The sequence below is a fragment of the Anas platyrhynchos genome, chromosome 23 (assembly GCF_047663525.1).
Source record: "Anas platyrhynchos isolate ZD024472 breed Pekin duck chromosome 23, IASCAAS_PekinDuck_T2T, whole genome shotgun sequence".
NCBI classification, from domain to species: Eukaryota; Metazoa; Chordata; class Aves; order Anseriformes; family Anatidae; genus Anas; species Anas platyrhynchos.
Window position 1 is genome coordinate 5,914,165 of NC_092609.1, and position 69,744 is coordinate 5,983,908.

Genomic DNA, 69,744 nt, shown 5'->3' on the forward strand with positions numbered 1-69,744 from the left:
AGGCTCCCCTGGGGAGTTCTCTTGTACCCAAAGCCTTCCTTTGGGCGCACTTTTGGATGGGCGGAAAGGGCTCGCAACGCATTTCCTGGGGCCTGATTTTTCAGTCGTCTTCGATGCCGGCTAGGGCTACGTTTAGGTTTGCTCGGGAACAGCGAACCCGGAGGGTCCAGTTGCATGTGGGGCTGCGTAAAGGCTCCCCTGGGGAGTTCTCTTGTACCCAAAGCCTTCCTTTGGGGGCACTTTTGGATGGACGAAAGGGTCTCGCAACGCGTTTCCTGGGGCCTGATTTTTCAGTCGTCTTAGATGCCGGCTAGTGCTATGTTTAGGGATGCTCGGAAACAGCGAACCCGGAGGGTCCAGTTGCATGTGGGGCTCCGTAAATGCGCCCCTGGGGAGTTCTCTTGTAACCAAATCCTTCCTTTGGGGGCACTTTTGGATGGGCGAAAAGGGCTCGCAACGCATTTCCTGGGGCCTGATTTTTCAGTCGTCGTCGATGCCGGCTAGGGCTATGTTTAGGGATGCTTGGAAACAGCGAACCCGGAGGGTCCAGTTGCATGTGGGGCTGCGTAAAGGCTCCCCTGGGGAGTTCTCTTGTACCCAAAGCCTTCCTTTGGTGACACTTTTGGATGGTCCACAGGGGCTTGCAACGCGTTTTCTGAGGCCCGGTTTTTCAGTCTACTCCCATGCCGGCTAGGAATATATTTAGGGTTGCTCGGAAACAGCGAACCCGGAGGGTCCAGTTGCATGTGGGGCTGCGTAAAGGCTCCCCTGGGGAGTTCTCTTGTACCCCAAGCCTTCCTTTGGGGGCACTTTTGGATGGGCGAAAAGGGCTCGCAACGCATTTCCTGGGGCCTGATTTTTCAGTCGTCGTCGATGCCGGCTAGGGCTATGTTTAGGGATGCTCGGAAACAGCGAACCCGGAGGGTCCAGTTGCATGTGGGGCTGCGTAAAGGCTCCGCTGGGGAGTTCACTTGTACCCAAAGCCTTCCTTTGGGGGCACTTTTGGATGGGCGAAAAGGGCTCGCAACGCGTTTCCTGGGGCCTGATTTTTCAGTCGACTTCGATGCCGGCTAGGGTTATGTATAGGGATGCTCGGAAACAGCGAACCCGGAGGGTCCAGTTGCATGTGGGGCTGAGTAAAAGCGCCCCTGGGGAGTTCTCTTGTACCCAAAGCCTTCCTTTGGGGGCACTTTTGGATGGGCGTAAAGGGCTCGCAACACATTTCTTGGGGCCTGATTTTTCAGTCGTCTTCGATGCCGGCTAGGGCTATGTTTAGGGATGCTCGGAAACAGCGAACCCGGAGGGTCCAGTTGCATGTGGGGCTGCGAAAAGGCTCCCCTGGGGAGTTCACTTCTACCCAAAGCCTTCCTTTGGTGACACTTTTGGATGGCCCAAAGGGGCTTGCAACGCTTTTTCTGAGGCCCAGTTTTTCAGTGTACTCCCATGCCGGCAAGGAATATATTTAGGGTTGCTCGGAAACAGCGAACCCGGAGGGTCCAGTTGCATGTGGGGCTGTGTAAAGGCTCCCCTGGGGAGTTCTCTTGTACCCAAAGCCTTCCTTTGGGGGCACTTTTGGATGGGCGAAATGGTCTCGCAACGCGTTTCCTGGGGCCTGAATTTTCACTCGTCTCCGATGATGGCTAGGGTTATGTTTAGGGATGCTCGGAAACAGCGAACCCGGAGGGTCCAGTTGCATGTGGGGCTCCGTAAATGCGCCCCTGGGGAGTTCTCTTGTAACCAAATCCTTCCTTTGGGGGCACTTTTGGATGGGCGAAAAGGGCTCGCAACGCATTTCCTGGGGCCTGATTTTTCAGTCGTCGTCGATGCCGGCTAGGGCTATGTTTAGGGATGCTCGGAAATAGCGAACCCGGAGGGTCCAGTTGCATGTGGGGCTGCATAAAGGCTCCCCTGGGGAGTTCTCTTGTACCCCAAGCCTTCCTTTGGGGGCACTTTTGGATGGGCGAAAAGGGCTCGCAACGCATTTCCTGGGGCCTGATTTTTCAGTCGTCTTCGATGCCGGCTAGGGCTATGTTTAGGGATGCTCGGAAACAGCGAACCCGGAGGGTCCAGTTGCATGTGGGGCTGCGTAAAGGCTCCCCTGGGGAGTTCACTTGTACCCAAAGCCTTCCTTTGGGGGCACTTTTGGATGGGCGAAAAGGGCTCGCAACGCGTTTCCTGGGGCCTGATTTTTCAGTCGACTTCGATGCCGGCTAGGGTTATGTTTCGGGATGCTCGGAAACAGCGAACCCGGAGGGTCCAGTTGCATGTGGGGCTGAGTAAAAGCGCCCCTGGGGAGTTCTCTTGTACCCAAAGCCTTCCTTTGGGGGCACATTTGGATGGGCGAAAAGGGCTCGCAACACATTTCTTGGGGCCTGATTTTTCAGTCGTCTTCGATGACGGCTAGGGCTATGTTTAGGGATGCTCGGAAACAGCGAACCCGGAGGGTCCAGTTGCATGTAGGGCTGCGAAAAGGCTCCCCTGGGGAGTTCACTTCTACCCAAAGCCTTCCTTTGGTGACACTTTTGGATGGCCCAAAGGGGCTTGCAACGCTTTTTCTGAGGCCCAGTTTTTCAGTCTACTCCCATGCCGGCAAGGAATATATTTAGGGTTGCTCGGAAACAGCGAACCCGGAGGGTCCAGTTGCATGTGGGGCTGCGTAAAGGTTCCCCTGGGGAGTTCTCTTGTACCCAAAGCCTTCCTTTGGGGGCACTTTTGGATGGGCGAAATGGTCTCGCAACGCGTTTCCTGGGGCCTGAATTTTCACTCGTCTCCGATGATGGCTAGGGCTATGTTTAGGGATGCTCGGAAACAGCGAACCCGGAGGGTCCAGTTGCATGTGGGGCTCCGTAAATGCGCCCCTGGGGAGTTCTCTTGTAACCAAATCCTTCCTTTGGGGGCACTTTTGGATGGGCGAAAAGGGCTCACAACGCATTTCCTGATGCCTGATTTTTCAGTCGTCTTCGATGCCGGCTAGGGCTATGTTTAGGGATGCTCGGAAACAGCGAACCCGGAGGGTCCAGTTGCATGTGGGGCTGCGTAAAGGCTCCCCTGGGGAGTTCACTTGTACCCAAAGCCTTCCTTTGGTGACACTTTTGGATGGTCCACAGGGGCTTGCAACGCGTTTTCTGAGGCCCGGTTTTTCAGTCTACTCCCATGCCGGCTAGGAATATATTTAGGGTTGTTCGGAAACAGCGAACCCGGAGGGTCCAGTTGCATGTGGGGCTGCGTAAAGGCTCCCCTGGGGAGTTCTCTTGTACCCAAAGCCTTCCTTTGGGGGCACTTTTGGATGGGCGAAAAGGGCTCGCAACGCATTTCCTGGGGCCTGATTTTTCAGTCGTCGTCGATGCCGGCTAGGGCTATGTTTAGGGATGCTCGGAAACAGCGAACCCGGAGGGTCCAGTTGCATGTGGGGCTGCATAAAGGCTCCCCTGGGGAGTTCTCTTGTACCCAAAGCCTTCCTTTGGGGGCATTTTGGATGGGCGAAAAGGGATCGCAACGCATTTCCTGGGGCCTGATTTTTCAGTCGTCTTAAATGCCGGCTAGGGCTTTGTTTAGGGATGCTCGGAAACAGCGAACCCGGAGGGTCCAGTTGCATGTGGGGCTGCGTAAAGGCTCCCCTGGGGAGTTCACTTGTACCCAAAGCCTTCCTTTGGGGGCACTTTTGGATGGGCGAAAAGCGCTCGCAACACATTTCTTGGGGCCTGATTTTTCAGTCGTCTTCGATGACGGCTAGGGCTATGTTTAGGGATGCTCGGAAACAGCGAACCCGGAGGGTCCAGTTGCATGTGGGGCTGCGTAAAGGCTCCCCTGGGGAGTTCACTTCTCCCCAAAGCCTTCCTTTGGTGACACTTTTGGATGGCCCAAAGGGGCTTGCAACGCTTTTTCTGAGGCCCAGTTTTTCAGTCTACTCCCATGCCGGCTAGGAATATATTTAGGGTTGCTCGGAAACAGCGAACCCGGAGGGTCCAGTTGCATGTGGGGCTGCATAAAGGCTCCCCTCGGGAGTTCTCTTGTACCCAAAGCCTTCCTTTGGGGGCACTTTTGGATGGGCGAAATGGTCTCGCAACGCGTTTCCTGGGGCCTGAATTTTCACTCGTCTCCGATGATGGCTAGGGCTATGTTTAGGGATGCTCGGAAACAGCGAACCCGGAGGGTCCAGTTGCATGTGGGGCTCCGTAAATGAGCCCCTGGGGAGTTCTCTTGTACCCAAATCCTTCCTTTGGGGGCACTTTTGGATGGGCGAAAAGGGCTCGCAACGCATTTCCTGGGGCCTGATTTTTCAGTCGTCTTCGATGCCGGCTAGGGCTATGTTTAGGGTTGCTTGGAAACAGCGAACCCGGAGGGTCCAGTTGCATGTGGGGCTGCGTAAAGGCTCCCCTGGGAACTTCAGATGTACCCAAAGCCTTCCTTTGGGGGCACTTTTGGATGGGCGAAAAGGGCTCGAAACGCATTTCCTGGGGCCTGATTTTTCAGTCGTCGTCGATGCCGGCTAGGGCTATGTTTAGGGATGCTCGGAAACAGCGAACCCGGAGGGTCCAGTTGCATGTGGGGCTGCATAAAGGCTCCCCTGGGGAGTTCTCTTGTACCCAAAGCCTTCCTTTGGGGGCACTTTTGGATGGGCGAAAAGGGCTCGCAACGCATTTCCTGGGGCCTGATTTTTCAGTCGTCTTCGATGCCGGCTAGGGCTTTGTTTAGGGATGCTCGGAAACAGCGAACCCGGAGGGTCCAGTTGCAAGTGGGGCTGAGTAAAAGCGCCCCTGGGGAGTTCTCTTGTACCCAAAGCCTTCCTTTGGTGACACTTTTGGATGGGCGAAAAGGGCTCGCAACACATTTCTTGGGGCCTGATTTTTCAGTCGTCTTCGATGCCGGCTAGGGCTATGTTTAGGGATGCTCGGAAACAGCGAACCCGGAGGGTCCAGTTGCATGTGGGGCTGCGAAAAGGCTCCCCTGGGGAGTTCACTTCTACCCAAAGCCTTCCTTTGGTGACACTTTTGGATGGCCCAAAGGGGCTTGCAACGCTTTTTCTGAGGCCCAGTTTTTCAGTCTACTCCCATGCCGGCAAGGAATATATTTAGGGTTGCTCGGAAACAGCGAACCCGGAGGGTCCAGTTGCATGTGGGGCTGCGTAAAGGTTCCCCTGGGGAGTTCTCTTGTACCCAAAGCCTTCCTTTGGGGGCACTTTTGGATGGACGAAATGGTCTCGCAACGCGTTTCCTGGGGCCTGAATTTTCACTCGTCTCCGATGATGGCTAGGGCTATGTTTAGGGATGCTCGGAAACAGCGAACCCGGAGGGTCCAGTTGCATGTGGGGCTGCGTAAATGCACCCCTGGGGAGTTCTCTTGTAACCAAATCCTTCCTTTGGGGGCACTTTTGGATGGGCGAAAAGGGCTCGCAACGCATTTCCTGGGGCCTGATTTTTCAGTCGTCTTCGATGCCGGCTAGGGATACGTATAGGTTTGCTCAGGAACAGTGAACCCGGAGGGTCCAGTTGCATGTGGGGCTGCATAAAGGCTCCCCTGGGGAGTTCACTTGTACCCAAATCCTTCCTTTGGGGGCACTTTTGGATGGGCGAAAAGGGCTCGGAACGCATTTCCTGGGGGCTGATTTTTCAGTCGTCTTCGATGCCGGCTAGGGCTATGTTTAGGGATGCTCGGAAACAGCGAACCCGGAGGGTCCAGTTGCATGTGGGGCTGCGTAAAGGCTCCCCTGGGGAGTTCTCTTGTACCCAAAGCCTTCCTTTGGGGGCACTTTTGGATGGTCCAAAGGGGCTTGCAACGCTTTTTCTGAGGCCCGGTTTTTCAGTCTACTCCCATGCCGGCTAGGAATATATTTAGGGTTGCTCGGAAACAGCGAACCCGGAGGGTCCAGTTGCATGTGGGGCTGCGTAAAGGCTCCCCTGGGGAGTTCTCTTGTACCCAAAGCCTTCCTTTGGGGGCACTTTTGGATGGTCCAAAGGGGCTCGAAACACATTTCCTGGGGCCTGATTTTTCACTCGTCTCCGTTGACGGCTAGGGCTTCGTTTAGGTTTGCTCAGGAACAGCAAACCCGGAGGGTCCAGTTGCATGTGGGGCTACGTAAAGGCTCCCCTGGGAACTTCAGATGTACAGCAAGCCTTCTTTTGGGGGCACTTTTGGATGGGCGAATGGGTCTCGCAACACTTTTCCTGGGGCCAGATTTTTCAGTCGTCTTCGATGCCGGCTAGGGCTATGTTTAGGGATGCTCGGAAACAGCGAACCCGGAGGGTCCAGTTGCATGTGGGGCTGCATAAAGGCTCCCCTGGGGAGTTCTCTTGTACCCAAAGCCTTCCTTTGGGGGCACTTTTGGATGGTCCAAAGGGGCTCGGAACGCATTTCCTGGGGCCAGATTTTTCAGACGTATTCGATGCTGGCTAGGGCTATGTTTAGGGATGCTCGGAACCAGCGAACCCGGAGGGTCCAGTTGCATGTGGTGCTGCGTAAAGGCTCCCCTGGGAATTTCAGATGTACCCGAAGCCTTCCTTTGTGGGCACTTTTGGAAGGGTGAAAAGGGCTCGCAACGCATTTCCTGGGGCCTGATTTTTCCGTCGTCTTCGATGCCGGCTAGGGATACGTATAGGTTTGCTCAGGAACAGTGAACCCGGAGGGTCCAGTTGCATGTGGGGCTGCATAAAGGCTCCCCTGGGGAGTTCACTTGTACCCAAATCCTTCCTTTGGGGGCACTTTTGGATGGGCGAAAAGGGCTCGCAATGCATTTCCTGGGGCCTGATTTTTCAGTCGTCTTCGATGCCGGCTAGGGCTATGTTTAGGGATGCTCGGAAACAGCGAACCCGGAGGGTCCAGTTGCATGTGGGGCTGAGTAAAAGCGCCCCTGGGGAGTTCTCTTTTACCCAAAGCCTTCCTTTGGGGGCACTTTTGAATGGGCGAAAAGCGCTCGCAACGCATTTCTTGGGGCCTGATTTTTCAGTCGTCTTCGATGCCGGCTAGGGCTATGTTTAGGGATGCTCGGAAACAGCGAACCCGGAGGGTCCAGTTGCATGTGGGGCTGCGTAAAGGCTCCCCTGGGGAGTTCACTTGTACCCAAAGCCTTCCTTTGGTGACACTTTTGGATGGTCCAAAGGGGCTCGAAACACATTTCCTGGGGCCTGATTTTTCACTCGTCTCCGTTGACAGCTAGGGCTTCGTTTAGGTTTTCTCAGGAACAGCAAACCCGGAGAGTCCAGTTGCATGTGGGGCTGCGTAAAGGCTCCCCTGGGGAGTTCTCTTGTACCTCAAGACTTCCTTTCGGGGCACATTTGGATGCGCGAATAGGGCTCGCAACGCATTTCCTGGGGCCTGAGTTTTCACTCGTCTCCGATGACGGCTAGGGCTATGTTTAGGGATACTCGGAAACAGCGAACCCGGAAAGTCCAGTTGCATGTGGGGCTACGTAAAGGCTCCCCTGGGAACTTCAGATGTACAGCAAGCCTTCTTTTGGGGGCACTTTTGGATGGGCGAATTGGTCTCGCAACACGTTTCCTGGGGCCTGATTTTTCAGTCGTCTTCGATGCCGGCTAGGGCTATGTTTAGGGATGCTTGGAAACAGCGAACCCGGAGGGTCCAGTTGCATGTGGGGCTGCGTAAAGGCTCCCCTGGGGAGTTCACTTGTACCCAAAGCCTTCCTTTGGTGACACTTTTGGATGGTCCAAAGGGGCTTGCAACGCTTTTTCTGAGGCCCGGTTTTTCAGTCCACTCCCATACCGGCTAGGAATATATTTAGGGTTGATCGGAAACAGCGAACCCGGAGGGTCCAGTTGCATGTGGGGCTGCATAAAGGCTCCCCTGGGGAGTTCTCTTGTACCCAAAGCCTTCCTTTGGGGGCACTTTTGGATGGTCCAAAGGGGCTCGTAACGCATTTCCTGGGGCCAGAATTTTCAGACGTCTTCGATGCCGGCTAGGGCTATATTTAGGGATGCTCGGAAACAGCGAACCCGGAGGGTCCAGTTGCATGTGGGGCTGCGTAAAGGCTCCCCTGGGGAGTTCTCTTGTACCCAAAGCCTTCCTTTGGGGGCACTTTTGGATGGGCGAAAAGGGCTTGCAACGCATTTCCTGGGGCCTGATTTTTCAGTCGACTTCGATGCCGGTTAGGGTTATGTTTAGGGATGCTCGGAAACAGCGAACCCGGAGGGTCCAGTTGCATGTGGGGCTGAGTAAAAGCGCCCCTGGGGAGTTCTCTTGTACCCAAAGCCTTCCTTTGGGGGCACTTTTGGATGGGCGAAAGGGTCTCGCAACGCGTTTCCTGGGGCCAGAATTTTCACTCGTCTCCGATGAAGGCTAGGGCTATGTTTAGGGATGCTCGGAAACAGCGAACCCGGAGGGTCCAGTTGCATGTGGGGCTGAGTAAAAGCGCCCCTGGGGAGTTCTCTTGTACCCAAAGCCTTCCTTTGGGGGCACTTTTGGATGGGCGAAAAGGGCTCGCAACGCATTTCCTGGGGCCTGATTTTTCAGTCGTCTTCGATGCCGGCTAGGGCTATGTTTAGGGTTGCTTGGAAACAGCGAATCCGGAGGGTCCAGTTGCATGTGGGGCTGCGTAAAGGCTCCCCTGGGGAGTTCACTTGTACCCAAAGCCTTCCTTTGGTGACACTTTTGGATGGTCCACAGGGGCTTGCAACGCGTTTTCTGAGGCCCGGTTTTTCAGTCTACTCCCATGCCGGCTAGGAATATATTTAGGGTTGCTCGGAAACAGCGAACCCGGAGGGTCCAGTTGCATGTGGGGCTGCGTAAAGGCTCCCCTGGGGAGTTCTCTTGTACCCAAAGCCTTCCTTTGGGGGCACTTTTGGATGGGCGAAAAGGGCTCGCAACGCATTTCCTGGGGCCTGATTTTTTAGTCATCTTCGATGCCGGCTAGGGCTATGTTTAGGGATGCTCGGAAACAGCGAACCCGGAGGGTCCAGTTGCATGTGGGGCTGCATAAAGGCTCCCCTGGGGAGTTCTATTGTACCCAAAGCCTTCCTTTGGGGGCACTTTTGGATGGGCGAAAAGGGCTCGCAACGCATTTCCTGGGGCCTGATTTTTCAGTCGTGTTCGATTCTGGCTAGGGATTTGTTTAGGGATGCTCGGAAACAGCGAACCCGGAGGGTCCAGTTGCATGTGGGGCTGCGTAAAGGCTCCCCTGGGGAGTTCACTTGTACCCAAAGTCTTCCTTTGGGGGCACATTTGGATGGGCGAAAAGGTCTCGCAACGCGTTTCCTGGGGCCTGATTTTTCAGTCGTATTCGATGCCGGCTAGGGTTATGTTTCGGGATGCTCGGAAACAGCGAACCCGGAGGTACCAGTTGCATGTGGGGCTGAGTAAAAGCGCCCCTGGGGTATTCTCTTGTACCCAAAGCCTTCCTTTGTGGGCACTTTTGGATGGGCCAAAGGGTCTCACAACGCGTTTCCTGGGGCCTGATTTTTCAGTCATCTTCGATTACGGCTAGGGCTACCTTTAGGTTTGCTCGGAAACAGCGAACCCGGAGGGTCCAGTTGCATGTGGGGCTGCGTAAAGGCTCCCCTGGGGAGTTCTCTTGTACCCAAAGCCTTCCTTTGGGGGCACTTTTGGATGGTCCAAAGGGGCTCGAAACACATTTCCTGGGGCCTGATTTTTCACTCGTCTCCGTTGACGGCTAGGGCTTCGTTTAGGTTTGATCAAGGAACAGCAAACCCGGAGGGTCCAGTTGCATGTGGGGCTACGTAAAGGCTCCCCTGGGAACTTCAGATGTACAGCAAGCCTTCTTTTGGGGGCACTTTTGGATGGGCGAATGGGTCTCGCAACACGTTTCCTGGGGCCTGATTTTTCAGTCGTCTTCGATGCCGGCTAGGGCTATGTTTAGGGATGCTCGGAAACAGCGAACCCGGAGGGTCCAGTTGCATGTGGGGCTGCATAAAGGCTCCCCTGGGGAGTTCTCTTGTACCCAAAGCCTTCCTTTGGGGGCACTTTTGGATGGTCCAAAGGGGGTCGGAACGCATTTCCTGTGGCCAGATTTTTCAGACGTCTTCGATGCCGGCTAGGGCTATGTTTAGGGATGCTCGGAAACAGCGAACCCGGAGGGTCCAGTTGCATGTGGGGCTGCGTAAAGGCTCCCCTGGGAATTTCAGATGTACCCGAAGCCTTCCTTTGTGGGCACTTTTGGAAGGGTGAAAAGGGCTCGGAACGCATTTCCTGGGGCCTGATTTTTCAGTCGTCTTCGATGCCGGCGAGAGATACGTATAGGTTTGCTCAGGAACAGTGAACCCGGAGGGTCCAGTTGCATGTGGGGCTGTGTAAAGGCTCCCCTGGGGAGTTCACTTGTACCCAAATCCTTCCTTTGGGGGCACTTTTGGATGGGCGAAAAGGGCTCGGAACGCATTTCCTGGGGGCTGATTTTTCAGTCGTCTTCGATGCCGGCTAGGGCTGTGTTTAGGGATGCTCGGAAACAGCGAACCCGGAGGGTCCAGTTGCATGTGGGGCTGCGTAAAGGCTCCCCTGGGGAGTTCTCTTTTACCCAAAGCCTTCCTTTGGGGGCACTTTTGGATGGTCCAAAGGGGCTTGCAACGCTTTTTCTGAGGCCCGGTTTTTCAGTCTACTCCCATGCTGGCTAGGAATATATTTAGGGTTGCTCGGAAACAGCGAACCCGGAGGGTCCAGTTGCATGTGGGGCTGCGTAAAGGCTCCCCTGGGGAGTTCTCTTGTACCCAAAGCCTTCCATTGGGGGCACTTTTGGATGGTCCAAAGGGGCTCGAAACACATTTCCTAGGGCCTGATTTTTCACTCGTCTCCGTTGACGGCTAGGGCTTCGTTTAGGTTTGCTCAGGAACAGCAAACCCGGAGGGTCCAGTTGCATGTGGGGCTACGTAAAGGCTACCCTGGGAACTTCAGATGTACAGCAAGCCTTCTTTTGGGGGCACTTTTGGATGGGCGAATGGGTCTCGCAACACGTTTCCTGGGGCCTGATTTTTCAGTCGTCTTCGATGCCGGCTAGGGTTATGTTTAGGGATGCTCGGAAACAGCGAACCCGGAGGGTCCAGTTGCATGTGGGGCTGCATAAAGGCTCCCCTGGGGAGTTCTCTTGTACCCAAAGCCTTCCTTTGGGGGCACTTTTGGATGGTCCAAAGGGGCTCGGAACGCATTTCCTGGGGCCAGATTTTTCAGACGTCTTCGATGCCGGCTAGGGCTATGTTTAGGGATGCTCGGAAACAGCGAACCCGGAGGGTCCAGTTGCATGTGGGGCTGCGTAAAGGCTCCCCTGGGAATTTCAGATGTACCCGAAGCCTTCCTTTGTGGGCACTTTTGGAAGGGTGAAAAGGGCTCGCAACGCATTTCCTGGGGCCTGATTTTTCAGTCGTCTTCGATGCCGGCTAGGGATACGTATAGGTTTGCTCAGGAATAGTGAACCCGGAGGGTCCAGTTGCATGTGGGGCTGCATAAAGGCTCCCCTGGGGAGTTCACTTGTACCCAAATCCTTCCTTTGGGGGCACTTTTGGATGGGCGAAAAGGGCTCGCAACGCATTTCCTGGGGGCTGATTTTTCAGTCGTCTTCGATGCCCGCTAGGGATATGCTTAGGGATGCTCGGAAACAGCGAACCCGGAGGGTCCAGTTGCATGTGGGGCTGTGTAAAGGCTCCCCTGGGGAGTTCTCTTGTACCCAAAGCCTTCCTTTGGGGGCACTTTTGGATGGTCCAAAGGGGCTTGCAACGCTTTTTCTGAGGCCCGGTTTTTCAGTCTACTTCCATGCCGGCTAGGAATATATTTAGGGTTGCTCGGAAACAGCGAACCCGGAGGGTCCAGTTGCATGTGGGGCTGCGTAAAGGCTCCCCTGGGGAGTTCTCTTGTACCCAAAGCCTTCCTTTGGGGGCACTTTTGGATGGTCCAAAGGGGCTCGAAACACATTTCCTGGGGCCTGATTTTTCACTCGTCTCCGTTGACGGCTAGGGCTTCGTTTAGGTTTGCTCAGGAACAGCAAACCCGGAGGGTCCAGTTGCATGTGGGGCTACGTAAAGGCTCCCCTGGGAACTTCAGAGGTACAGCAAGCCTTCTTTTGGGGGCACTTTTGGATGGGCGAATGGGTCTCGCAACACGTTTCCTGGGGCCTGATTTTTCAGTCGTCTTCGATGCCGACTAGGGCTATGTTTAGGGATGCTCGGAAACAGCGAACCCGGAGGGTCCAGTTGCATGTGGGGCTGCGTAAAGGCTCCCCTGGGAATTTCAGATGTACCCGAAGCCTTCCTTTGTGGGCACTTTTTTTAGGGTGAAAAGGGCTCGCAACGCATATCCTGGGGCCTGATTTTTCAGTCGTCTTCGATGCCGGCTAGGGATACGTATAGGTTTGCTCAGGAACAGTGAACCCGGAGGGTCCAGTTGCATGTGGGGCTGCATAAAGGCTCCCCTGGGGAGTTCACTTGTACCCAAATCCTTCCTTTGGGGGCACTTTTGGATGGGTGAAAAGGGCTCGCAACGCATTTCCTGGGGGCTGATTTTTCAGTCGTCTTCGATGCCGGCTAGGGATATGTTTAGGGATACTCGGAAACAGCGAACCCGGAGGGTCCAGTTGCATGTGGGGCTGAGTAAAAGCGCCCCTGGGGAGTTCTCTTGTACCCAAAGCCTTCCTTTGGGGGCACTTTTGAATGGGCGAAAAGGGCTCGCAATGCATTTCTTGGGGCCTGATTTTTCAGTCGTCTTCGATGCCAGCTAGGGCTATGTTTAGGGATGCTCGGAAACAGCGAACCCGGAGGGTCCAGTTGCATGTGGGGCTGCGTAAAGGCTCCCCTGGGGAGTTCACTTGTACCCAAAGCCTTCCTTTGGTGACACTTTTGGATGGTCCAAAGGGGCTCGAAACACATTTCCTGGGGCCTGATTTTTCACTCGTCTCCGTTGACAGCTAGGGCTTCGTTTAGGTTTGCTCAGGAACAGCAAACCCGGAGAGTCCAGTTGCATGTGGGGCTGCGTAAAGGCTCCCCTGGGGAGTTCTCTTGTACCTCAAGACTTCCTTTCGGGGCACATTTGGATGGGCAAATAGGGCTCGCAACGCATTTCCTGGGGCCTGAGTTTTCACTCGTCTCCGATGACGGCTAGGGCTATGTTTAGGGATACTCGGAAACAGCGAACCCGGAATGTCCAGTTGCATGTGGGGCTACGTAAAGGCTCCCCTGGGAACTTCAGATGTACAGCAAGCCTTCTTTTGGGGGCACTTTTGGATGGGCGAATGGGTCTCGCAACACGTTTCCTGGGGCCTGATTTTTCAGTCGTCTTCGATGCCGGCTAGGGCTATGTTTAGGGATGCTCGGAAACAGCGAACCCGGAGGGTCCAGTTGCATGTGGGGCTGCATAAAGGCTCCCCTGGGGAGTTCACTTGTACCCAAAGCCTTCCTTTGGTGACACTTTTGGATGGTCCAAAAGGGCTTGCAACGCGTTTTCTGAGGCCCTGTTTTTCAGTCCACTCCCATACCGGCTAGGAATATATTTAGGGTTGCTCGGAAACAGCGAACCCGGAGGGTCCAGTTGCATGTGGGGCTGCGAAAAGGCTCCCCTGGGGAGTTTACTTGTACCCAAAGCCTTCCTTTGGTGACACTTTTGGATGGTCCAAAGGGGCTTGCAACGCTTTTTCTGAGGCCCGGTTTTTCAGTCTACTCCCATGCCGGCTAGGAATATATTTACGGTTGCTCGGAAACAGAGAACCCGGAGGGTCCAGTTTCATGTGGGGCTGCGTAAAGGCTCCCCTGGGGAGTTCTCTTGTACCCAAAGCCTTCCTTTGGGGGCACTTTTGGATGGTCCAAAGGGGCTCGTAACGCATTTCCTGGGGCCAGAATTTTCAGACGTCTTCGATGCCGGCTAGGGCTATGTTTAGGGATGCTCGGAAACAGCGAACCCGGAGGGTCCAGTTGCATGTGGGGCTGCATAAAGGCTCCCCTGGGGAGTTCTCTTGTACCCAAAGCCTTCCTTTGGGGGCACTTTTGGATGGTCCAAAGGGGCTCGAAACACATTTCCTGGGGCCTGATTTTTCACTCGTCTCCGTTGACAGCTAGGGCTTCGTTTAGGTTTGCTCAGGAACAGCAAACCCGGAGAGTCCAGTTGCATGTGGGGCTGCGTAAAGGCTCCCCTGGGGAGTTCTCTTGTACCTCAAGACTTCCTTTGGGGGCACTTTTGGATGGGCGAAAAGGGCTCGCAACGCATTTCCTGGGGCCTGATTTTTCACTCGTCTCCGATGACGGCTAGGGCTATGTTTAGGGATGCTCGGAAACAGCGAACCAGGAAAGTCCAGTTGCATGTGGGGCTGCGTAAAGGCTCCCCTGGGAACTTCAGATGTACAGCAAGCCTTCTTTTGGGGGCACTTTTGGATGGGCGAATGGGTCTCGCAACACGTTTCCTGGGGCCTGATTTTTCAGTCGTCTTCGATGCCGGCTAGGGCTATGTTTAGGGATGCTCGGAAACAGCGAACCCGGAGGGTCCAGTTGCATGTGGGGCTGCGTAAAGGCTCCCCTGGGGAGTTCACTTGTACCCAAAGCCTTCCTTTGGTGACACTTTTGGATGGTCCAAAGGGGCTTGCAACGCGTTTTCTGAGGCCCGGTGTTTCAGTCCACTCCCATGCCGGCTAGGAATATATTTAGGGTTGCTCGGAAACAGCGAACCCGAAGGGTCCAGTTGCATGTGGGGCTGCGTAAAGGCTCCCCTGGGGAGTTCTCTTGTACCCAAAGCCTTCCTTTGGGGGCACTTTTGGATGGTCCAAAGGGGCTCGGAACGCATTTCCTGGGGCCAGATTTTTCAGACGTCTTCGATGCCGGCTAGGGCTATGTTTAGGGATGCTCGGAAACAGCGAACCCGGAGGGTCCAGTTGCATGTGGGGCTGCGTAAAGGCTCCCCTGGGAATTTCAGATGTACCCGAAGCCTTCCTTTGTGGGCACTTTTGGAAGGGTGAAAAGGGCTCGCAACGCATTTCCTGGGGCCTGATTTTTCAGTCGTCTTCGATGCCGGCTAGGGATACGTATAGGTTTGCTCAGGAACAGTGAACCCGGAGGGTCCAGTTGCATGTGGGGCTGCATAAAGGCTCCCCTGGGGAGTTCACTTGTACCCAAATCCTTCCTTTGGGGGCACTTTTGGATGGGCGAAAAGGGCTCGGAACGCATTTCCTGGGGGCTGATTTTTCAGTCGTCTTCGATGCCGGCTAGGAATATATTTACGGTTGCTCGGAAACAGCGAACCCGGAGGGTCCAGTTGCATGTGGGGCTGCGTAAAGGCTCCCCTGGGGAGTTCTCTTGTACCCAAAGCCTTCCTTTGGGGGCACTTTTGGATGGTCCAAAGGGGCTTGCAACGCTTTTTCTGAGGCCCGGTTTTTCAGTCTACTCCCATGCCGGCTAGGAATATATATAGGGTTGCTCGGAAACAGCGAACCCGGAGGGTCCAGTTGCATGTGGGGCTGCGTAAAGGCTCCCCTGGGGAGTTCTCTTGTACCCAAAGCCTTCCTTTGGGGGCACATTTGGATGGTCCAAAGGGGCTCGAAACACATTTCCTAGGGCCTGATTTTTCACTCGTCTCCGTTGACGGCTAGGGCTTTGTTTAGGTTTGCTCAGGAACAGCAAACCCGGAGGGTCCAGTTGCATGTGGGGCTACGTAAAGGCTCCCCTGGGAACTTCAGATGTACAGCAAGCCTTCTTTTGGGGGCACTTTTGGATGGGCGAATGGGTCTCGCAACACGTTTCCTGGGGCCTGATTTTTCAGTCGTCTTCGATGCCGGCTAGGGCTATGTTTAGGGATGCTCGGAAACAGCGAACCCGGAGGGTCCAGTTGCATGTGGGGCTGCATAAAGGCTCCCCTGGGGAGTTCTCTTGTACCCAAAGCCTTCCTTTGGGGGCACTTTTGGATGGTCCAAAGGGGCTCGGAACGCATTTCCTGGGGCCAGATTTTTCAGACGTCTTCGATGCCGGCTAGGGCTATGTTTAGGGATGCTCGGAAACAGCGAACCCAGAGGGTCCAGTTGCATGTGGGGCTGCATAAAGGCTCCCCTGGGAATTTCAGATGTACCCGAAGCCTTCCTTTGTGGGCACTTTTTTTAGGGTGAAAAGGGCTCGCAACGCATTTCCTGGGGCCTGATTTTTCAGTCGTCTTCGATGCCGGCTAGGGATACGTATAGGTTTGCTCAGGAACAGTGAACCCGGAGGGTCCAGTTGCATGTGGGGCTGCATAAAGGCTCCCCTGGGGAGTTCACTTGTACCCAAATCCTTCCTTTGGGGGCACTTTTGGATGGGCGAAAAGCGCTCGCAACGCATTTCCTGGGGGCTGATTTTTCAGTCGTCTTCGATGCCCGCTAGGGCTATGTTTAGGGATGCTCGGAAACAGCGAACCCGGAGGGTCCAGTTGCATGTGGGGCTGTGTAAAGGCTCCCCTGGGGAGTTCTCTTGTACCCAAAGCCTTCCTTTGGGGGCACTTTTGGATGGTCCAAAGGGGCTTGCAACGCTTTTTCTGAGGCCCGGTTTTTCAGTCTACTCCCATGCCGGCTAGGAATATATTTAGGGTTGCTCGGAAACAGCGAACCCGGAGGGTCCAGTTGCATGTGGGGCTGCGTAAAGGCTCCCCTGGGGAGTTCTCTTGTACCCAAAGCCTTCCTTTGGGGGCACTTTTGGATGGTCCAAAGGGGCTCGAAACACATTTCCTGGGGCCTGATTTTTCACTCGTCTCCGTTGACGGCTAGGGCTTCGTTTAGGTTTGCTCAGGAACAGCAAACCCGGAGGGTCCAGTTGCATGTGGGGCTACGTAAAGGCTCCCCTGGGAACTTCAGATGTACAGCAAGCCTTCTTTTGGGGGCACTTTTGGATGGGCGAATGGGTCTCGCAACACGTTTCCTGGGGCCTGATTTTTCAGTCGTCTTCGATGCCGGCTAGGGCTATGTTTAGGGATGCTCGGAAACAGCGAACCCGGAGGGTCCAGTTGCATGTGGGGCTGCATAAAGGCTCCCCTGGGGAGTTCTCTTGTACCCAAAGCCTTCCTTTGGGGGCACTTTTGGATGGTCCAAAGGGGCTCGGAACGCATTTCCTGGGGCCAGATTTTTCAGACGTCTTCGATGCTGGCTAGGGCTATGTTTAGGGATGCTCGGAAACAGCGAACCCGGAGGGTCCAGTTGCATGTGGTGCTGCGTAAAGGCTCACCTGGGAATTTCAGATGTACCCGAAGCCTTCCTTTGTGGGCACATTTTTAGGGTGAAAAGGGCTCGCAACGCATTTCCTGGGGCCTGATTTTTCAGTCGTCTTCGATGCCGGCTAGGGATACGTATTGGTTTGCTCAGGAACAGTGAACCCGGAGGGTCCAGTTGTATGTGGGGCTGCATAAAGGCTCCCCTGGGGAGTTCACTTGTACCCAAATCCTTCCTTTGGGGGCACTTTTGGATGGGCGAAAAGGGCTCGCAACGCATTTCCTGGGGGCTGATTTTTCAGTCGTCTTCGATGCCGGCTAGGGCTATGTTTAGGGATGCTCGGAAACAGCGAACCCGGAGGGTCCAGTTGCATGTGGGGCTGAGTAAAAGCGCCCCTGGGGAGTTCTCTTGTACCCAAAGCCTTCCTTTGGGGGCACTTTTGAATGGGCGAAAAGGGCTCGCAACGCATTTCTTGGTGCCAGAATTTTCAGTCGTCTTCGATGCCGGCTAGGGCTATGTTTAGGGATGCTCGGAAACAGCGAACCCGGAGGGTCCAGTTGCATGTGGGGCTGCGTAAAGGCTCCCCTGGGGAGTTCACTTGTACCCAAAGCCTTCCTTTGGTGACACTTTTGGATGGTCCAAAGGGGCTCGAAACACATTTCCTGGGGCCTGATTTTTCACTCGTCTCCGTTGACAGCTAGGGCTTCGTTTAGGTTTGCTCAGGAACAGCAAACCCGGAGAGTCCAGTTGCATGTGTGGCTGCGTAAAGGCTCCCCTGGGGAGTTCTCTTGTACCTCAAGACTTCCTTTCGGGGCACATTTGGATGGGCGAATAGGGCTCGCAACGCATTTCCTGGGGCCTGATTTTTCACTCGTCTCCGATGACGGCTAGGGCTATGTTTAGGGATGCTCGGAAACAGCGAACCCGGAAAGTCCAGTTGCATGTGGGGCTGCGTAAAGGCTCCCCTGGGAACTTCAGATGTACAGCAAGCCTTCTTTTGGGGGCACTTTTGGATGGGCGAATGGGTCTCGCAACACGTTTCCTGGGGCCTGATTTTTCAGTCGTCTTCGATGCCGGCTAGGGCTATGTTTAGGGATGCTCGGAAACAGCGAACCCGGAGGGTCCAGTTGCATGTGGGGCTGCATAAAGGCTCCCCTGGGGAGTTCTCTTGTACCCAAAGCCTTCCTTTGGGGGCACTTTTGGATGGTCCAAAGGGGCTCGAAACACATTTCCTGGGGCCTGATTTTTCACTCGTCTCCGTTGACAGCTAGGGCTTCGTTTAGGTTTGCTCAGGAACAGCAAACCCGGAGAGTCCAGTTGCATGTGGGGCTGCGTAAAGGCTCCCCTGGGGAGTTCTCTTGTACCTCAAGACTTCCTTTGGGGGCACTTTTGGATGGGCGAAAAGGGCTCGCAACGCATTTCCTGGGGCCTGAGTTTTCACTCGTCTCCGATGACGGCTAGGGCTATGTTTAGGGATGCTCGGAAACAGCGAACCCGGAAAGTCCAGTTGCATGTGGGGCTGCGTAAAGGCTCCCCTGGGAACTTCAGATGTACAGCAAGCCTTCTTTTGGGGGCACTTTTGGATGGGCGAATGGGTCTCGCAACACGTTTCCTGGGGCCTGATTTTTCAGTCGTCTTCGATGCCGGCTAGGGCTATGTTTAGGGATGCTCGGAAACAGCGAACCCGGAGGGTCCAGTTGCATGTGGGGCTGCATAAAGGCTCCCCTGGGGAGTTCTCTTGTACCCAAAGCCTTCCTTTGGTGACACTTTTGGATGGTCCAAAGGGGCTTGCAACGCGTTTTCTGAGGCCCGGTTTTTCAGTCCACTCCCATGCCGGCTAGGAATATATTTAGGGTTGCTCGGAAACAGCGAACCCGGAGGGTCCAGTTGCATGTGGGGCTGCGTAAAGACTCCCTTGGGAACTTCAGATGTACCCAAAGCCTTCCTTTGGGGGCACTTTTGGATGGGCGAAAAGGGCTCGCAACGCATTTCCTGGGGTCAGATTTTTCAGACGTCTTCGATGCCGGTTAGGGCTATGTTTAGGGATGCTCGGAAACAGCGAACCCGGAGGGTCCAGTTGCATGTGGGGCTGCGTAAAGGCTCCCCTGGGGAGTTCACTTGTACCCAAAGCCTTCCTTTGGTGACACTTTTGGATGTTCCAAAGGGGCTTGCAACGCGTTTTCTGAGGCCCGGTGTTTCAGTCCACTCCCATGCCGGCTAGGAATATATTTAGGGTTGCTCGGAAACAGCGAACCCGGAGGGTCCAGTTGCATGTGGGGCTGCGTAAAGGCTCCCCTGGGGAGTTCTCTTGTACCCAAAGCCTTCCTTTGGGGGCACTTTTGGATGGTCCAAAGGGGCTCGGAACGCATTTCCTGGGGCCAGATTTTTCAGACGTCTTCGATGCCGGCTAGGGCTATGTTTAGGGATGCTCGGAAACAGCGAACCCGGAGGGTCCAGTTGCATGTGGGGCTGCGTAAAGGCTCCCCTGGGAATTTCAGATGTACCCGAAGCCTTCCTTTGTGGGCACTTTTGGAAGGGTGAAAAGGGCTCGCAACGCATTTCCTGGGGCCTGATTTTTCAGTCGTCTTCGATGCCGGCTAGGGATACGTATAGGTTTGCTCAGGAACAGTGAACCCGGAGGGTCCAGTTGCATGTGGGGCTGCATAAAGGCTCCCCTGGGGAGTTCACTTGTACCCAAATCCTTCCTTTGGGGGCACTTTTGGATGGGCGAAAAGGGCTCGGAACGCATTTCCTGGGGGCTGATTTTTCAGTCGTCTTCGATGCCGGCTAGGAATATATTTACGGTTGCTCGGAAACAGCGAACCCGGAGGGTCCAGTTGCATGTGGGGCTGCGTAAAGGCTCCCCTGGGGAGTTCTCTTGTACCCAAAGCCTTCCTTTGGGGGCACTTTTGGATGGTCCAAAGGGGCTTGCAACGCTTTTTCTGAGGCCCGGTTTTTCAGTCTACTCCCATGCCGGCTAGGAATATATATAGGGTTGCTCGGAAACAGCGAACCCGGAGGGTCCAGTTGCATGTGGGGCTGCGTAAAGGCTCCCCTGGGGAGTTCTCTTGTACCCAAAGCCTTCCTTTGGGGGCACATTTGGATGGTCCAAAGGGGCTCGAAACACATTTCCTAGGGCCTGATTTTTCACTCGTCTCCGTTGACGGCTAGGGCTTCGTTTAGGTTTGCTCAGGAACAGCAAACCCGGAGGGTCCAGTTGCATGTGGGGCTACGTAAAGGCTCCCCTGGGAACTTCAGATGTACAGCAAGCCTTCTTTTGGGGGCACTTTTGGATGGGCGAATGGGTCTCGCAACACGTTTCCTGGGGCCTGATTTTTCAGTCGTCTTCGATGCCGGCTAGGGCTATGTTTAGGGATGCTCGGAAACAGCGAACCCGGAGGGTCCAGTTGCATGTGGGGCTGCATAAAGGCTCCCCTGGGGAGTTCTCTTGTACCCAAAGCCTTCCTTTGGGGGCACTTTTGGATGGTCCAAAGGGGCTCGGAACGCATTTCCTGGGGCCAGATTTTTCAGACGTCTTCGATGCCGGCTAGGGCTATGTTTAGGGATGCTCGGAAACAGCGAACCCAGAGGGTCCAGTTGCATGTGGGGCTGCGTAAAGGCTCCCCTGGCAATTTCAGATGTACCCGAAGCCTTCCTTTGTGGGCACTTTTTTTAGGGTGAAAAGGGCTCGCAACGCATTTCCTGGGGCCTGATTTTTCAGTCGTCTTCGATGCCGGCTAGGGATACGTATAGGTTTGCTCAGGAACAGTGAACCTGGAGGGTCCAGTTGCATGTGGGGCTGCATAAAGGCTCCCCTGGGGAGTTCACTTGTACCCAAATCCTTCCTTTGGGGGCACTTTTGGATGGGCGAAAAGGGCTCGCAAAGCATTTCCTGGGGGCTGATTTTTCAGTCGTCTTCGATGCCCGCTAGGGCTATGTTTAGGGATGCTCGGAAACAGCGAACCCGGAGGGTCCAGTTGCATGTGGGGCTGTGTAAAGGCTCCCCTGGGGAGTTCTCTTGTACCCAAAGCCTTCCTTTGGGGGCACTTTTGGATGGTCCAAAGGGGCTTGCAACGCTTTTTCTGAGGCCCGGTTTTTCAGTCTACTCCCATGCCGGCTAGGAATATATTTAGGGTTGCTCGGAAACAGCGAACCCGGAGGGTCCAGTTGCATGTGGGGCTGCGTAAAGGCTCCCCTGGGGAGTTCTCTTGTACCCAAAGCCTTCCTTTGGGGGCACTTTTGGATGGTCCAAAGGGGCTCGAAACACATTTCCTGGGGCCTGATTTTTCACTCGTCTCCGTTGACGGCTAGGGCTTCGTTTAGGTTTGCTCAGGAACAGCAAACCCGGAGGGTCCAGTTGCATGTGGGGCTACGTAAAGGCTCCCCTGGGAACTTCAGATGTACAGCAAGCCTTCTTTTGGGGGCACTTTTGGATGGGCGAATGGGTCTCGCAACACGTTTCCTGGGGCCTGATTTTTCAGTCGTCTTCGATGCCGGCTAGGGCTATGTTTAGGGATGCTCGGAAACAGCGAACCCGGAGGGTCCAGTTGCATGTGGGGCTGCATAAAGGCTCCCCTGGGGAGTTCACTTGTACCCAAAGCCTTCCTTTGGTGACACTTTTGGATGGTCCAAAGGGGCTCGGAACGCATTTCCTGGGGCCAGATTTTTCAGACGTCTTCGATGCTGGCTAGGGCTATGTTTAGGGATGCTCGGAAACAGCGAACCCGGAGGGTCCAGTTGCATGTGGTGCTGCGTAAAGGCTCCCCTGGGAATTTCAGATGTACCCGAAGCCTTCCTTTGTTGGCACATTTTTAGGGTGAAAAGGGCTCGCAACGCATTTCCTGGGGCCTGATTTTTCAGACGTCTTCGATGCCGGCTAGGGATACGTATAGGTTTGCTCCGGAACAGTGAACCCGGAGGGTCCAGTTGTATGTGGGGCTGCATAAAGGCTCCCCTGGGGAGTTCACTTGTACCCAAATCCTTCCTTTGGGGGCACTTTTGGATGGGCGAAAAGGGCTCGCAACGCATTTCCTGGGGGCTGATTTTTCAGTCGTCTTCGATGCCGGCTAGGGCTATGTTTAGGGATGCTCGGAAACAGCGAACCCGGAGGGTCCAGTTGCATGTGGGGCTGAGTAAAAGCGCCCCTGGGGAGTTCTCTTGTACCCAAAGCCTTCCTTTGGGGGCACTTTTGAATGGGCGAAAAGGGCTCGCAACGCATTTCTTGGTGCCAGAATTTTCAGTCGTCTTCGATGCCGGCTAGGGCTATGTTTAGGGATGCTCGGAAACAGCGAACCCGGAGGGTCCAGTTGCATGTGGGGCTGCGTAAAGGCTCCCCTGGGGAGTTCACTTGTACCCAAAGCCTTCCTTTGGTGACACTTTTGGATGGTCCAAAGGGGCTCGAAACACATTTCCTGGGGCCTGATTTTTCACTCGTCTCCGTTGACAGCTAGGGCTTCGTTTAGGTTTGCTCAGGAACAGCAAACCCGGAGAGTCCAGTTGCATGTGGGGCTGCGTAAAGGCTCCCCTGGGGAGTTCTCTTGTACCTCAAGACTTCCTTTCGGGGCACATTTGGATGGGCGAATAGGGCTCGCAACGCATTTCCTGGGGCCTGAGTTTTCACTCGTCTCCGATGACGGCTAGGGCTATGTTTAGGGATACTCGGAAACAGCGAACCCGGAATGTCCAGTTGCATGTGGGGCTACGTAAAGGCTCCCCTGGGAACTTCAGATGTACAGCAAGCCTTCTTTTGGGGGCACTTTTGGATGGGCGAATGGGTCTCGCAACACGTTTCCTGGGGCCTGATTTTTCAGTCGTCTTCGATGCCGGCTAGGGCTATGTTTAGGGATGCTCGGAAACAGCGAACCCGGAGGGTCCAGTTGCATGTGGGGCTGCATAAAGGCTCCCCTGGGGAGTTCACTTGTACCCAAAGCCTTCCTTTGGTGACACTTTTGGATGGTCCAAAGGGGCTTGCAACGCGTTTTCTGAGGCCCTGTTTTTCAGTCCACTCCCATACCGGCTAGGAATATATTTAGGGTTGCTCGGAAACAGCGAACCCGGAGGGTCCAGTTGCATGTGGGGCTACGTAAAGGCTCCCCTGGGAACTTCAGATGTACAGCAAGCCTTCTTTTGGGGGCACTTTTGGATGGGCGAATGGGTCTCGCAACACGTTTCCTGGGGCCTGATTTTTCAGTCGTCTTCGATGCCGGCTAGGGCTATGTTTAGGGATGCTCGGAAACAGCGAACCCGGAGGGTCCAGTTGCATGTGGGGCTGCATAAAGGCTCCCCTGGGGAGTTCTCTTGTACCCAAAGCCTTCCTTTGGGGGCACTTTTGGATGGTCCAAAGGGGCTCGTAACGCATTTCCTGGGGCCAGAATTTTCAGACGTCTTCGATGCCGGCTAGGGCTATGTTTAGGGATGCTCGGAAACAGCGAACCCGGAGGGTCCAGTTGCATGTGGGGCTGCGTAAAGGCTCCCCTGGGAATTTCAGATGTACCCAAAGCCTTCCTTTGTGGGCACTTCTGGAAGGGTGAAAATGGCTCGCAACGCATTTCCTGGGGCCTGATTTTTCAGTCGTCTTCGATGCCGGCTAGGGATACGTATAGGTTTGCTCAGGAACAGTGAACCCGGAGGGTCCAGTTGCATGTGGGGCTGCGTAAAGGCCCCCCTGGGGAGTTCTCTTGTACCCAAAGCCTTCCTTTGGGGGCACTTTTGAATGGGCGAAAAGGGCTCGCAACGCATTTCTTGGGGCCTGATTTTTCAGTCGTCTTCGATGCCGGCTAGGGCTGTGTTTAGGGATGCTCGGAAACAGCGAACCCGGAGGGTCCAGTTGCATGTGGGGCTGCGAAAAGGCTCCCCTGGGGAGTTTACTTGTACCCAAAGCCTTCCTTTGGTGACACTTTTGGATGGTCCAAAGGGGCTTGCAACGCTTTTTCTGAGGCCCGGTTTTTCAGTCTACTCCCATGCCGGCTAGGAATATATTTACGGTTGCTCGGAAACAGCGAACCCGGAGGGTCCAGTTGCATGTGGGGCTGCGTAAAGGCTCCCCTGGGGAGTTCTCTTGTACCCAAAGCCTTCCTTTGGGGGCACTTTTGGATGGTCCAAAGGGGCTCGTAACGCATTTCCTGGGGCCAGAATTTTCAGACGTCTTCGATGCCGGCTAGGGCTATGTTTAGGGATGCTCGGAAACAGCGAACCCGGAGGGTCCAGTTGCATGTGGGGCTGCATAAAGGCTCCCCTGGGGAGTTCTCTTGTACCCAAAGCCTTCCTTTGGGGGCACTTTTGGATGGTCCAAAGGGGCTCGAAACACATTTCCTGGGGCCTGATTTTTCACTCGTCTCCGTTGACAGCTAGGGCTTCGTTTAGGTTTGCTCAGGAACAGCAAACCCGGAGAGTCCAGTTGCATGTGGGGCTGCGTAAAGGCTCCCCTGGGGAGTTCTCTTGTACCTCAAGACTTCCTTTGGGGGCACTTTTGGATGGGCGAAAAGGGCTCGCAACGCATTTCCTGGGGCCTGATTTTTCACTCGTCTCCGATGACGGCTAGGGCTATGTTTAGGGATGCTCGGAAACAGCGAACCCGGAAAGTCCAGTTGCATGTGGGGCTGCGTAAAGGCTCCCCTGGGAACTTCAGATGTACAGCAAGCCTTCTTTTGGGGGCACTTTTGGATGGGCGAATGGGTCTCGCAACACGTTTCCTGGGGCCTGATTTTTCAGTCGTCTTCGATGCCGGCTAGGGCTATGTTTAGGGATGCTCGGAAACAGCGAACCCGGAGGGTCCAGTTTCATGTGGGGCTGCATAAAGGCTCCCCTGGGGAGTTCTCTTTTACCCAAAGCCCTCCTTTCGTGACACTTTTGGATGGTCCAAAGGGGCTTGCAACGCGTTTTCTGAGGCCCGGTTTTTCAGTCCACTCCCATGCCGGCTAGGAATATATTTAGGGTTGCTCGGAAACAGCGAACCCGGAGGGTCCAGTTGCATGTGGGGCTGCGTAAAGACTCCCTTGGGAACTTCAGATGTACCCAAAGCCTTCCTTTGGGGGCACTTTTGGATGGGCGAAAAGGGCTCGCAACACATTTCCTGGGGTCAGATTTTTCAGACGTCTTCGATGCCGGTTAGGGCTATGTTTAGGGATGCTCGGAAACAGCGAACCCGGAGGGTCCAGTTTCATGTGGGGCTGCATAAAGGCTCCCCTGGGGAGTTCACTTGTACCCAAAGCCTTCCTTTGGTGACACTTTTGGATGGTCCAAAGGGGCTTGCAACGCGTTTTCTGAGGCCCGGTGTTTCAGTCCACTCCCATGCCGGCTAGGAATATATTTAGGGTTGCTCGGAAACAGCGAACCCGGAGGGTCCAATTGCATGTGGGGCTGCGTAAAGGCTCCCCTGGGGAGTTCTCTTGTACCCAAAGCCTTTTTTTGGGGGCACTTTTGGATGGTCCAAAGGGGCTCGAAACACATTTCCTGGGGCCTGATTTTTCACTCGTCTCCGTTGACAGCTAGGGCTTCGTTTAGGTTTGCTCAGGAACAGCAAACCCGAAGAGTCCAGTTGCATGTGGGGCTGCGTAAAGGCTCCCCTGGGGAGTTCTCTTGTACCTCAAGACTTCCTTTCGGGGCACTTTTGGATGGGCGAAAAGGGCTCGCAACGCATTTCCTGGGGCCTGAGTTTTCACTCGTCTCCGATGACGGCTAGGGCTATGTTTAGGGATGCTCGGAAACAGCGAACCCGGAAAGTCCAGTTGCATGTGGGGCTACGTAAAGGCTCCCCTGGGAACTTCAGATGTACAGCAAGCCTTCTTTTGGGGGCACTTTTGGATGGGCGAATGGGTCTCGCAACACGTTTCCTGGGGCCTGATTTTTCAGTCGTCTTCGATGCCGGCTAGGGCTATGTTTAGGGATGCTCGGAAACAGCGAACCCGGAGGGTCCAGTTGCATGTGGGGCTGCATAAAGGCTCCCCTGGGGAGTTCACTTGTACCCAAAGCCTTCCTTTGGTGACACTTTTGGATGGTCCAAAGGGGCTTGCAACGCGTTTTCTGAGGCCCGGTTTTTCAGTCCACTCCCATGCCGGCTAGGAATATATTTAGGGTTGCTCGGAAACAGCGAACCCAGAGGGTCCAGTTGCATGTGGGGCTGCGTAAAGGCTCCCCTGGGAATTTCAGATGTACCCGAAGCCTTCCTTTGGGTGCACTTTTGAATGTTCCAAAGGGGCTCGGAACGCATTTCCTGGGGCCTGATTTTTCAGTCGTCTTAGATGCCGGCTAGGGCTATGTTTAGGGATGCTCGGAAACAGCGAACCCGGAGGTTCCAGTTGCATGTAGGGCTGCGTAAAGGATCCCCTGGGGAGTCCCGTTGTACCCAAAGCCTTCCTCTTACGTGCAGATGAACTGTGCAGCAGACCCTTTACGCAGCCGCACATGCAACTGAACCCCCCGTATTCATGGTCTTCGAGCATCCCTAAACATAGCCCTCTCCGGAATCGGAGACGACTGATAAATTGGGCCCCAGAAAACGCGTTACAAGCCCCTTTCGCCCATCCAAAAGTGCCCCCAAAGGAAGGCTTTGGGTACAACTGAATTCCCCAGGGGAGCCTTTACGCAGCCCCACATGCCACTGGACCCTGCGTGTTCGCTGTTTCCAAGAAAGCCTAATCATAGCCCTAGCCAGAATGGGAGACGACTGAAAAATTGGGCCTTAGAAAACGCGTTCATTTAAGGATATGGTGAGTGCGTTAGTTTAATGTTTCGGGTTCTGGTTTGGCTTAGGTTAGGGTGAGAGTATTATGGTTAGGTTTAGGGATAGGGTTAGAGAATTAGGTTTAGTGTAAGGGTTAGTTTTAGGTTTAGTGTAACTTTTTTTTAGCGTAAGGTTAAGGGTTAAGTTTTGGATAAGAGTAAGGGTTAGAGTTACGTTAAGTTTTAAAGGGTTAGAGGAAGGGGAATGGAAAGGGGAAGGGGAAGGAGAAGGGTAACGGGAACAAGAATAGGAACGGGAAGGGTTAATGTACTGGCCATCCCGGTGCCGGGGTTTAGTCCCATGCGGATGGGAGGCTTGCCGTCCCAAGCTCCCGGGTGACTCCGTCCGGAGGTGAGGAAGCAGACCGTCCCGAGCCCCTTGGTTCCGGTCCTGGTAGACAATAGTGCTAGCCGCACCGGGTTCCAGAGCCGACCTCGGGTGTCTCGGAGACGGCTATCCAATGGCACAGGTATCTGGCCACATACGGCGCGGTGCTTGCAATGCGTTAAACAACGTTGTTGCTGTCGAGGCGTTCGGGGACCGGCTGTTCCGAAATCTGTGGACTGTGTCGGGCGGCATGCCGGCAGACTGTCCCGTGTCCCGGGTGTCCGGCCTCGATCGGCACGTTGGCCAGCCGTGCCGTGAAGCTGGTGTCCGCTGCTATTGGGAGTCGCCGTTCCCGTACTATCCCGTGCGAATCGGCGAACGACCATCCCACGCTCCTGGTTATATCCGTCCAGAGGCATGCGAGCCGACCGTCCCGAGCCCCTTGACTCAGGTCGTGGGCAACGTGTGTGTTAGCCACACCGTGGTCCAGGCCCCATCTCGGGCGGATCGGAAAAGGCGATCCAACGACACGGTTGTGCGGCCACGAGCCGCATGCGTAGCAGCCGTGTTCTGACACAGGAGGCTGTCATCCGCTGGCTCGGGGGCTTTTTGGTTTGTCCAGTCCGGAGCTACGGCCGTCCTTCCCGAACAGCCCCTCTCCGGTGCTGGGCGATGTGTGTGCTAGCCGCACTAGGTGCTGGTCGGACCTCTGTCGGCTCCGTTATTTCGATCGCAGGAAACGTGTGTCCCTCCAAGGGCAGCGTGGGTCCGGCTTCCCGAGGCCCTAGACTCCGGTCCTGCGCGACGTCTGTGCTAGCCGCACCGGGGTCGGGGTTTTGTCTTGGGCGGCTCGGGGAAGGAGATCCCACGACACAGTGGTCCGGCCACGAGCTGCATGCATAGCAGCCGTGTCGTGAAACAGGAGGCTATCATCCGCTGGCTCGGGGGCTGGCTGTCCCCGAGACGAAAGCGTCTATCCTGTCCGGAGCGGCGGCCGTCCTTCCCGAACGCCAAGACTCCAGTCCTGGGAGACGTGTATGCTAGCCGCGCAAGGGTAAGAATCCCGTTTCGGGCGGATTGGGGACTACGATCCCATGACGCGGTTGTCCGGCCACGAGCCGCATGGGAGCCAGACTTGCCGCCAAGCGTGAGGCTGTCATCCGCCGGCTCGTGGGCTGGCAGTTGCGGGGACATGGGGTTCTGTCCTCTCCGGAGCGGCAGCCGTCCGTCCCGAACAGCCACGCTCCTATCCTGGGCGACGTGTGTGCTAGCCGCACTGGGGTCCGGGTGAGACCTCGGTCGGCTCCGCTCTTTCGATCGCAGGACACGAGTGTCCCTCCACGGGCAGCGTGGGTCCGGCTTCCCGAGCGCTTTGGCTCCATCCTAGGTGTCGTGTTTGCTCGCCGCACCGGGGTCCGGATCCCATTTCGGGCGCCTCGGGGAAGGAGATCCTACGACACGGTTGTCCGGCCACAAGCGCTGTGGCTGCCAGCCGTGTCGAGAAGTGGAGGTTTGTAATTCACCGGCTCGGAGTTACGCAGTGCCGGGGACCGGGGATTCAAACAGTCCAGAGCGGCAGGCGTCCGGATGTGGACAGTGGGCGCCGGTCCTGGGCGACGTGTGTGCTGGTTGCACCGGGGTCCGGGTTTTGTCTTGGGCGGCTCGGGGAAGGAGATCCCACGACACAGTGGTCCGGCCACGAGCTGCATGCGTAGCAGCCGTGTCGTGAAACAGGAGGCTATCATCCGCTGGCTCGGGGGCTGGCTGTCCCCGAGACGAAAGCGTCTATCCTGTCCGGAGCGGCGGCCGTCCTTCCGGGAGAGCCCCGCTCCGGTCCTGGGCGATGTGTGTGCTAGCCGCACTAGGTGCCGGTCGGACCTCTGTGGGCTCCGCTATTTCGATCGCAGGAAACGTGTGCCCCTCTACGGGCTGCGTGGGTCCGGCTTCCCGAGCCCCTAGGCTCCGGTCCTGCGCGACGTGTGTGCTAGCCGCGCCGGGGTCCGGGTCCCGTCTCGGGCGGACTGGGGACAACGATCCCAAGACACGGTTGTCCGGCCACGAGCGGCATGGGAGCCAGCCTTGCCGCGAAGCGTCAGGCTGTCGTTCACCTGCTCGGAGTAACGCCGTTCGGGGGACCGTCGATTCAGACAGTCCAGAGCGGCAGTCGTCCGGATGTGGACCCTGAGCTTCGGTCCTGCGCGACGTGTGTGCTAGCCGCTCCGGGGTCCAGGTCCCGCCTTGGGCGGCTATACGAAAGTGACCGCAAGACACGGGGGACCGGCCACACGCCGTGTGGGTGCCAGCCTTGCCGCGAAGCAGGAGGCTGTGTTCCGTTCGCTCGGGAACTGTCCGTCCCGGAGGGGCGGCCGTCCTTCCCGAACGCCAAGACTCCGGTCCTGGGAGACGTGTATGCTAGCCGCGCAAGGGTAAGAATCCCGTTTCGGGCGGATTGGGGACTACGATCCCATGACGCGGTTGTCCGGCCACGAGCTGCATGGGAGCCAGACTTGCCGCCAAGCGTGAGGCTGTAATCCTCCGGCTCGTGGGCTCGTAGTCGCTGGGACCGGGGATTCAAACAGTCCAGAGCGGCAGGCGTCCGGATGTGGACACTGGGCGCCGGTCCTGGGGGACGTGTGTGCTGGTTGCACCGGGGTCCGGGTTCTGTCTTGGGCGGCTCGGGGAAGGAGATCCCACGACACAGTGGTCCAGCCACGAGCTGCATGCGTAGCAGCCGTGTCGTGAAACAGGAGGCTATCATCCGCTGGCTCGGGGGCTGGCTGTCCCCGAGACGAAAGCGTCTGTCCTGTCCGGAGCGGCGGCCGTCCTTCCGGGAGAGCCCCGCTCCGGTCCTGGGCGATGTGTGTGCTAGCCGCACTAGGTGCCGGTCGGACCTCTGTGGGCTCCGCTATTTCGATCGCAGGAAACGTGTGCCCCTCTACGGGCTGCGTGGGTCCGGCTTCCCGAGCCCCTAGGCTCCGGTCCTGCGCGACGTGTGTGCTGGCCGCGCCGGGGTCCGGGTCCCGTCTCGGGCGGACTGGGGACAACGATCCCAAGACACGGTTGTCCGGCCACGAGCGGCATGGGAGCCAGCCTTGCCGCGAAGCGTCAGGCTGTCGTTCACCGGCTCGGAGTAACGCCGTTCGGGGGACCGTCGATTCAGACAGTCCAGAGCGGCAGTCGTCCGGATGTGGACCCTGAGCTTCGGTCCTGCGCGACGTGTGTGCTAGCCGCTCCGGGGTCCAGGTCCCGCCTTGGGCGGCTATACGAAAGTGACCGCAAGACACGGGGGACCGGCCACACGCCGTGTGGGTGCCAGCCTTGCCGCGAAGCAGGAGGCTGTGTTCCGTTCGCTCGGGAACTGTCCGTCCCGGAGGGGCGGCCGTCCTTCCCGAACGCCAAGACTCCGGTCCTGGGAGACGTGTATGCTAGCCGCGCAAGGGTAAGAATCCCGTTTCGGGCGGATTGGGGACTACGATCCCATGACGCGGTTGTCCGGCCACGAGCCGCATGGGAGCCAGACTTGCCGCCAAGCGTGAGGCTGTCATCCGCCGGCTCGTGGGCTGGCAGTTGCGGGGACATGGGGTTCTGTCCTCTCCGGAGCAGCAGCCGTCCGTCCCGAACAGCCACGCTCCTATCCTGGGCGACGTGTGTGCTAGCCGCACTGGGGTCCGGGTGAGACCTCGGTCGGCTCCGCTCTTTCGATCGCAGGACACGAGTGTCCCTCCACGGGCAGCGTGGGTCCGGCTTCCCGAGCGCTTTGGCTCCATCCTAGGTGTCGTGTTTGCTCGCCGCACCGGGGTCCGGATCCCATTTCGGGCGCCTCGGGGAAGGAGATCCTACGACACGGTTGTCCGGCCACAAGCGCTGTGGCTGCCAGCCGTGTCGAGAAGTGGAGGTTTGTAATTCACCGGCTCGGAGTTACGCAGTGCCGGGGACCGGGGATTCAAACAGTCCAGAGCGGCAGGCGTCCGGATGTGGACAGTGGGCGCCGGTCCTGGGCGACGTGTGTGCTGGCTGCACCGGGGTCCGGGTTTTGTCTTGGGCGGCTCGGGGAAGGAGATCCCACGACACAGTGGTCCGGCCACGAGCTGCATGCGTAGCAGCCGTGTCGTGAAACAGGAGGCTATCATCCGCTGGCTCGGGGGCTGGCTGTCCCCGAGACGAAAGCGTCTGTCCTGTCCGGAGCGGCGGCCGTCCTTCCGGGAGAGCCCCGCTCCGGTCCTGGGCGATGTGTGTGCTAGCCGCACTAGGTGCCGGTCGGACCTCTGTGGGCTCCGCTATTTCGATCGCAGGAAACGTGTGCCCCTCTACGGGCTGCGTGGGTCCGGCTTCCCGAGCCCCTAGGCTCCGGTCCTGCGCGACGTGTGTGCTAGCCGCGCCGGGGTCCGGGTCCCGTCTCGGGCGGACTGGGGACAACGATCCCAAGACACGGTTGTCCGGCCACGAGCGGCATGGGAGCCAGCCTTGCCGCGAAGCGTCAGGCTGTCGTTCACCTGCTCGGAGTAACGCCGTTCGGGGGACCGTCGATTCAGACAGTCCAGAGCGGCAGTCGTCCGGATGTGGACCCTGAGCTTCGGTCCTGCGCGACGTGTGTGCTAGCCGCTCCGGGGTCCAGGTCCCGCCTTGGGCGGCTATACGAAAGTGACCGCAAGACACGGGGGACCGGCCACACGCCGTGTGGGTGCCAGCCTTGCCGCGAAGCAAAAGGCTGTGGTCCGCTCGTTCGGGAACTGCTTGTCCTCGAGACAGGGGTTTGTCCAGTCCGGAGCACAGGCCGTCCTTCCCGATCAGCCCCGCTCTGGTGCTGGGCGATGTGTGAACTCCCAGGGGATTGCGATTGAGAATCCATGAGGACTCATTGCGATTCCCCATGGAGCGTCCATAAGTGCCCCAAAGGAAGGCTTGGGGTACATCTGAACTCCACAGGGGAGCCTTTACGCAGCCCCACATGCAACTGGACCCTCCGGGTTCGCTCTTTCCGAGCAACCCTAAATATCGCCCTAGCCCGCATCGGAGACCACTGAAAAATGGGACCAAAGAAAACAGTATACAAGACCCTTTCGCCCATCCAAAAGTGCCCCCAAAGAAAGTCTTTGGGTAGAACTGAATTCCCCAGGGGAGCCTTTATGCAGCCCCACATGCAACTGGACCCTCCGGGTTCGCTGTTTCCGAGCATCCCTATATATAACCCTAACCAGCATGGCAGAAGACTGAAAACTAGGACCCCATAAAATGCTTTCCGAGCCCCTTTCGCCCATCCAAAAGTGCCCCCAAAGGAAGGTTTTGGGTACTTCTTAACTCCAAAGGGAGCCTTTACGCAGCCCCACATGCAACTGGACCCTCCGCATTCCCTCTTTCACAGTAAGACTATATAGAGACCTAGGCGGCATCAGAGATGACTGAAAAATCTGGCCACAGGAAACGCGTTGCGAGCCCCTTTCGCCCATCCAAAAGTGCCCCCAAAGGAAGGCTTTGGGTACAAGTGAACTCCCCAGGGGATCCTTTTTGCAGCCACACATGCAACTGGACTCTCCGGGGTCGCTGTTCCTGAGCAAACCTAAATATATCCCTAGCCGCAAAGGGAGAAGACTAAAAAATCGTGCCTCAGAAAACACATTGCGATTCCCCATGGAGCGTCCATAAGTGCCCCAAAGGAAGGCTTTGGGTACAACTGAACTCCGCAGGGGAGCCTTTATGCAGCCCCACATGCAACTGGACCTTCTGGGTTCGCTGTTTCCGAGCAACCCTAAATATAACCCTAGGCGGCATCGGAGATGACTGAAAAATCGGGACCCCATAAAATGCTTTCCGAGCCCCTTTCGCCCATCCAAAAGTGCCCCCAAAGGAAGGCTTTGGGTACAACTGAACTCCGCAGGGGAGCCTTTACGCAGCCCCACATGCAACTGGAACCTCTGCATTCACTCTTTCACAGCAACCGTAAATATAGCCCTGGCCCTCATGGTAGACGACTGAAAAATAGGGCCCCAGAAAACACATTAAAAGCCCCTTTCGCCCATCCAAAAGTGCCACCAAAGGAAGGCTTTGGGTACAAGTGACCTCCCCAGGGGAGCCTTTACGCAGCCCCACATGCAACTGGACCCTCCGGGTTCGCTCTTTCACAGTAAGCCTAAATATAACCCTAGCCGGCATCGGAGACGACTAAAAAATCGGGCCTCAGTAAACTCATTGCGAGTCCCCTTGGACCATCCAAAAGTACCCCCAAAGGAAGTCTTTGGGTACAACTGAACTCCCCAGGGGAGCCTTTACGCAGCCCCACATGCAACTGGACCCTCCAGGTTCGCTCTTTCACAGTAAGCCTAAATATAACCCTAGCCGGCATCGGAGACGACTAAAAAATCGGGCCTCAGTAAACTCATTCCGAGCCCCTTTCACCCATCCAAAAGTGCCCCCAAAGGAAGGCTTTGGGTACAAGAGAACTCCCCACGGGAGCCTTTACGCAGCCCCACATGCAACTGGACCCTCCGGGTTCGCTGTTTCCGAGCAAAACTAAATACAGCCCAAGCCGGCATGGGAGACGACTGAAAACTCGGGCCCAGAAAACGTGATCCGAGTCCCTTTTGCCCATACAAAAGTGCCCCCAGAGGAAGGCTTTGGGTAGAACTGAACTCCCCAGGGGAGCCTTTACGCAGCCCCACATGCAACTGGACCCTCCAAATTTGCTCTTTCCGAGCAACCCTTAATATAGCCCTGGCCCTCATGGGAGACAACTGAAAAATCAGGCCCCAGAAAACGCGTTGCGAGCCCCATTCGCCCATCCAAAAGTGCCCCCAGAGGAAGGTTTTGGGTACAAGAGAACTCCCCAGGGGAGCCTTTACGCAGCCCCACATGCAACTGGACCCTCCGCATTCCCTCTTTCACAGTAAGATTATATATAGCCCTAGGCGGCTTCAGAGATGACTGAAAAATCGGGCCCCAGAAAACGCGTTACAAGCCCCTTTCGCCCATCCAAAAGTGCCCCCAAAGGAAGGCTTTGTGTACATCTGAACTCCCCAGGGGAGCCTTTATGCAGCCCCACATGCAACTGGACCTTCCTTATTTGCTCTTTCACGCCAAGCGTAAATGTAGCCCAAGCCGGCATCGGAGACGACTGAAAAATCGGGCCAAAGAAAACGCGTTGCGAGCCCCATTCGCCCATCCAAAAGCGCCCCCAAAGGAAGGCTTTGGGTACAAGTGAACTCCCCAGAGGAGCCTTTGTGCAACCCACACATGTTACTGGACCCTCCTTCTTTGCTCTTTCCGAGCAACCCTAAATATAACCCTGGCCCGCATGGTAGACGACTGAAAAATCAGGCCCCAGAAAACGCTTTGCGAGCCCCATTCACCCATCCAGAAGTGCCCCCAAAGGAAGGCTTTGGGTACAAGTAAACTCCCCAGGGGAGACTTTATGAAGCCCCATATGCAACTGGACCCTCCGGGTTCGCTGTTTCCGAGCAAACCTAAATTTTTTTGCGTAGAAAGAGTGAACCCGAAGGGTCCAGTTGCATGTGGGGCTGCGTATAGGCTCCCCTGGGGAGTTCACTTGTACACAAAGCCTTTCTTTGGGGGCACTTTTGGATGGGCGAAAGGGGCTCGGAAAACGTTTTCTGGGGTCCTAGTTTTCAGTCTTCTGCCATGCTGGTTAGGGTTATATTTAGGGTTGCTCGGAAACAGCGAACCCGGAGGTTCCAGTTGCATGTGGGGCTGCGTAAAGGCTCCCCTGCGGAGTTCACTTGTACCCAAAGCCTTCCTTTGGAGACACTTTTGGATGGTCCAAAGTGGCTCGCAACGCATTTCCTGGGGCCTGATTTTTCAGTCGTCTTCGATGCCGGCTAGGGCTATGTTTAGGGATGCTCAGAAACAGCGAACCCGGAGAGTAGAGTTATATGTCGGGCTGCGTAAAGGCTCCCCTGGAAACTTCAGATGTACCCCAAGCCTTCCTTTGGGGGCACTTTTGGATGGGCGAAAAGGGCTCGCAACGCATTTCATGGGGCCAGATTTTTCAGTCGTCTTCGATGCCGGCTAGGGCTATGTTTAGGGATGCTCGGAAACAGTGAACCCGGAGGGTCCAGTTGCATGTGGGGCTGCGTAAAGGCTCCCCTGGGGAGTTCACTTGTACCCAAAGCCTTCCTTTGTAGACACCTTTGGATGGTCCAAAGGTGCTTGCAACGCATTTCCTGGGGCCTGATTTTTCAGTCGTCTTCGATGACGGCTAGTGCTATGCTTAGGGATGCTTGGAAACAGCGAACCCGGAGGGTCCAGTTGCATGTGGGGCTGCGTAAAGGCTCCCCTGGGGAGTTCACTTGTACCCAAAGCCTTCCTTTGGTGACACTTTTGGATGGTCCAAAGGGGTTCGGAATGCGTTTCCTGGGGCCTGATTTTGGATTGGCGAAAAGAGCTCGCAAAGCATTTCCTGGGGCCAGATTTTTAAGTGGTCTTCAATGCCGGCTAGGGCTATGTTTAGGGATGCTCGGAAACAGCGATCCCGGAGGGTCCAGTTGCATGTGGGGCTGCGTAAAGGCTCCCCTGGGGAGTTCACTTGTACCCAAGGCCTTCCTTTGCAGACACATTTGGATGGTCCAAAGTGGCTCGCAACGCATTTCCTGGGGCCTTATTTTTCAGTTGTCTTCGATGCCGGCTAGGGTTATGTTTAGGGATGCTCGGAAACAGCGAACCCGGAGGGTCCAGTTGCATGTGGGGCTGCATAAAGGCTCCCCTGGGGAGTTCACTTGTACCCAAAGCCTTCCTTTGCAGACACCTTTGGATGGTCCAAAGTTGCTTGCAAAGCGTTTCCTGGGGCCTGATTTTTCAGTCGTCTTCGATGCCGGCTAGGGTTATGTTTAGGGATGCCCAGAAACAGCGAAACCGGAGGGTAGAGTTACATGTCGGGCTGCGTAAAGGCTCCCCGGGGAACTTCAGATGTACCCAAAGCCTTCCTTTGGGGGCACTTTTAGATGGGCGAAACGGGCTCGGAACGCATTTCCTGAGGCCTGATTTTTCAGTCGTCTTCGATGCCGGCTAGGGCTATGTTTAGGGATGCTCGGAAACAGCGAACCCGGAGGGTCCAGTTGCATGTGGGGCTGCGTAAAGGCTCCCCTGGGGAGTTCACTTGTACCCAAAGCCTTCCTTTGTAGACACCTTTGGATGGTCCAAAGGGGCTTGCAACGCATTTCCTGGGGCCTGATTTTTCAGTCGTCTTCGATGACGGCTAGGGCTATGCTTAGGGATGCTTGGAAACAGCGAACCCGGAGGGTCCAGTTGCATGTGGGGCTGCGTAAAGGCTCCCCTGGGGAGTTCATTTGTACCCAAAGCCTTCCTTTGGTGACACTTTTGGATGTTCCAAAGGGGTTCGGAATGCGTTTCCTGGGGCCTGATTTTGGATGGGCGAAAAGACCTCGCAAAGCATTTCCTGGGGCCAGATTTTTCAGACGTCTTCAATGCCGGCTAGGGCTATGTTTAGGGATGCTCGGAAACAGCAAACCCGGAGGGTCCAGTTGCATGTGGGGCTGCGTAAAGGCTCCCCTGGGGAGTTCACTTGTACCGAAAGCCTTCCTTTGGTGACACTTTTGGATGGTCCAAAGTGGATCGCAACGCATTTCCTGGGGCCTGATTTTTCAGTCGTCTTCGATGCCGGCTAGGGCTATGTTTAGGGATGCTCGGAAACAGCGAACCCGGAGGGTCCAGTTGCATGTGGGGCTGCGTAAAGGCTCCCCTGGGGAGTTCTCTTGTACCCAAAGCCTTCCTTTGCAGACACCTTTGGATGGTCCAAAGTTGCTTGCAATGCGCTTCCTGGGGCCTGATTTTTCAGTCGTCTTCGATGCCGGCTAGGGTTATGTTTAGGGATGCCCAGAAACAGCGAAACCGGAGGGTAGAGTTACATGTCGGGCTGCGTAAAGGCTCCCCGGGGAACTTCAGATGTACCCAAAGCCTTCCTTTGGGGGCACTTTTGGATGTGCGAAAGGGTCTCGCAACGCGTTTCCTGGGGCCTGATTTTTCAGTGGTCTTCGATGCCGGCTAGGGCTATGTTTAGGGATGCTCGGAAACAGCGAACCCGGAGGGTCCAGTTGCATGTGGGGCTGCGTAAAGGCTCCCCTGGGGAGTTCACTTGTACCCAAAGCCTTCCTTTGGTGACACTTTTGGATGGTCCAAAAATGGCTCGCAACGCATTTCCTGGGGCCTGATTTTTCACTCCTCTCCCATGACGGCTAGGTCTACGTATAGGTTTGCTCAGGAACAGCAAACCTGGAGGGTCCAGTTGCATGTGGGGCTGCGTAAAGGCTCCCCTGGGGAGTTCTCTTGTACCCCAAGCCTTCCTTTGGGGGCACTTTTGGATGGTCCAAAGGGGCTTGCAACGCATTTCCTGAGTCCCGTTTTTTGAGTCTACTCCCATTCCAGTTAGTGCTATGATAAGGGATGCTCGGAAACAGCGAACCCGGAGGGTCCAGTTGCATGTGGGGCTGCGTAAAGGCTCCCCTGGGAACTTCAGATGTACCCAAAGCCTTCCTTTGGGGGCACTTTTGGATGGGTGAAAATGGCTCGGAACGCATTTCAAGGGGTCTGATTTTTCAGTCGTCTTCGATGCTGGCTAGGGCTATGTTTAGGGATGCTCGGAAACAGCAAACCCGGAGGGTCCAGTTGCATGTGGGGCTGCGTAAAGGCTCCCCTGGGGAGTTCTCTTGTACCCAAAGCCTTCCTTTGGGGGCACTTTTGGATGGGCGAAAAGGGCTCGCAACGCTTTTCCTGGGGCCTGATTTTTCAGTCGTCTTCGATGCCGGCTAGGGCTATGTTTAGGGATGCTCGGAAAGAGCGAACCCGGAGGGTCCAGTTGCATGTGGGGCTGCGTAAAGGCTCCCCTGGGGAGTTCACTTGTACCCAAAGCCTTCCTTTGGGGGCACTTTTGGATGGGCGAAAGGATCTCGCAACGCGTTTCCTGGGGCCTGATTTTTCACTCGTCTTCGATGCCGGCTAGTGCTATGTTTAGGGATGCTTGGAAACAGCGAACCCGGAGGGTCCAGTTGCATGTGGGGCTGCGTAAAGGCTCCCCTGGGGAGTTCACTTGTACCCAAAGCCTTCCTTTGGGGGCACTTTTTGATGGGCGAAAGGGTCTCGCAACGCGTTTCCTGGGGCCTGATTTTTCAGTCGTATTCGATGCCGGCTAGGGCTATGTTTAGGGATGCTCGGAAACAGCGAACCCGGAGGGTCCAGTTGCATGTGGGGCTGCGTAAAGGCTCCCCTGGGGAGTTCTCTTGTACCCAAAGCCTTCCTTTGGGGGCACTTTTGGATGGGCGAAAAGGGCTCGCAACGCATTTCCTGGGGCCTGATTTTTCACTCGTCTTCGATGCTGGCTAGGGCTATGTTTAGGGATGGTTGGAAACAGCGATCCCGGAGGGTCCAGTTGCATGTGGGGCTGCGTAAAGGCTCCCCTGGGAACTTCAGATGTACCCAAAGCCTTCCTTTGTGGGCACCTTTGGATGGTCCAAAGGGGCTTGCAACGCATTTCCTGAGGCCCGGTTTTTCAGTCTACTCCAATGCCGGTTAGTGCTATGTTTAGGGTTGCTCGGAAACAGCGAACCCGGAGGGTCCAGTTGCATGTGGGGCTGCGTAAAGGCTCCCCTGGGGAGTTCTCTTGTACCCCAAGCCTTCCTTTGGGGGCACTTTTGGATGGGCGAAAGGATCTCGCAACGCGTTTCCTGGGTCCTGATTTTTCAGTCGTCTTCGATGCCGGCTAGGGCTATGTTTAGGGATGCTCGGAAACAGCGAACCCGGAGGGCCTAGTTGCATGTGGGGCTGCGTAAAGGCTCCCCTGGGAACTTCAGATGTACCCAAAGCCTTCCTTTGGGGGCACCTTTGAATGGTCCAAAGGGGCTTGCAACGCATTTCCTGAGGCCCGGTTTTTCAGTCTACTCCCATGCCGGCTAGGGCTATGTTTAGGGTTGCTCGGAAACAGCGAACCCAGAGGTTCCAGTTGCATGTGGGGCTGCGTAAAGGCTCCCATGGGGAATTCTCTTGTACCCCAAGCCTTCCGTTGGGGGCACTTTTGGATGGGCGAAAGGGTCTCGCAACGCGTTTCCTGGGTCCTGATTTTTCATTCGTCTTCGATGCCGGCTAGGGTTATGTTTAGGGATGCTTGGACACAGCGAACCCGGAGGGTCCAGTTGCATGTGGGGCTGCGTAAAGGCTCCCCTGGGGAGTTCTCTTGTAGTCGAAGCCTTCCTTTGGGGGCACTTTTGGGTGGGCGAGAAGGACTTGGAACGCATTTCCTGGGGCATGATTTTTCTCTCGTCTCCGATGCCGGCTAGGGCTACGTTTAGGTTTGCTCAGGAACTGCGAACCCGGAGGGTCCAGTTGCATATGGGGCTGTGTAACGGCTCCCCGGGGAACTTCAGATGTACCCAAAGCCTTCCTTTGGGGGCACTTTTGGATGGGCGAAAGGGTCTCGCAACGCGTTTCCTGGGGCCTGATTTTTCATTCGTCTTCGATGCCGACTAGAGCTATGTTTAGGGATGCTTGGAAACAGCGAACCCGGAGGGTCCAGTTGCATGTGGGGCTGCGTAAAGGCTCCCCTGGGGAGTTCACTTGTACCCAAAGCCTTCCTTTGCAGACACTTTTGGATGGTCCAAAGGGGTTCGGAACGCGTTTCCTGGGGCCTGATTTTTCACTCCTCTCCGATGACGGCTAGGGCTACGTTTAGGTTTGCTCACGAACAGCGATCCCGGAGGGTCCAGTTGCATGTGGGGCTGCGTAAAGGCTCCCCTGGGGAGTTCTCTTGTACCCAAAGCCTTCCTTTGGGGGCACTTTTGGATGGTCCAAAGGGGCTTGCAACGCATTTCCTGATGCCCGGTTTTTCAGTCTACTCCCATGCTGGCTAGGTATATGTTTAGGGATGCTCGGAAACAGCGAACCCGGAGGGTCCAGTTGCATGTGGGGCTGCGTAAAGTCTCCCCTGGGGAGTTCTCTTGTACCCCAAGCCTTCCTTTGGGGGCACTTTTGGATGGGCGAAAAGGGCTCACAACGCGTTTCCTGTGGCCTGATTTTTCAGTCGTCTTCGATGCCGGCTAGTGCTATGTTTAGGGATGCTCGGAAAGAGCGAACCCGGAGGGTCCAGTTGCATGTGGGGCTGCGTAAAGGCTCCCCTGGGGAGTTCACTTGTACCCAAAGCCTTCCTTTGGTGACACTTTTGGATGGTCCAAAGTGGATCGCAACGCATTTCCTGGGGCCTGATTTTTCAGTCGTCTTCGATGCCGGCTAGGGCTATGTTTAGGGCTGCTCGGAAACAGCGAACCCGGAGGGTCCAGTTGCATGTGGGGCTGCGTAAAGGCTCCCCTGGGGAGTTCACTTGTACCCAAAGCCTTCCTTTGGTGACACTTTTGGATGGTCCACAGGGGCTTGCAACGCGTTTTCTGGGGCCCAGTTTTTCAGTCTACTCCCATGCCGGCTAGGAATATATTTAGGGTTGCTCGGAAACAGCGAACCCGGAGGGTCCAGTTGCATGTGGGGCTGCGTAAAGGCTCCCCTGGGGAGTTCTCTTGTACCCAAAGCCTTTCTTTGGGGGCACTTTTGGATGGGCGATAAGGGCTCGCATCGTGTTTCCTGGGGTCTGATTTTTCAGTCGTCTTCGATGCCGGCTAGGGCTATGTTTAGGGATGCTCGGAAACAGCGAACCTGGAGGGTCCAGTTGCATGTGGGGCTGCGTAAAGGCTCCCCTGGGGAGTTCTCTTGTACCCAAAGCCTTTCTTTGGGGGCACTTTTGGATTGGCGAAAAGTGCTCGCAACGCGTTTCCTGGGGCCTGATTTTTCAGTCGTATTCGATGCCGTCTAGGGATATGTTCAGGGTTGCTCCGAAACAGCGAACTCGGAGGGTCCAGTTGCATGTGGGCCTGCGTAAAGGCTCCCCTGGGGAGTTCACTTGTACCCAAAGCCTTCCTTTGGGGGCACTTTTTGATGGGCGAAAGGGTCTCGCAACGCGTTTCCTGGGGCCTGATTTTTCATTCGTTTTCGATGCCGGCTAGGGCTATGTTTAGGGATGCTCGGAAACAGCGAACCCGGAGGGTCCAGTTGCATGTGGGGCTGCGTAAAGGCTCCCCTGGGGAGTTCACTTGTACCCAAAGCCTTCCTTTGGGGGCACTTTTGGATGGTCCAAAGTGGCTCGCAACACATTTCCTGGGCCTGATTTTTCACTCCTCTCCCATGACGGCTAGGTCTACGTATAGGTTTGCTCAGGAACAGCAAACCCGGAGGGTCCAGTTGCATGTGGGGCTGCGTAAAGGCTCCCCTGGGGAGTTCTCTTTTACCCAAAGACTTCCTATTGGGGCACTTTTGGATGGTCCAAAGGGGCTTGCAACGCATTTCCTGAGTCCTTGTTTTTGAGTCTACTCCCATGCCGGTTAGGGCTATGTTTAGGGATGCTCGGAAACAGCAAACCCGGAGGGTCCAGTTGCATGTGGGGCTGCGTAAAGGCTCCCCTGGGGAGTTCTCTTGTACCCAAAGCCTTCCTTTGGGGGCACTTTTGTTTGGTGAAAATGGCTCGGAACGCGTTTCAAGGGGCCTGATTTTTCTGTCGTCTTCGATGCTGGCTAGGGATATGTTTAGGGTTGCTCGGAAACAGCGAACCCGGAGGGTCCAGTTGCATGTGGGGCTGCGTAAAGGCTCCCCTGGGGAGTTCTCTTGTACCCAAAGCCTTCCTTTGGGGGCACTTTTGGATGGGCGAAAAGGGCTCGAAACGCATTTCCTGGGGCCTGATTTTTCAGTCGTCTTTGATGCCGGCTAGGGCTATGTTTAGGGATGCTCGGAAAGAGCGAACCCGGAGGGTCCAGTTGCATGTGGGGCTGCGTAAAGGCTCCCCTGGGGAGTTCTCTTGTACCCCAAGCCTTCCTTTGGGGGCACTTTTGGATGGGCGAAAGGGTCTCGCAACGCGTTTCCTGGGGCCTGATTTTTCACTCGTCTTCGATGCCGGCTAGTGCTATGTTTAGGGATGCTTGGAAACAGCGAACCCGGAGGGTCCAGTTGCATGTGGGGCTTCGTAAAGGCTCCCCTGGGTACTTCAGATGTACCAAAGCCTTCCTTTGGGGGCACTTTTTGATGGGCGAAAGGGTCTCGCAACGCGTTTCCTGGGGCCTGATTTTTCAGTCGTCTTCGATGCCGGCTAGGGCTATGTTTAGGGATGTTCGGAAACAGCGAACCGGGAGGGTCCAGTTGCATGTGGGGCTGCGTAAAGGCTCCCCTGGGGAGTTCTCTTGTACCCAAAGCCTTCCTTTGGGGGCACTTTTGGATGGGCGAAAAGGGCTCGCAACGCATTTCCTGGGGCCTGATTTTTCATACGTCTTCGATGCCGGCTAGGGCTATGTTTAGGGATGCTCGGAAACAGCGAACCCGGAGGGCCTAGTTGCATGTGGGGCTGCGTAAAGGCTCCCCTGGGGAGTTCTCTTGTACCCAAAGCCTTCCTTTGGGGGCACTTTTGTATGGGCGAAAAGGACTCGGAACGCATTTCCTGGGGCCTGATTTTTCTCTCGTCTCCGATGCCGGCTAGGGCTACGTTTAGGTTTGCTCAGGAACTGCGAACACGGAGGGTCCAGTTGCATATGGGGCTGTGTAACGGCTCCCCGGGGAACTTCAGATGTACCCAAAGCCTTCCTTTGGGGGCACTTTTGGATGGGCGAAAGGGTCTCGCAACGCGTTTCATGGGGCCTGATTTTTCATTCGTCTTCGATGCCGACTAGAGCTATGTTTAGGGCTGCTTGGAAACAGCGAACCCGGAGGGTCCAGTTGCATGTGGGGCTGCGTAAAGGCTCCCCTGGGGAGTTCACTTGTACCCAAAGACTTCCTTTACAGACACTTTTGGATGGTCCAAAGGGGTTCGGAACGCATTTCCTGGGCCCTGATTTTTCACTCCTCTCCGATGACGGCTAGGGCTACGTTTAGGTTTGCTCAGGAACAGCGATCCCGGAGGGTCCAGTTGCATGTGGGGCTGCGTAAAGGCTCCCCTGGGGAGTTCACTTGTACCCAAAGCCTTCCTTTGGGGACACTTTTGGATGGTCCAAAGGGGATTACAACGTATTTCCTGATGCCCGGTTTTTCAGTCTACTCCCATGCTGGCTAGGTCTATGTTTAGGGATGCTCGGAAACAGCGAACCCGGAGGGTCCAGTTGCATGTGGGGCTGCGTAAAGGCTCCCCTGGGGAGTTCTCTTGTACCCCAAGCCTTCCTTTGGGGGCACTTTTGGATGGGCGAAAAGGGCTCGCAACGCGTTTCCTGGGGCCTGATTTTTCAGTCGTCTTCGATGCCGGCTAGGGCTATGTTTAGGGATGCTCGGAAAGAGCGAACCCGGAGGGTCCAGTTGCATGTGGGGCTGCGTAAAGGCTCCCCTGGGGAGTTCTCTTGTACCCCAAGCCTTCCTTTGGGGGCACTTTTGGATGGGCGAAAGGGTCTCGCAACGCGTTTCCTGGGGCCTGATTTTTCACTCGTCTTCGATGCCGGCTAGAGCTATGTTTAGGGATGCTTGGAAACAGCGAACCCGGAGGGTCCAGTTGCATGTGGGGCTGCGTAAAGGCTCCCCTGGGTACTTCAGATGTACCAAAGCCTTCCTTTGGGGGCACTTTTTGATGGGCGAAAGGGTCTCGGAACGCGTTTCCTGGGGCCTGATTTTTAAGTCGTCTTCGATGCCGGCTAGGGCTATGTTTAGGGATGTTCGGAAACAGCGAACCTGGAGGGTCCAGTTGCATGTGGGGCTGCGTAAAGGCTCCCCTGGGGAGTTCTCTTGTACCCAAAGCCTTCCTTTGGGGGCACTTTTGGATGGGCGAAAGTGTCTCGCAACGCATTTCCTGGGGCCTGATTTTTCAGTCGTCTTCGATGCCGGCTAGGGCTATGTTTAGGGATGCTCGGAAACAGCGAACCCGGAGGGTCCAGTTGCATGTGGGGCTGCGTAAAGGCTCCCCTGGGGAGTTCTCTTGTACCCCAAGCCTTCCTTTGGGGGCACCTTTGGATGGTCCAAAGGGACTTGCAACGCATTTCCTGAGGCCCGGTTTTTCAGTCTACTCCCATGCTGGCTAGGGCTATGCTTAGGGATGCTCGGAAACAGCGAACCCGGAGGGTCCAGTTGCATGTGGGGCTGCGTAAAGGCTCCCCTGGGGAGTTCTCTTGTACCCAAAGCCTTTCTTTGGGGGCACTTTTGGATGGGCGAAAAGGGCTCGCATCGTGTTTCCTGGGGTCTGATTTTTCAGTCGTCTTCGATGCCGGCTAGGGCTATGTTTAGGGATGCTCGGAAACAGCGAACCCGGAGGGTCCAGTTGCATGTGGGGCTGCGTAAAGGCTCCCCTGGGGAGTTCTCTTGTACCCAAAGCCTTTCTTTGGGGGCACTTTTGGATGGGCGAAAAGGGCTCGCAACGCGTTTCCTGGGGCCTGATTTTTCAGTCGTCTTCGATGCCGGCTAGGGATATGTTCAGGGTTGCTCCGAAACAGCGAACTCGGAGGGTCCAGTTGCATGTGGGGCTGCGTAAAGGCTCCCCTGGGGAGTTCACTTGTACCCAAAGCCTTCCTTTGGGGACACTTTTGGATGGTCCAAAGTGGCTCGCAACACATTTCCTGGGGCCTGATTTTTCACTCCTCTCCCATGACGGCTAGGTCTACGTATAGGTTTGCTCAGGAACAGCAAACCCGGAGGGTCCAGTTGCATGTGGGGCTGCGTAAAGGCTCCCCTGTGGAGTTCTCTTGTACCCAAAGACTTCCTATTGGGGCACTACTGGATGGTCCAAAGGGGCTTGCAACGCATTTCCTGAGGCCCGGTTTTTCAGTCTACTCCCATGACGGCTAGGGCTATGTTTAGGGATGCTCGGAAACAGCGAACCCGGAGGGTCCAGTTGCATGTGGGGCTGCGTAAAGGCTCCCATGGGGAGTTCTCTTGTACCCAAAGCATTCATTTGTGAGCACTTTTGGATGGGCGAAAAGGGCTCGAAACGCGTTTCCTGGGGCCTGATTTTTCAGTCGTCTTCGATGCCGGCTAGGGTTATGTTTAGGGATGCTCGGAAACAGCGAACCCGGAGGGTCCAGTTGCATGTGGGGCTGCGTAAAGGCTCCCCTGGGGAGTTCTCTTGTACCCAAAGCCTTCCTTTGGGGGCACTTTTGGATGGGCGAAAGGGTCTCGCAACGCGATTCCTGGGGCCTGATTTTTCAGTCGTCTTCGATGCCTGCTAGGGATATGTTTAGGGATGCTCGGAAACATCGAACCTGGAGGGTCCAGTTGCATTTGGGGCTGGGTAAAGGCTCCCCTGGGGAGTTCACTTGTACCCAAAGCCTTCCTTTGGGGGCACTTTTGGATGGGCGAAAAGGGCTTGGAACGCATTTCCTGGGGCCTGATTTTTCAGTCGTCTCCGATGACGGCTAGGGCTACGTTTAGGTTTGCTCAGGAACAGCGAACCCGGAGGGTCCAGTTGCATGTGGGGCTGCGTAAAGGCTCCCCTGGGGAGTTCTCTTGTACCCCAAGCCTTCCTTTGGGGGCACTTTTGGATGGGTGAAAATTGATCGCAACACATTTCCTGGGGCCTGATTTTTCACTCCTCTCCGATGACGGCTAGGGCTATGTTTAGGGATGTTCGGAAACAGCGAACCCGGAGGGTCCAGTTGCATGTGGGGCTGCGTAAAGGCTCCCATGGGAACTTCAGATGTACCCAAAGCCTTCCTTTGGGGGCACTTTTGGATATGTGAAAAGGGCTCAGAATGCATTTCCTGGGGCCTGATTTTTCAGTCGTCTTCGATGCCGGATAGGTCTATGTTTAGGGATGCTCGGAAACAGCGAACCCGGAGGGTCCAGTTGCATGTGGGGCTGCGTAAAGGCTCCCCTGGGGAGTTCTCTTGTACCCAAAGCCTTCCTTTGGGGGCACTTTTGGATGGGCGAAAAGGGCTCGGAATGCATTTCCTGGGGCCTGATTTTTCACTCGTCTCCGATGACGGCTAGGGCTATGTTTAGGTTTGCTCACGAACAGCGAACCCGGAGGGTCCAGTTGCATGTGGGGCTGCGTAAAGGCTCCCCTGGGGAGTTCTCTTGTACCCAAAGCCTTCCTTTGGGGGCACTTTTGGATGGGTGAAAAGGGCTCGCAACGCATTTCCTGGGGCCTGATTTTTCAGTCGTCTTAGATGCCGGCTAGGAATATGTTTAGGGATGCTCGGAAACAGCGAACCCGGAGGGTCCAGTTGCATGTGGGGCTGCGTAAAGACTCCCCTGGGAACTTCAGATGTTCCCAAAGCCTTCCTTTGGGAGCACTTTTGGATGGGCGAAAGGGTCTCACAACGCTTTTCCTGGTGCCTGATTTTTCAGTCGTCTCCGATGCCGGCTAGTGCTATGTTTAGGGATGCTCGGAAACATCGAACCCGGAGGGTCCAGTTGCATGTGGGGCTGCGTAAAGGCTCCCCTGGGGAGTTCTCTTGTACCCAAACCCTTCTTTGGGGGCACTTTTGGATGGGTGAAAAGGGCTCGGAACGCATTTCCTGGGGCCTGATTTTTCACTCGTCTTTGATGCCGGCTAGGGCTATGTTTAGGGATGCTCGGAAACAGCGAACCCGGAGGGTCCAGTTGCATGTGGGGCTGCGTAAAGACTCCCCTGGAAACTTCAGATGTACCCCAAGCCTTCCTTTGGGGGCACTTTTGGATGGGCGAAAAGGGCTTGGAACGCATTTCCTGGGGCCTGATTTTTCACTCGTCTCCGATGACGGCTAGGGCTACGTTTAGGTTTGCTCAGGAACAGCGAACCCGGAGGGTCCAGTTGCATGTGGGGCTGCGTAAAGGCTCCCCTGGGGAGTTCTCTTGTACCCCAAGCCTTCCTTTGGGGGCACTTTTGGATGGGCGAATAGGGCTCGGAATGCATTTCCTGGGGCCTGATTTTTCACTCGTCTCCGATGACGGCTAGGGCTATGTTTAAGGATGCTCGGAAACAGCGAACCCGGAGGGTCCAGTTGCATGTGGGGCTGCGTAAAGGCTCCCCTGGGAACTTCAGATGTACCCAAAGCCTTCCTTTGGGGGCACTTTTGGATATGTTAAAAGGTCTCCGAATGCATTTCCTGGGGCGTGATTTTTCAGTCGTCTTCGATGCCGGATAGTGCTATGTTTAGGGATGCTCGGAAACAGCGAACCCGGAGGGTCCAGTTGCATGTGGGGCTGCGTAAAGGCTCCCCTGGGGAGTTCTCTTGTACCCCAAGCCTTCCTTTGGGGGCACTTTTGGATGGGCGAAAAGGGCTCGGAATGCATTTCCTGGGGCCTGATTTTTCACTCGTCTCCGATGACGGCTAGGGCTACGTTTAGGTTTGCTCACGAATAGCGAACCCGGAGGGTCCAGTTGCATGTGGGGCTGCGTAAAGGCTCCCATGGGGAGTTCTCTTGTACCCCAAGCCTTCCTTTGGGGGCACTTTTGGATGGGTGAAAAGGGCTCGCAACGCATTTCCTGGGGCCTGATTTTTCAGTCGTCTTAGATGCCGGCTAGGGCTATGTTTAGGGATGCTCGGAAACAGCGAACCCGGAGGGTCCAGTTGCATGTGGGGCTGCGTAAAGACTCCCCTGGGAACTTCAGATGTTCCCAAAGCCTTCCTTTGGGAGCACTTTTGGATGGGCGATAGGGTCTCACAACGCTTTTCCTGTTGCCTGATTTTTCAGTCGTCTTCGATGCCGGCTAAGTCTATGTATAGGGATGCTCGGAAACAGCGAACCCAGAGAGTCCAGTTGCATGTGGGGCTGCGTAAAGGCTCCCCTGGGGAGTTCTCTTGTACCCAAACCCTTCTTTGGGGGCACTTTTGGATGGGTGAAAAGGGCTCGGAACGCATTTCCTGGGGCCTGATTTTTCAGTCGTCTTTGATGCCGGCTAGGGCTATGTTTAGGGATGCTCGGAAACAGCGAACCCGGAGGGTCCAGTTGCATGTGGGGCTGCGTAAAGACTCCCCTGGAAACTTCAGATGTACCCCAAGCCTTCCTTTGGGGGCACTTTTGGATGGGCGAAACTGCCTCACAACGCATTTCCTGGGGCCTGATTTTTCATACGTGTTAGATGCCGGCTAGGGCTACGTTTAGGTTTGCTCAGGAACAGCGAACCCGGAGGGTCCAGTTGCATGTGGGGCTGTGTAAAGGCTCCCCTGGGGAGTTCACTTGTACCCAAAGCCTTCCTTTGGTGACACTTTTGGATGGTCGAAAGGGGCTCGGAACGCATTTCCTGGGGCCTGATTTTTCAGTCGTCTTCGATGCCGGATAGGTCTATGTTTAGGGATGCTCGGAAACAGCGAACCCGGAGGGTCCAGTTGCATGTGGGGCTGCGTAAAGGCTCCCTTGGGGAGTTCTCTTGTACCCAAAGCCTTCCTTTGGGGGCACTTTTGGATATGTGAAAAGGGCTCCGAATGCATTTCCTGGGGCGTGATTTTTCAGTCGTCTTCGATGCCGGATAGGGCTATGTTTAGGGATGCTCGGAAACAGCGAACCCGGAGGGTCCAGTTGCATGTGGGGCTGCGTAAAGGCTCCCCTGGGGAGTTCTCTTGTAACCCAAGCCTTCCTTTGGGGGCACTTTTGGATGGGTGAAAAGGGCTCGCAACGCATTTCCTGGGGCCTGATTTTTCAGTCGTCTTCCATGCCGGCTAGGGCTATGTTTAGGGATGCTCGGAAACAGCGAACCCGGAGGGTCCAGTTGCATGTGGGGCTGCGTAAAGACTCCCCTGGGAACTTCAGATGTTCCCAAAGCCTTCCTTTGGGAGCACTTTTGGATGGGCGATAGGGTCTCACAACGCTTTTCCTGTTGCCTGATTTTTCAGTCGTCTTCGATGCCGGCTAAGTCTATGTTTAGGGATGCTCGGAAACAGCGAACCCAGAGGGTCCAGTTGCATGTGGGGCTGCGTAAAGGCTCCCCTGGGGAGTTCTCTTGTACCCAAACCCTTCTTTGGGGGCACTTTTGGATGGGTGAAAAGGGCTCGGAACGCATTTCCTGGGGCCTGATTTTTCACTCGTCTTTGATGCCGGCTAGGGCTATGTTTAGGGATGCTCGGAAACAGCGAACCCGGAGGGTCCAGTTGCATGTGGGGCTGCGTAAAGACTCCCCTGGAAACTTCAGATGTACCCAAAGCCTTCCTTTGGGGGCACTTTTGGATGGGCGAAACTGCCTCACAACGCATTTCCTGGGGCCTGATTTTTCATACGTGTTAGATGCCGGCTAGGGCTACGTTTAGGTTTGCTCAGGAACAGCGAACCCGGAGGGTCCAGTTGCATGTGGGGCTGTGTAAAGGCTCCCCTGGGGAGTTCACTTGTACCCAAAGCCTTCCTTTGGGAGCACATTTGGATGGTCGAAAGGGGCTCGGAACGCATTTCCTGGGGCCTGATTTTTCACTCGTCTCCGATGACGGCTAGGGCTACGTATAGGTTTGCTCAGGAACAGCGAACCCGGAGGGTCCAGTTGCATGTGGGGCTGCGTAAAGGCTCCCCTGGGGAGTTCTCTTGTACCCAAAGCCTTCCTTTGGGGGCACTTTTGGATGGGCGAAAAGGGCTCGGAACGCATTTCCTGAGGCCTGATTTTTCAGTCGTCTCCAATGACAGCTAGGGCTATGTTTAGGGATGCTCGGAAACAGCGAACCCAGAGGGTCCAGTTGCATATGGGGCTGTGTATAGGCTCCCCTGGGAACTTCAGATGTACCCAAAGCCTTCCTTTGGGGGCACTTTTGGATGGGCGAAAAGGGCTCGGAACGCATTTCCTGGGGCCTGATTTTTCAGTCGTTTTCGAAGCCGGCTAGGAATGTATTTAGGGATGCTCGGAAACAGCGAACCCGGAGGGTCCAGTTGCATGTGGGGCTGCGTAAAGGCTCCCCTGGGGAGTTCTCTTGTACCCCAAGCCTTCCTTTGGGGGCACATTTGGATGGGCGAAAAGGGCTCGCAACACATTTCCTGGGGCCTGATTTTTCAGTCGTCTTAGATGCAGGCTAGTGTTATATTTAGGGATGCTCGGAAACAGCGAACCCGGAGGGTCCAGTTGCATGTGGGGCTGCGTAAAGGCTCCCCTGGGAACTTCAGATGTACCCAAAGCCTTCCTTTGGGGGCACTTTTGGATGGTCCAAAGGGGCTCGGAACTCATTTCCTGGGGCCTGATTTTTCAGTCGTCTCCGATGACGGCTAGTGCTACGTTTAGGTTTGCTCAGGAACAGCGAACCCGGAGGGTCCAGTTGCATGTGGGGCTGCGTAAAGGCTCCCCTGGGGAGTTCACTTGTACACAAAGCCTTCCTTTGGCGGCACTTTTGGATGGGCGAAAAGGGCTCGCAACGCATTTCCTGGGGCCAGATTTTTCACTCATCTCCGATGACGGCTAGCGCTATGTTTAGGGATGCTCGGAAACAGCGAACCCGGAGGGTCCAGTTTCATATGGGGCTGCGTAAAGGCTCCCCTGGGGAGTTAACTTGTACCCAAAGCCTTCCTTTGGGGGCACTTTTGGATGGGTGAAAAGGGCTCGCAACGCATTTCCTAGGGCCTGATTTTTCATACGTGTTAAATGCCGGCTAGGGCTATGTTTCGGGATGCTCGGAAACAGCGAACCCAGAGGGTCCAGTTGCATGTGGGGCTGCGTAAAGGCTTCCCTGGGGAGTTCACTTGTACCCAAAGCCTTCCTTTGGTGACCCTTTTGGATGGTCCAAAGGGGCTCGTAATGCATTTCCTGGGGCCTGATGTTTCACTCGTCTCCGATGACGGCTAGGGCTATGTTTAGGGATGCTCGGAAACAGCGAACCCGGAGGGTCCAGTTGCATGTGGGGCTGCGTAAAGGCTCCCCTGGGGAGTTCTCTTGTACCCAACGCCTTCCTTTGGGGGCACTTTTGGATTGTCGAAAAGGGCTCACAACGCATTTCCTGGGGCCTGATTTTTCAGTCGTCTCCGATGACGGCTAGGGCTATGTTTAGGGATGCTCGGAAACAGCGAACCCAGAGGGTCCAGTTGCATATGGGGCTGTGTATAGGCTCCCCTGGGAACTTCAGATGTACCCAAAGCCTTCCTTTGGGGGCACTTTTGGATGGGCGAAAAGGGCTCGGAACGCATTTCCTGGGGCCTGATTTTTCAGTCGTCTTCGAAGCCGGCTAGGAATGTATTTAGGGATGCTCGGAAACAGCGAACCCGGAGGATCCAGTTGCATGTGGGGCTGCGTAAAGGCTCCCCTGGGGAGTTCTCTTGTACCCAAAACCTTTCTTTGGGGGCACTTTTGGATGTGCGAAAAGGGCTCGGAACGCATTTCCTGGGGCCTGATTTTTCACTCGTCTTCGATGCCGGCTAGGGCTATGTTTAGGGATGCTCGGAAACAGCGAACCCGGAGGGTCCAGTTGCATGTGGGGCTGCGTAAAGGCTCCCCTGGGAACTTCAGATGTACCCAAAGCCTTCCTTTGGGGGCACTTTTGGATGGTCCAAAGGGGCTCGGAACGCATTTCCTGGGCCATGATTTTTCAGTCGTCTCCGATGACGGCTAGGGATACGTTTAGGTTTGCTCAGGAACAGCGAACCCGGAGGGTCCAGTTGCATGTGGGGCTGCATAAAGGCTCCCCTGGGGAGTTCTCTTGTACCCCAAGCCTTCCTTTGGGGGCACTTTTGGATGGGTGAAAAGGGCTCACAACGCATTTCCTGGGGCCTGATTTTTCATACGTGTTAGATGCCGGCTAGGGATATGTTTAAGGATGCTGAGAAACAGCGAACCCGGAGGGTCCAGTTGCATGTGGGGCTGCGTAAAGGCTCCCCTGGGGAGTTCACTTGTATCCAAATCCTTCCTTTGGTGACACTTTTGGATGGTCCAAAGAGGCTCGGAACGCATTTCATGGGGCCTGATTTTTCACTCGTCTCCGATGACGGCTAGGGCTATGTTTAGGGTTGCTCGGAAACAGCGAACCCGGAGGGTCCAGTTGCATGTGGGGCTGCGTAAAGGCTCCCCTGCGGAGTTCTCTTGTACCCAAAGCCTTCCTTTGGGGGCACTTTTGGATGGGTGAAAAGGGCTCGCAACGCATTTCCTAGGGCCTGATTTTTCATACGTGTTAGATGCCGGCTAGAGCTATGTTTCGGGATGCTCGGAAACAGCGAACCCGGAGGGTCCAGTTGCATGTGGGGCTGCGTAAAGGCTTCCCTGGGGAGTTCACTTGTACCCAAAGCCTTCCTTTGGTGACCCTTTTGGATGGTCCAAAGGGGCTCGTAACGCATTTCCTGGGGCCTGATTTTTCACTCGTCTCCGATGACGGCTAGGGCTATGTTTAGGGTTGCTCGGAAACAGCGAACCCGGAGGGTCCAGTTGCATGTCGGGATGCGTAAAGGCTCCCCTGGGGAGTACTATTGTACCCAAAGCCTTCCTTTGGGGGCACTTTTGGATGGGCAAAAAGGGCTCGGAACGCATTTCCTGGGGCCTGATTTTTCACTCGTCTCCGATGACGGCTAGGGCTACGTTTAGGTTTGCTCAGGAACAGCGAACCCTGAGGGTCCAGTTGCATGTGGGGCTGCGTAAAGGCTCCCCTGGGGAGTTCTCTTGTACCCAAAGCCTTCCTTTGGGGGCACTTTTGGATGGGTGAAAAGGGCTCGCAACGCATTTCCTGGGGCCTGATTTTTCAGTCGTCTTCGATGCCGGCTAGGGATATGTTTAGGGATGCTCGGAAACAGCGAACCCGGAGGGTCCAGTTGCATGTGGGGCTGCGTAAAGGCTCCCCTGGGAACTTCAGATGTACCCCAAGCCTTCCTTTGGGGGCACTTTTGGATGGGCGAAACTGCCTCACAACGCATTTCCTGGGGCCTGATTTTTCATACGTGTTAGATGCCGGCTAGGGCTACGTTTAGGTTTGCTCAGGAACAGCGAACCCGGAGGGTCCAGTTGCATGTGGGGCTGTGTAAAGGCTCCCCTGGGGAGTTCACTTGTACCCAAAGCCTTCCTTTGGTGACACTTTTGGATGGTCGAAAGGGGCTCGGAACGCATTTCCTGGGGCCTGATTTTTCACTCGTCTCCGATGACGGCTAGGGCTACGTATAGGTTTGCTCAGGAACAGCGAACCCGGAGGGTCCAGTTGCATGTGGGGCTGCGTAAAGGCTCCCCTGGGGAGTTCTCTTGTACCCAAAGCCATCCTTTGGGGGCACTTTTGGATGGGCGAAAAGGGCTCGCAACGCATTTCCTGGGGCCTGATTTTTCAGTCGTCTTCGATGCCGGCTAGGAATATATTTAGGGTTGCTCGGAAACAGCGAACCCGGAGGGTCCAGTTGCATGTGGGGCTGCGTAAAGACTCCCCTGGGAAGTTCTCTTGTAGTCCAAGCCTTCCTTTGGGGGCACTTTTGGATGGGCGAAAAGGGCTCGCAACACATTTCCTGGGGCCTGATTTTTCAGTCGTCTTAGATGCCGGCTAGTGTTATATTTAGGGATGCTCCGAAACAGCGAACCCGGAGGGTCCAGTTGCATGTGGGGCTGCGTAAAGGCTCCCCTGGGAACTTCAGATGTACCCAAAGCCTTCCTTTGGGGGCACTTTTGGATGGTCCAAAGGGGCTCGGAACTCATTTCCTGGGGCCTGATTTTTCAGTCGTCTCCGATGACGGCTAGGTATACGTTTAGGTTTGCTCAGGAACAGCGAACCCGGAGGGTCCAGTTGCATGTGGGGCTGCGTAAAGGCTCCCCTGGGGAGTTCACTTGTACCCAAAGCCTTCCTTTGGGGGCACTTTTGGATGGGCGAAAAGGGCTCGCAACGCATTTCCTGGGGCCAGATTTTTCAGTCGTCTCCGATGACGGCTAGCGCTATGTTTAGGGATGCTCGGAAACAGCGAACCCGGAGGGTCCAGTTGCATATGGGGCTGCGTAAAGGCTCCCCTGGGGAGTTCTCTTGTACCCAAAGCCTTCCTTTGGGGGCACTTTTGGATGGGTGAAAAGGGCTCGCAACGCATTTCCTGGGGCCTGATTTTTCATACGTGTTAGATGCCGGCTAGGGCTATTTTTCGGGATGTTCGGAAACAGCGAACCCGGAGGGTCCAGTTGCATGTGGGGCTGCGTAAAGGCTCCCCTGGGAACTTCAGATGTACCCAAAGCCTTCCTTTGGTGACCCTTTTGGATGGTCCAAAGGGGCTCGTAACGCATTTCCTGGGGCCTGATTTTTCACTCGTCTCCGATGACGGCTAGGGCTATGTTTAGGGATGCTCGGAAACAGCGAACCCGGAGGATCCAGTTGCATGTGGGGCTGCGTAAAGGCTCCCCTGGGGAGTTCTCTTGTACCCAAAGCCTTCCTTTGGGGGAACTTTTTTGATGGGCGAAAAGGGCTCGGAACGCATTTCCTGGGGCCTGATTTTTCAGTCGTCTTAGATGCCGGATAGGGATACTTTTACGTTTGCTCAGGAACAGCGAACCCGGTGGGTCCAGTTGCATGTGGGGCTGCGTAAAGACTCCCCTGGGGAGTTCTCTTGTACCCAAAGCCTTCCTTTGGGGGCACTTTTGGATGGGCTAAAAGGGCTCGGAACGCATTTCCTGGGGCCTGATTTTTCACTCGTCTCCGATGACGGCTAGGGCTACGTTTAGGTTTGCTCAGGAACAGCGAACCAGGAGGGTCCAGTTGCATGTGGGGCTGCGTAAAGGCTCCCTTGGGGAGTTCTCTTGTACCCAAAGCCTTCCTTTGGGGGCACTTTTGGATGGGCGAAAAGGGCTCGGAACGCATTTCCTGGGGCCTGATTTTTCAGTCGTCTTAGATGCCGGCTAGCGCTATGTTAAGGGATGCTCGGAAACAGCGAACCCGGAGGGTCCAGTTGCATGTGGGGCTGCGTAAAGGCTCCCCTGGGGAGTTCTCTTGTACCCAAAGCCTTCCTTTGGGGGCACTTTTGGATGGGTGAAAAGGGCTCACAACGCATTTCCTGGGGCCTGATTTTTCAGTCGTCTTCGATGCCGGCTAGTGCTATGTTTCGGGATGCTCGGAAACAGCGAACCCAGAGGGTCCAGTTGCATGTGGGGCTGCGTAAAGACTCCCCTGGGGAGTTCTCTTGTACCCAAAGCCTTCCTTTGGGAGCACTTTTGGATGGGCGATAGGGTCTCAGAACGCTTTTCCTGTTGCCTGATTTTTCAGTCGTCTTCGATGCCGGCTAAGTCTCTGTTTAGGGATGCTCGGAAACAGCGAACCCAGAGGGTCCAGTTGCATGTGGGGCTGCGTAAAGGCTCCCCTGGGGAGTTCTCTTGTACCCAAACCCTTCTTTGGGGGCACTTTTGGATGGGTGAAAAGGGCTCGGAACGCATTTCCTGGGGCCTGATTTTTCACTCGTCTTTGATGCCGGCTAGGGCTATGTTTAGGGATGCTCGGAAACAGCGAACCCGGAGGGTCCAGTTGCATGTGGGGCTGTGTAAAGACTCCCCTGGAAACTTCAGATGTACCCCAAGCCTTCCTTTGGGGGCACTTTTGGATGGGCGAAACTGCCTCACAACGCATTTCCTGGGGCCTGATTTTTCATACGTGTTAGATGCCGGCTAGGGCTACGTTTAGGTTTGCTCAGGAACAGCGAACCCGGAGGGTCCAGTTGCATGTGGGGCTGTGTAAAGGCTCCCCTGGGGAGTTCACTTGTACCCAAAGCCTTCCTTTGGTGACACTTTTGGATGGTGGAAAGGGGCTCGGAACGCATTTCCTGGGGCATGATTTTTCACTCGTCTCCGATGACGGCTAGGGCTACGTATAGGTTTGCTCAGGAACAGCGAACCCGGAGGGTCCAGTTGCATGTGGGGCTGCGTAAAGGCTCCCCTGGGGAGTTCTCTTGTACCCAAAGCCTTCCTTTGGGGGCACTTTTGGATGGGCGAAAAGGGCTCGCAACGCATTTCCTGGGGCCTGATTTTTCAGTCGTCTTCGAAGCCAGCTAGGAATGTATTTAGGGATGCTCGGAAACAGCGAATCCGGAGGGTCCAGTTGCATGTGGGGCTGCGTAAAGGCTCCCCTGGGGAGTTCTCTTGTACCCAAAGCCTTCCTTTGGGGGCACTTTTGGATGGGCGAAAAGGGCTCGGAACGCATTTCCTGGGACCTGATTTTTCAGTCGTCTTCGATGCCGGCTAGGAATATATTTAGGGTTGCTCGGAAACAGCGAACCCGGAGGGTCCAGTTGCATGTCGGGCTGCGTAAAGACTCCCCTGGGGAGTTCTCTTGTAGTCCAAGCCTTCCTTTGGGGGCACTTTTGGATGGGCGAAAAGGGCTCGCAACACATTTCCTGGGGCCTGATTTTTCAGTCGTCTTAGATGCCGGCTAGTGTTATATTTAGGGATGCTCGGAAACAGCGAACCCGGAGGGTCCAGTTGCATGTGGGGCTGCGTAAAGGCTCCCCTGGGAACTTCAGATGTACCCAAAGCCTTCCTTTGGGGGCACTTTTGGATGGTCCAAAGGGGCTCGGAACTCATTTCCTGGGGCCTGATTTTTCAGTCGTCTCCGATGACGGCTAGGTATACGTTTAGGTTTGCTCAGGAACAGCGAACCCGGAGGGTCCAGTTGCATGTGGGGCTGCGTAAAGGCTCCCCTGGGGAGTTCACTTGTACCCAAAGCCTTCCTTTGGCGGCACTTTTGGATGGGCGAAAAGGGCTCGCAACGCATTTCCTGGGGCCAGATTTTTCAGTCGTCTCCGATGACGGCTAGTGCTATGTTAAGGGATGCTCGGAAACAGCGAACCCGGAGGGTCCAGTTGCATGTGGGGCTGCGTAAAGGCTCCCCTGGGGAGTTCTCTTGTACCCAAAGCCTTCCTTTGGGTGCACTTTTCGATGGGCGAAAAGGGCTCGGAACGCATTTCCTGGGGCCTGATTTTTTAGTCGTCTTAGATGCCGGGTAGTGTTATGTTTAGGGATGCTCGGAAACAGCGAACCCGGAGGGTCCAGTTGCATGTGGGGCTGCGTAAAGGCTCCCCTGGGAACTTCAGATGTACCCGAAGCCTTCCTTTGGGGGCACCTTTGGATGGTCCAAAGGGGCTCTGAACGCATTTCCTGGGGCCTGATTTTTCAGTCGTCTTCGATGCCGGCTAGGAATATATTTAGGGTTGCTCGGAAACAGCGAACCCGGAGGGTCCAGTTGCATGTGGGGCTGCGTAAAGGCTCCCCTGGGGAGTTCTCTGGTACCCAACGCCTTCCTTTGGGGGCACATTTGGATGGGCGAAAAGGGCTCGCAACACATTTCCTGGGGCCTGATTTTTCAGTCGTCTCCGATGACGGCTAGGTATACGTTTAGGTTTGCTCAGGAACAGCGAACCCGGAGGGTCCAGTTGCATGTGGGGCTGCGTAAAGGCTTCCCTGGGGAGTTCACTTGTACCCAAAGCCTTCCTTTGGGGAACCTTTTGGATGGTCCAAAGGGGCTCGTAACGCATTTCCTGGGGCCTGATTTTTCACTCGTCTCCGATGACGGCTAGGGCTATGTTTAGGGATGCTCGGAAACAGCGAACCCGGAGGGTCCAGTTGCATATGGGGCTGTGTAAAGGCTCCCCGGGGAACTTCAGATGTACCCAAAGCCTTCCTTTGGAGGCACTTTTGGATGGGCGAAAGGGTCTCGCAACGCATTTCCTGGGGCCTGATTTTTCATACGTCTTCGATGCCGTCTAGGGCTATGTTTAGGGATGCTCGGAAACAGCGAACCCGGAGGGTCCAGTTGCATGTGGGGCTGCGTAAAGGCTCCCCTGGGGAGTTCTCTTGTACCCAACGCCTTCCTTTGGGGGCTCTTTTGGATTGGCAAAAAGGGCTCGGAACGCATTTCCTGGGGCCTGATTTTTCAGTCGTCTCCGATGACGGCTAGGGCTATGTTTAGGGATGCTCGGAAACAGCGAACCCAGAGGGTCCAGTTGCATATGGGGCTGTGTATAGGCTCCCATGGGAACTTCAGATGTACCCAAAGCCTTCCTTTGGGGGCACTTTTGGATGGGCGAAAAGGGCTCGGAACGCATTTCCTGGGGCCTGATTTTTCAGTCGTCTTCGAAGCCGGCTAGGAATGTATTTAGGGATGCTCGGAAACAGCGAACCCGGAGGGTCCAGTTGCATGTGGGGCTGCGTAAAGGCTCCCCTGGGGAGTTCTCTTGTACCCAAAGCCTTCCTTTGGGGGCACTTTTGGATGTGCGAAAAGGGCTCGGAACGCATTTCCTGGGGCCTGATTTTTCACTCGTCTTCGATGCCGTCTAGGGCTATGTTTAGGGATGCTCGGAAACAGCGAACCCGGAGGGTCCAGTTGCATGTGGGGCTGCGTAAAGGCTCCCCTGGGAACTTCAGATGTACCCAAAGCCTTCCTTTGGGGGCACTTTTGGATGGTCCAAAGGGGCTCGGAACGCATTTCCTGGGCCATGATTTTTCAGTCGTCTCCAATGACGGCTAGGGATACGTTTAGTTTTGCTCAGGAACAGCGAACCCGGAGGGTCCAGTTGCATGTGGGGCTGCATAAAGGCTCCCCTGGGGAGTTCTCTTGTACCCAAAGCCTTCCTTTGGGGGCACTTTTGGATGGGTGAAAAGGGCTCGGAACGCATTTCCTGGGGCCTGATTTTTCATACGTGTTAGATGCCGGCTAGGGATATGTTTAAGGATGCTGAGAAACAGCGAACCCGGAGGGTCCAGTTGCATGTGGGGCTGCGTAAAGGCTCCCCTGGGGAGTTCACTTGTATCCAAATCCTTCCTTTGGTGACACTTTTGGATGGTCCAAAGAGGCTCGGAACGCATTTCCTGGGGCCTGATTTTTCACTCGTCTCCGATGACGGCTAGGGCTATGTTTAGGGTTGCTCGGAAACAGCGAACCCGGAGGGTCCAGTTGCATGTTGGGATGCGTAAAGGCTCCCCTGGGGAGTACTATTGTACCCAAAGCCTTCCTTTGGGGGCACTTTTGGATGGGCAAAAAGGGCTCGGAACGCATTTCCTGGGGCCTGATTTTTCACTCGTCTCCGATGACGTCTAGGGCTACGTTTAGGTTTGCTCAGGAACAGCGAACCCGGAGGGTCCAGTTGCATGTGGGGCTGCGTAAAGGCTCCCCTGGGGAGTTCTCTTGTACCCAAAGCCTTCCTTTGGGGACACTTTTGGATGGGTGAAAAGGGCTCGCAACGCATTTCCTGGGGCCTGATTTTTCATTCGTCTTAGATGCCGGCTAGGGCTATGTTTAGGGATGCTCGGAAACAGCGAACCTGGAGGGTCCAGTTGCATGTGGGGCTGCGTAAAGGCTCCCCTGGGGAGTTCTCTTGTACCCAAAGCCTTCCTTTGGGGACACTTTTGGATGGGCGAAAAGGGCTCGGAACGCATTTCCTGGGGCCTGATTTTTCAGTCGTCTCCGATGACGGCTAGGGCTACTTATAGGTTTGCTCAGGAACAGCGAACCCGGAGGGTCCAGTTGCATGTGGGGCTGCGTAAAGGCTCCCCTGGGGAGTTCACTTGTACCCAAAGCCTTCCTTTGGCGGCACTTTTGGATGGGCTAAAAGAGCTCGGAACGCATTTCCTGGGGCAGATTTTTCACTCGTCTCCGATGCCGGCTAGGGCTATGTTTAGGGATGCTCGGAAACAGCGAACCCGGAGGGTCCAGTTGCATATGGGGCTGCGTAAAGGCTCCCCTGGGGAGTTCTCTTGTACCCAAAGCCTTCCTTTAGGGGCACTTTTGGATGGGTGAAAAGGGCTCGCAACGCATTTCCTGGGGCCTGATTTTTCATACGTCTTAGATGCCGGCTAGGGCTATGTTTAGGGATGCTCGGAAACAGCGAACCCGGAGGGTCCAGTTGCATGTGGGGCTGCATAAAGGCTCCCCTGGGGAGTTCTCTTGTACCCAAAGCCTTCCTTTGGGGGCACTTTAGGATGGGCGAAAAGGGCTCGGAACACATTTCCTGGGGCCTGATTTTTCAGTCGTCTTCGAAGCCGGCTAGGAATGTATTTAGGGATGCTCGGAAACAGCGAACCCGGAGGGTCCAGTTGCATGTGGGGCTGCGTAAAGGCTCCCCTGGGGAGTTCTCTTGTACCCAAAGCCTTCCTTTGGGGACACTTTTGGATGGGTGAAAAGGGCTCGCAACGCATTTCCTGGGGCCTGATTTTTCATTCGTCTTAGATGCCGGCTAGGAATGTAGGGATGCTCGGAAACAGCGAACCCGGAGGGTCCAGTTGCATATGGGGCTGTGTAAAGGCTCCCCTGGGAACTTCAGATATACCCAAAGCCTTCCTTTGGAGGCACTTTTGGATCAGCGAAAGGGTCTCGCAACGCATTTCCTGGGGCCTGATTTTTCATTCGTCTTTGATGCCGACTAGGGCTATGTTTAGGGATGCTCGGAAACAGCGAACCCAGAGGGTCCAGTTGCATGTGGGGCTGCGTAAAGGCTCCCCTGGGGAGTTCTCTTGTACCCAAAGCCTTCCTTTGGGGGCACTTTTTGATGGGCTAAAAGGGCTCGGAACACATTTCCTGGGGCCTGATTTTCCCTCGTCTCCGATGACGGCTAGGGAATCGTTTAGGTTTGCTCAGGAACAGCGAACCCGGAGGGTCCAGTTGCATGTGGGGCTGCGTAAAGGCTCCCCTGGGAACTTCAGATGTACCCAAAGCCTTCCTTTGGGGGCACTTTTGGATGGATGAAAAGGGCTCGCAACGCATTTCCTGGGGCCTGATTTTTCAGTCGTCTCCGATGACGGCTAGGGATACGTTTAGGTTTGCTCGGAAAGAGCGAACCCGGAGGGTCCAGTTGCATGTGGGGCTGCGTAAAGGCTCCCCTGGGGAGTTCTCTTGTACCCCAAGCCTTCCTTTGGGGGCACTTTTGGATGGGTGAAAAGGGCTCGCAACACATTTCCTGGGGCCTGATTTTTCAGTCGTCTTCGATGCCGGCTAGGAATATATTTAGGGTTGCTCGGAAACAGCGAACCCGGAGGGTCCAGTTGCATGTGGGGCTGCGTAAAGGCTCCCTTGGGGAGTTCTCTTGTACCCAAAGCCTTCCTTTGGGGGCACTTTTGGATGGGCGAAAAGGGCTCGCAACGCATTTCCTGGGGCCTGATTTTTCAGTCGTCTTCGATGCCGGCTAGGAATATATTTAGGGATGCTCGGAAACAGCGAACCCGGAGGGTCCAGTTGCATGTGGGGCTGCGTAAAGGCTCCCTTGGCGAGTTCTCTTGTACCCAAAGCCTTCCTTTGGGGGCACTTTTCGATGGGCGAAAAGGGCTCGCAACGCATTTCCTGGGGCCTGATTTTTCAGTCGTCTTCGATGACGGCTAGGAATATATTTAGGGTTGCTCGGAAACAGCGAACCCGGAGGGTCCAGTTGCATGTGGGGCTGCGTAAAGGCTCCCCAGGGTACTTCAGATGTACCCAAAGCCTTCCTTTGGGGGCACTTTTGGATGGGCGAAAGTGTCTCGCAACGCATTTCCTGGGGCCTGATTTTTCAGTGGTCTTCGCTGCCGGCTAGAGCTATGTTTCGGGATGCTCGGAAACAGCGAACCCGGAGGGTCCAGTTGCATGTGGGGCTGCGTAAAGGCTCCCCTGGGGAGTTCTCTTGTACCCAAAGCCTTCCTTTGGGGGCACTTTTGGATGGGCGAAAAGGGCTCGCAACACATTTCCTGGGGCCTGATTTTTCAGTCGTCTTAGATGCCGGCTAGTGTTATGTTTAGGGATGCTTGGAAACAGCGAACCCGGAGGGTCCAGTTGCATGTGGGGCTGCGTAAAGGCTCCCCTCGGAACTTCAGATGTACCCAAAGCCTTCCTTTGGGGGCACTTTTGGATGGTCCAAAGGGGCTCGGAACTCATTTCCTGGGGCCTGATTTTTCAGTCGTCTCCGATGACGGCTGGGTATACGTTTTGGTTTTCTCAGGAACTGCGAACCCGGAGGGTCCAGTTGCATGTGGGGCTGCGTAAAGGCTCCCCTGGGGAGTTCACTTGTACCCAAAGCCTTCCTTTGGCGGCACTTTTGGATGGGCGAAAAGGGCTCGGAACGCATTTCCTGGGGCCAGATTTTTCACTCGTCTCCGATGACGGCTAGCGCTATGTTTAGGGATGCTCGGAAACAGCGAACCCGGAGGGTCCAGTTGCATGTGGGGCTGCGTAAAGGCTCCCCTGGGGAGTTCTCTTGTACCCAAAGCCTTCCTTTGGGGGCACTTTTGGATGGGTGAAAAGGGCTCGGAACGCATTTCCTGGGGCCTGATTTTTCATACGTCTTAGATGCCGGCTAGGGCTATGTTTAAGGATGCTGAGAAACAGCGAACCTGGAGGGTCCAGTTGCATGTGGGGCTGCGTAAAGGCTCCCCTGGGGAGTTCACTTGTACCCAAAGCCTTCCTTTGGTGACACTTTTGGATGGTTCAAAAGGGCTCGGAACGCATTTCCTGGGGCCTGATTTTTCACTCGTCTCCGATGACGGCTAGGGCTATGTTTAGGGATGCTCGGAAACAGCGAACCCGGAGGGTCCAGTTGCATATGGGGCTGTGTAAAGGCTCCCCTGGGAACTTCAGATATACCCAAAGCCTTCCTTTGGAGGCACTTTTGGATCGGCGAAAGGGTCTCGCAACGCATTTCCTGGGGCCTGATTTTGCATTCGTCTTTGATGCCGACTAGGGCTATGTTTAGGGATGCTCGGAAACAGCGAACCCGGAGGGTCCAGTTGCATGTGGGGCTGCGTAAAGGCTCCCCTGGGGAGTTCTCTTGTACCCAAAGCCTTCCTTTGGGGGCACTTTTGGATGGTCCAAAGGGGCTCGGAACTCATTTCCTGGGGACTGATTTTTCAGTCTTCTTCGATGCCGGCTAGGGCTATGTTTAGGGATGCTCGGAAACAGCGAACCCAGAGGGTCCAGTTGCATGTGGGGCTGCGTAAAGGCTCCCCTGGGAACTTCAGATGTACCCAAAGCCTTCCTTTGGGGGCACTTTTGGATGGGCGAAAAGGGCTCGGAACGCATTTCCTGGGGCCTGATTTTTCACTCGTCTCCGATGACGGCTAGTGCTATGTTTAGGGATGCTCGGAAACAGCGAACCCGGAGGGTCCAGTTGCATGTGGGGCTGCGTAAAGGCTCCCCTGGGAACTTCAGATGTACCCAAAGCCTTCCTTTGGGGGCACTTTTGGATGGATGAAAAGGGCTCGCAACGCATTTCCTGGGGCCTGATTTTTCAGTCGTCTCCGATGACGGCTAGGGATACGTTTAGGTTTGCTCGGAAACAGCGAACCCGGAGGGTCCAGTTGCATGTGGGGCTGCATAAAGGCTCCCCTGGGGAGTTCTCTTGTACCCCAAGCCTTCCTTTGGGGGCACTTTTGGATGGGTGAAAAGGGCTCGCAACGCATTTCCTGGGGCCTGATTTTTCAGTCGTCTTCGATGCAGGCTAGGAATATATTTAGGGTTGCTCGGAAACAGCGAACCCGGAGGGTCCAGGTGCATGTGGGTCTGCGTAAAGGCTCCCCTGGGGAGTTCTCTTGTACCCCAAGCCTTCCTTTGGGGGCACTTTTGGATGGGCGAAAGTGTCTCGCAACGCGTTTCCTGGGGCCTGATTTTTCAGTGGTCTTCGATGCCGGCTAGTGCTATGTTTCGGGATGCTCGGAAACAGCGAACCCGGAGGGTCCAGTTGCATGTGGGGCTGCGTAAAGGCTCCCCTGGGGAGTTCTCTTGTACCCAAAGCCTTCCTTTGGGGGCACTTTTGGATGGGTGAAAAGGGCTCGCAACACATTTCCTGGGGCCTGATTTTTCAGTCGTCTTAGATGCCGGCTAGGGCTATGTTTAGGGATGCTTGGAAACAGCGAACCCGGAGGGTCCAGTTGCATGTGGGGCTGCGTAAAGGCTCCCCTGGGAACTTCAGATGTACCCAAAGCCTTTCTTTGGTGACACTTTTGGATGGTCCAAAGGGGCTCGGAAAGCATTTCCTGGGTCCTGATTTTTCATTCGTCTCCGATGACGGCTAGGGATACGTTTCGTTTTGCTCAGGAACAGCGAACCCGGAGGGTCCAGTTGCATGTGGGGCTGCGTAAAGGCTCCCCTGCGGAGTTCTCTTGTACCCAAAGCCTTCCTTTGGGGGCACTTTTGGATGGGCTAAAAGGGCTCGGAACGCATTTCCTGGGGCCTGATTTTTCACTCGTCTCCGATGACGGCTAGGGCTACGTATAGGTTTGCTCAGGAACAGCGAACCCGGAGGGTCCAGTTGCATGTGGGGCTGCGTAAAGGCTCCCCTGGGGAGTTCTCTTGTACCCAAAGCCTTCCTTTGGGGGCACTTTTGGATGGGTGAAAAGGGCTCGGAACGCATTTCCTGGGGCCTGATTTTTCAGTCGTCTTAGATGCCGGCTAGGGCTATGTTTAGGGATGCTCGGAAACAGCGAACCCGGAGGGTCCAGTTGCATATGGGGCTGTGTATAGGCTCCCCTTGGAACTTCAGATGTACCCAAAGCCTTCCTTTGGGGGCACTTTTGGATGGGCGAAAAGGGCTCGGAACGCATTTCCTGGGGCCTGATTATTCACTGGTCTTCGAAGTCGGCTAGGAATGTATTTAGGGATGCTCAGAAACAGCGAACCCGGAGGGTCCAGTTGCATGTGGGGCTGCGTAAAGGCTCCCCTGGGGAGTTCTCTTGTACCCAAAGCCTTCCTTTGGGGGCACTTTTGGATGGGCGAAAGGGTCTCGCAACGCGTTTCCTGGGGCCTGATTTTTCACTCGTCTCCGATGACGGCTAGGGCTACGTTTAGGTTTGCTGAGGAACAGCGAACCCGGAGGGTCCAGTTGCATGTGGGGCTGCGTAAAGGCTCCCCTGGGGAGTTCTCTTGTACCCAAAGCCTTCCTTTGGGGGCACTTTTGGATGGGTGAAAAGGGCTCGCAACGCATTTCCTGGGGCCTGATTTTTCATACGTCTTAGATGCCGCCTAGAGCTATGTTTAGGGATGCTCGGAAACAGCGAACCCGGAGGGTCCAGTTGCATGTGGGGCTGCGTAAAGGCTCCCCTGTGAACTTCACATGTACCCCAAGCCTTCCTTTGGGGGCACTTTTGGATTGGCGAAAAGGGCTCGGAACGCATTTCCTGGGGCCTGATTTTTCAGTCGTCTCCAATGACGGCTAGGGCTATGTTTAGGGATGCTCGGAAACAGCGAACCCGGAGGGTCCAGTTGCATATGGGGCTGTGTATAGGCTCCCCTGGGAACTTCAGATGTACCCAAAGCCTTCCTTTGGGGGCACTTTTGGATGGGCTAAAAGGGCTCGGAACGCATTTCCTGGGGCCTGATTTTTCACTCGTCTCCGATGACGGCTAGGAATGTATTTAGGGATGCTCGGAAACAGCGAACCCAGAGGGTCCAGTTGCATATGGGGCTGTGTATAGGCTCCCCTGGGAACTTCAGATGTACCCAAAGCCTTCCTTTGGGGGCACTTTTGGATGGGCGAAAAGGGCTCGGAACGCATTTCCTGGGGCATGATTTTTCAGTCGTTTTCGAAGCCGGCTAGGAATGTATTTAGGGATGCTCGGAAACAGCGAACCCAGAGGGTCCAGTTGCATATGGGGCTGTGTATAGGCTCCCCTGGGAACTTCAGATGTACCCAAAACCTTCCTTTGGGGGCACTTTTGGATGGCCCAAAGGGGCTTGCAACGCTTTTTCTGAGGCCCAGTTTTTCAGTCTACTCCCATGCCGGCAAGGAATATATTTAGGGTTGCTCGGAAACAGCGAACCCGGAGGGTCCAGTTGCATGTGGGGCTGCGTAAAGGCTCCCCTGGGGAGTTCTCTTGTACCCCAAGCCTTCCTTTGGGGGCACTTTTGGATGGGCGAAAATGTCTCGCAACGCGTTTCCTGGGGCCTGATTTTTCAGTCGTCTTCGATGCCGGCTAGGGCTATGTTTAGGGATGCTCGGAAACAGCGAACCCGGAGGGTCCAGTTGCATGTGGGGCTGCGTAAAGGCTCCCCTGGGGAGTTCACTTGTATCCAAATCCTTCGTTTGGTGACACTTTTGGATGGTCCAAAGAGGCTCGGAACGCATTTCCTGGGGCCTGATTTGTCACTCGTCTCCGATGACGGCTAGGGCTACGTATAGTTTTGCTCAGGAACAGCGAACCCGGAGGGTCCAGTTGCATGTGGGGCTGCGTAAAGGCTCCCCTGGGGAGTTCTCTTGTACCCCAAGCCTTCCTTTGGGGGCACTTTTGGATGGGTGAAAAGGGCTCGCAACGCATTTCCTGGGGCCTGATTTTTCAGTCGTCTTAGATGCCGGCTAGGGCTATGTTTAGGGATGCTCGGAAACAGCGAACCCGGAGGGTCCAGTTGCATATGGGGCTGTGTATAGGCTCCCCTGGGAACTTCAGATGTACCCAAAGCCTTCCTTTGGGGGCACTTTTGGATGGGCGAAAAGGGCTCGGAACGCATTTCCTGGGGCCTGATTTTTCACTCGTCTTCGATGCCGGCTAGGAATGTATTTAGGGATGCTCGGAAACAGCGAACCCGGAGGGTCCAGTTGCATGTGGGGCTGCGTAAAGGCTCCCCTGGGGAGTTCTCTTGTACCCAAAGCCTTCCTTTGGGGGCACTTTTGGATGGTCCAAAGGGGCTCGGAACTCATTTCCTGGGGACTGATTTTTCAGTCTTCTTCGATGCCGGCTAGGGCTATGTTTAGGGATGCTCGGAAACAGCGAACCCAGAGGGTCCAGTTGCATGTGGGGCTGCGTAAAGGCTCCCCTGGGAACTTCAGATGTACCCAAAGCCTTCCTTTGGGGGCACTTTTGGATGGGCGAAAAGGGCTCGGAATGCATTTCCTGGGGCCTGATTTTTCAGTCGTCTTCGATGCCGGCTAGGAATGTATTTAGGGATGCTCGGAAACAGCGAACCCGGAGGGTCCAGTTGCATGTGGGGCTGCGTAAAGGCTCCCCTGGGGAGTTCTCTTGTACCCAAAGCCTTCCTTTGGGGGCACTTTAGGATGGGCGAAAAGGGCTCGGAACGCATTTCCTGGGGCCTGATTTTTCACTCGTCTCCGATGACGGCTAGGGCTATGTTGAGGGATGCTCGGAAACAGCGAACCCGGAGGGTCCAGTTGCATGTGGGGCTGCGTAAAGGCTCCCCTGGGGAGTTCTCTTGTACCCAAAGCCTTCCTTTGGGGGCACTTTTGGATGGTCCAAAGGGGCTCGGAACGCATTTCCTGGGGCCTGATTTTTCAGTCGTCTCCGATGACGGCTAGGGATACGTTTAGGTTTGCTCAGGAACAGCGAACCCGGAGGGTCCAGTTGCATGTGGGGCTGCATAAAGGCTCCCCTGGGGAGTTCTCTTGTACCCCAAGCCTTCCTTTGGGGGCACTTTTGGATGGGTGAAAAGGGCTCGGAACGCATTTCCTGGGGCCTGATTTTTCAGTCGTCTCCGATGCCGGCTAGGAATATATTTAGGGTTGCTCGGAAACAGCGAACCCGGAGGGTCCAGTGCATGTGGGGCTGCGTAAAGGTTCCCCTGGGTACTTCAGATGTACCCAAAGCCTTCCTTTGGGGGCACTTTTGGATGGGCGAAAAGGGCTCGGAACACATTTCCTGGGGCCTGATTTTTCAGTGGTCTTCGATGCCGGCTAGTGCTATGTTTCGGGATGCTCAGAAACAGCGAACCCGGAGGGTCCAGTTGCATGTCGGGCTGCGTAAAGGCTCCCCTGGGGAGTTCTCTTGTACCCAAAGCCTTCCTTTGGGGGCACTTTTGGATGGGCGAAAAGGGCTCGCAACACATTTCCTGGGGCCTGATTTTTCAGTCGCCTTAGATGCCGGCTAGGGTTATGTTTAGGGATGCTTGGAAACAGCGAACCCGGAGGGTCCAGTTGCATGTGGGGCTGCGTAAAGGCTCCCCTGGGAACTTCAGATGTACCCAAAGCCTTCCTTTGGTGACACTTTTGGATGGTCCAAAGGGGCTCGGAACGCATTTCCTGGGGCCTGATTTTTCAGTCGTCTCCGATGACGGCTAGGGATACGTTTAGGTTTGCTCAGGAACAGCGAACCCGGAGGGTCCAGTTGCATGTGGGGCTGCGTAAAGGCTCCCCTGCGGAGTTCTCTTGTACCCAAAGCCTTCCTTTGGGGGCACTTTTGGATGGGCTAAAAGGGCTCGCAACGCATTTCCTGTGGCCTGATTTTTCACTCGTCTCCGATGACGGCTAGGGCTACGTATAGGTTTGCTCAGGAACAGCGAACCCGGAGGGTCCAGTTGCATGTGGGGCTGCGTAAAGGCTCCCCTGGGGAGTTCTCTTGTACCCAAAGCCTTCCTTTGGGGGCACTTTTGGATGGGTGAAAAGGGCTCGCAACGCATTTCCTGGGGCCTGATTTTTCAGTCGTCTTAGATGCCGGCTAGGGCTATGTGTAGGGATGCTCGGAAACAGCGAACCCGGAGGGTCCAGTTGCATATGGGGCTGTGTATAGGCTCCCCTTGGAACTTCAGATGTACCCAAAGCCTTCCTTTGGGGGCACTTTTGGATGGGCGAAAAGGGCTCGGAACGCATTTCCTGGGGCCTGATTATTCACTGGTCTTCGAAGTCGTCTAGGAATGTATTTAGGGATGCTCAGAAACAGCGAACCCGGAGGGTCCAGTTGCATGTGGGGCTGCGTAAAGGCTCCCCTGGGGAGTTCTCTTGTAACCAAAGCCTTCCTTTGGGGGCACTTTTGGATGGGCGAAAGGGTCTCGCAACGCGTTTCCTGGGGCCTGATTTTTCACTCGTCTCCGATGACGGCTAGGGCTACGTTTAGGTTTGCTCAGGAACAGCGAACCCGGAGGGTCCAGTTGCATGTGGGGCTGCGTAAAGGCTCCCCTGGGGAGTTCTCTTGCACCCAAAGCCTTCCTTTGGGGGCACTTTTGGATGGGCGAAAAGGGCTCGGAACGCCTTTCCTTGGGCCTGATTTTTCAGTCGTCTTAGATGCCGGCTAGGGCTATGTTTAGGGATGCTCGGAAACAGCGAACCCGGAGGGTCCAGTTGGATGTGGGGCTGCGTAAAGGCTCCCCTGTGAACTTCACATGTACCCCAAGCCTTCCTTTGGGGGCACTTTTGGATTGGCGAAAAGGGCTCGGAACGCATTTCCTGGGGCCTGATTTTTCAGTCGTCTCCAATGACGGCTAGGGCTATGTTTAGGGATGCTCGGAAACAGCGAACCCAGAGGGTCCAGTTGCATATGGGGCTGTGTATAGGATCCCCTGGGAACTTCAGATGTACCCAAAGCCTTCCTTTGGGGGCACTTTTGGATGGGCGAAAAGGGCTCGGAACGCATTTCCTGGGGCCTGATTTTTCAGTCATTTTCGAAGCCGGCTAGGAATGTATTTAGGGATGCTCGGAAACAGCGAACCCGGAGGGTCCAGTTGCATGTGGGGCTGCGTAAAGGCTCCCCTGGGGAGTTCTCTTGTACCCAAAGCCTTCCTTTGGGGGCACTTTTGGATGGGCGAAAAGGGCTCGCAACGCATTTCCTGGGGCCTGATTTTTCAGTCGTCTTCGATGCCGGCTAGGAATATATTTAGGGTTGCTCGGAAACAGCGAACCCGGAGGGTCCAGTTGCATGTGGGGCTGCGTAAAGGCTCCCCAGGGGAGTTCTCTTGTACCCCAAGCCTTCCTTTGGGGGCACTTTTGGATGGGCGAAAATGTCTCGCAACGCGTTTCCTGGGGCCTGATTTTTCACTCGTCTTCGATGCCGGCTAGCGCTATGTTTAGGGATGCTCGGAAACAGCGAACCCGGAGGGTCCAGTTGGATGTGGGGCTGCGTAAAGGCTCCCCTGTGAACTTCACATGTACCCCAAGCCTTCCTTTGGGG